General features: G+C 37.0%; 2 protein-coding genes across 2 annotated transcripts; both read left to right on the forward strand.

The window, feature by feature from the left end:
- Positions 1-17,541: 17,541 nt before the first annotated feature.
- Positions 17,542-36,495, forward strand: LOC128369031 (macrophage mannose receptor 1-like). The gene is made up of 31 exons (XM_053329985.1): positions 17,542-17,662; positions 18,279-18,635; positions 19,045-19,215; positions 19,438-19,593; positions 20,382-20,492; positions 21,379-21,516; positions 21,637-21,813; positions 22,496-22,650; positions 22,804-22,917; positions 23,075-23,190; positions 23,315-23,463; positions 23,561-23,760; positions 24,555-24,670; positions 25,242-25,314; positions 25,439-25,592; positions 26,533-26,571; positions 27,030-27,193; positions 27,323-27,384; positions 27,877-27,977; positions 28,118-28,260; positions 29,754-29,859; positions 30,140-30,267; positions 30,524-30,562; positions 30,764-30,866; positions 31,398-31,630; positions 33,235-33,400; positions 34,290-34,442; positions 34,590-34,706; positions 34,886-35,041; positions 35,726-35,755; positions 35,892-36,495. Exons 1-31 carry the CDS (start codon positions 17,560-17,562, stop codon positions 36,137-36,139), a joined length of 4,278 nt encoding a protein of 1,425 aa, XP_053185960.1. The 5' UTR covers positions 17,542-17,559; the 3' UTR covers positions 36,140-36,495.
- A 6,026-nt stretch (positions 36,496-42,521) lies between these two features.
- Positions 42,522-60,389, forward strand: LOC128369666 (macrophage mannose receptor 1-like). Its single transcript, XM_053330745.1, has 30 exons — positions 42,522-42,585; positions 43,142-43,498; positions 43,764-43,928; positions 44,037-44,192; positions 44,409-44,531; positions 45,108-45,245; positions 45,369-45,548; positions 45,942-46,096; positions 46,786-46,899; positions 47,585-47,700; positions 47,856-48,004; positions 48,094-48,293; positions 49,094-49,206; positions 49,290-49,362; positions 49,479-49,632; positions 49,802-49,837; positions 50,648-50,811; positions 50,923-50,984; positions 51,472-51,572; positions 51,746-51,888; positions 53,055-53,157; positions 53,640-53,764; positions 55,568-55,664; positions 56,407-56,636; positions 57,024-57,189; positions 57,538-57,702; positions 58,253-58,369; positions 59,294-59,452; positions 59,821-59,856; positions 59,944-60,389. Exons 1-30 carry the CDS (start codon positions 42,522-42,524, stop codon positions 60,216-60,218), a joined length of 4,236 nt encoding a protein of 1,411 aa, XP_053186720.1. The 3' UTR covers positions 60,219-60,389.
- Positions 60,390-60,948: the final 559 nt, after the last annotated feature.

The raw sequence follows: 60,948 nt of genomic DNA on the forward strand, positions 1-60,948 counted from the left end.
ACCCGATTGCCACCACAAGGTGGTGGTCCTGGAGCCGTCCTTTAGCAGCACATTCAGCTCTTTTATGTCTGTAACAGTGTACAGAGTTAATGTTAGCATGCTGAAGCTAACTCAGACATGAAAGAAGCAACATGAGAATGGGTACAAACACGCATGAGCATCATACAAAACATACCCTCTCCATACATGTTGTAATAGAAGTGTAGTGTGCAAGTAGAGCTGGCCTGTTTCATGGCAGGACTCTGCAGGGCAGCAGGGCTCATTTGATCTCCATTGTAAGACTCCACTGCCATGTACCAACCTGGAAGATTCAGATAACAGTTCAGGAAAGAATCTGACCCATAACCCTTTATTTTCACTACACACATTCAGTAACTTAAAAGCACATCTGTAATAATTCCACTGCTGTTGCAGAAAATGTGAAGCTCTGCTAGGTCTGTCAAGTTGGTTTGGCAAACTGATGACAGGGAGGTTTTAGCAGAATTGTGGCAGGTTGGGGGGGGGGGGGGGGGGGGGTGAATGGACAGTTTCCTCTGACATTTACGCAGACCTGCCTTGACCTTCAGTCAACATAGGCATCATATCATATGGTAGTGCTAAATTAAATTTTTCATTATGTTTTTAGATGTGGTGGCATCTGATCTATCAGAATCATTTAATGATAACCACAGTGGTATAGATTTCAGGTTTAGTAGTAGTATGAATGTTAAGGAATCCAAGAACAGGCCAGAAATGTGAGAACTGTGGCTCACACTGCAACCAGATCTATTGTAAAAGAGGAAATACAACAGGAGTCACACTTTTGTACTCAGCTTCTTTTTAGCTCTGTAACAGACCTCCATTGAATACACAAAACATCTTTTTAGAATAAAAAACTACTTGATACTGTGTCTTGTGGGGAGAAAATAAGAAAATGACAACAAACGTTGTGTTTTTTTCTTACTGTGTTATTTTATGAATGAAATGAGTCCACATTTGTATACTGTACACAGGTTATGTCTAATTTTGTAATGATTTGAGTCTGTCTGAGTCAGTCTGTGTGTTGTGTCAGTGTGATTTGATTCATCATATAAAAAGGCAAGATAGAGGAGTCTGTGTGTGGCCTTACCCAACTGAGAGCCCAATGTGTTGTCAACAGAGGGTCCAGTGTCCCCAGTAGCATTTCTTCCTCTCACCCACTGACTCTGGCCAACACTGATGTCCTCCCAGTCACATGTGCCATTCTCAAAAGTACAACCCACAAATCCCAAACTTGTTTCATTCACTAAAAGAAAAACATTAATTTATTTATTTGTTTAATTATAAAAAAATACATTTCAATTTCAGTACTAGACTATATATAAAAAAACAAAAAAAAACAAAAGCAGTACCTTGGCAAAGGCCTGATGTGAGACTGATGTCATCAATGGCAATAAATCCTATGTTGTTAGCCTCTGCTTCAATTAGCAGCTGAGCATGAGGTCATTATGGGAATCAGAGAATACACTGATTTTAAAAAATCCATTCTTTCTATTTTTATTATTATCATTATTATTTTTACAATTAAATTTATTTTGGTGTACCTGGAAAGGTTTGGACTTCTTTACAGACTGAGAGAACCTGGTCCAGCTGCGTCCACTGCTGTTACTTTGGAACAACAGATCCCCCTCTGATGGGCTCCTTAAGTAGACCCGCAACATCCCAGAGTCGCTGACAAACAACAGATAAATATTTCATGTTTTAGTCATATTTTGGTGTCTTTAAGCAAAAACTACTTCAGCTAAGTTAGTTTCACCAAAAAGCATTTGTCTGCTTTGCAAAATCCCCCCAAAAAACAAAAAAACATGCTTATTTACTACATTTTGTTTTTAATTGCAAAATACTTTTTTATGTCTAGCAGTGCTACACAAAGGGCAATTCAATTAAAATTGTTTCTCATTTGTAAATTTCACATATACAAACTCACTTGTACTAATTCTCTCCTTGTTTAATTTTGGGCTATGTTGAGGCAGGAATTTTGAGTGGGACTCCACTTAAATCTAATTTTCAGGTTGCTGTGAGGAGTTGAACTATTATGTGCTTTTCTCATCCAACTCGCCCAGATCTGTGTATAGAGTGAACTCTGCCACAGAATATTTGTGGTCTTGCACAAAGTGGGGCAGGTGATTCATGTCTAAGTGACATTTGTGCACACTTCCTGAGGAAGTCAATCAGGAAACTAAACAAGATAAACAGGATAAAGTGCATCCTCTGAATTGTTACATACTGTATGGTGCAAAACTGGTGGTGGTTTTGTAATTTGTTTTTGCTGACCTGCTATCCATATAGTACCATAGTGTGAGACAGGAGGTGGTGTCTTTCACTTGGATCCATTCTGACACTATTTGTGCACGACTTCCGTTGGTTTGCCGCGGTGGTAAGCTCAGCAAGAACCGACCTAAAAGCAAATGCAAAAATGTAAAAAAAACTAAAACTTTTGATTATTTTTTTTAAAAACCCACAAAACTGTCTGCAACACCTTCTCAGTTTCAAGTCTCTGCTAGACATAAGAGATACGGAAATTGTATTTGGGGCAGGGAAGAGGTAATGTTAGGAAAAAAAGAGAAGTTAATAAGTAACATACTTTCTCAGTAGAACAGCAGCCACCATTCATTATGGATTACAACACTGGCAGTTTTTGAGCCAATTAGTCTACCCTAACTTTATTTAGAAGTTATAGGATGTTTTCAAATTTTCAGATGAAAAATGTCAATGATCATTTTTATGGGATTCAGTATTGTATATAACATATTATAAAATGGACAGGAGTCGGAAGATTTCCAATTCTATACTAAATAAGTGTTACTTAACCGATCTAAGGTCATACCTTCTGGGGTGCCAGTGGTATGGTCTGTGGGTGGACCCTGGAAGCCCCCATTGGCCAATACCCAATCATGTCCATCTTCTTTGGGGATATTGATCCAGGTGCACTGTCCAGACTCAAAGTCACAGCTGCCTGATGGAGAACAGGCTCCATCCTTCACAGAAAAATCATCTATATGCACTGTATTATTCATGCCTACCACATAGACTCCCTTAAACACCACCTGACAAAGAAAATGAACTGTTTTAAGGACCCAACAGTAATAATTGAAAAAAACAGTATGCATTAAGTACTGGCTAACTGTGACACAGACAGGGTGACTGCTTGTGAGTGTGATGAAAAGAATAATCACAGAGAAACTGCTTACGCGGAATTTTGCAGGTGAGGACAGAGTGACCTCTGCCACCTCCCAGCCTGTGGTGGGTGCTCCTGACCAAAGTGCTTCACCCAGGTCCCCACTCCGCATTACATGGACTGTCAGGACATTCAAAGTCTCTGCAGGTAACCAGTACCTGAACAAATACATTACATTCTCTGACATTAAAATGTGCATCAAATGACCATGTGTAAATATATGCGTAATGGCAGCACTGAACTCACCAGAAGCGCAAACACATATCTTTAGCTGAGGTGAACTCCGGTGTAAGCAGCTGAGCTACTGCACAGTGCGAGTTATTTGATTTCATGACAGTCATGTAGTAACCTGCAGGAAAGAGTGTCAGAGCAGTTTTAAATGCATGCATGGGTAGCTGTACAGTTATAGACTGACTGGAGTTTCTGCTCCTTCTCCTCACTGAAGATTTGGCTTCAATCATGATATTTGACACGTCACTTCAATAGCTCTTCAAAACAGTTACAATACATGTATAATGTACTATGAAGTAGATATTTATCAGGGAATTGTAATAACTAGGTACAAACAAAATGCCTGATTGGTCCTTTCATAGATTTACCATACATTCAATAATTGGAATCAGCTATTCCCAATTCTTTTGGCTTAAAACTGTTTGAAGTGACATAATATCTGCTAGTGGCCCATAGTTACCATAATTAAGTAATTGTGTCTATTCATGGTTGTAAGCAGTTCAATTAGATTGTATCATTTGTATCATTTTTATAGACTGTAGGAGGTACATTTAACCAGTATAGCAATAAAAAATGCATTTTGTTCACTATCTTCAAACCTAACTCATAAGTTTGGTACCAACATTCCTTAACGTTTATCTTATGGCTTACCATAGATTAAATTTTACAATTGAATCCTTATCTTGCTTTGGTGCTCCCTTCGTTGCTCATTTTCAGTGCTTCGCTTACAAACATGTACTCTCAGCTTGAAGCTGTTTGGCACCACAGCAGTTTTCCACTCACCATTTTCAGTTCCATAGGTGTGATCCACATGTTGTTTTGTGCCTTTTTTGCGACCCCAGCGACCAAGACGACTGACATCATTCTCAAAGCCACACAAGCTGGAATCAAATCCACACACATCTGAAATAATTATAAAAAAGTTGTAATATGTTTTGTGTAGTCCAGCTCTCAGGTCCTGTTGTTGTGCTGTTAATGTTGGAATGTTTTTATGTGACTCTGTGTAAATAGAGTGCAATTTTGAAGAAGTCTCTCTCGTAAAAGAGAAAATTAATCTTAAGTCATGGTTAAAAAAAGGTTAAATTAATGCAATTTCTATGACTTCCTGTGAACAACAGGTGTCAGTGCGTCATTGTTTACGCACTCAGATTACTGCAGGCTCCTTTCCTCACTGTAATGTCATCAATGGCAATGAATCCTTGACTCTTGATGTTTCTATGGCCAGTGAACATCACCTGTGGATAAAAGAGGTAGACATACAGCATTTAATAAGTAAAAGACGATGCAAAAATAGGTTATTCTTTATTTAATAGAAGTCTTTTTAAAAACATGGTTTTGTGTCTGTGCCCATATTTGTGTTTCTGTAAAATTAAATTAATTAAATGAAATGCATGTGCAGACTGGAGTCAATAAATAAAATGGTAGGGTGGATTTATTGGCTGATATTATCTTATTGCATTTTTGTCAGTCTGCTGATTGTGAATAAATTCATCCAAAATATCAATAAAAGAGGGAATTATATTTGCTGTTTCTCAACTATTGAGTGCTGCCTTTTTCCTGACTGTGTTCTAAAGAATTTACACATATTATTATATATATAATGATATCAATGTATATGTAATGTCAGCTAATATGTATCAATAAATTGCAGTACAAAAATTCCAAATATATGTTTGAGTAATGTTGCAATAAAAGCAAACTTATGGACATTTTTTAATTGTTAAATGTTCAGCTTGGGACTGTACTACATAATCTCAAAATGTATACAAATATGTTACGTGTATGTAAATAAAATGAAAAAAATAATTAGTTAATATAGTATTAGTTTAATTTTAAGTTCGGGCTACAGGTCTGAAAACACAAATGAAGCTTAGTGAAAGTTCAGACAGGAAGACCATCTTTTCATATGCTCACGTCATAGTTTTATTTCTCATTCTTCGGTCATTCTGATCATTCTCACAGCCCATTCTGATCTCTGTCAAAGCTCAAAATTTTCTTTCTGTCATTTCTGGGGCATCAACTGAGATGTCAGCGTTTCACATCACCTGGTCAAATCTAACCAATAGCATGGTGACACACGTTCTTTGTCAGCCTATCATATTGCAGCTGTCTTTTTAAATGTTCTCCTTCTCCTTTCTTGATGCCGTTTTGCACGATCCGCCACCTCCCCATCACCACCCATTCTTCAGATTCCTCAGTGCATCACTTCATCAACCTCATCAACCTGATCAGTCTCAGCAGAAGTCAGACGGAAGTCGACTGTCTCTGTGCTCTCTCTCTCCCTTTCTCCCTCTCCTTTTTATTTCTCCTTTCTCTCGTTTCTCCTTCTCTCCCTTTCCCTCTCTCTCTCTCTCCCCTCAACCCCAACCGGTCAAAGCAGATGGCCGCCCACCTAGAGCCCAGTTCTGCCTGAGGTTTCTTCCCATTAAAGTGAAGTTTTTCCTTGCCACTGTCGCCAAGTGCTTCTTTATGTGGGAATGTTGGGTCTAAAAATACGGTCTAGTCCTGCTCCATGTGAAAAGTGCCTCAAGATAACTTTTGTTGTAATTTTGCCCGAGATAGATTGATTGATTGATCGAAGATGTCAGCCACCACCAGTGTCTGGACTCCATGGGGGGATCTACCATGCTGTTGCTCAGGACTGATGTCCTTTGATTCAAAAAATTCTCCCTGTAGAGTCAAAGCGACAAAGACTTTGACAATGCCTAATCATTAATATAATCTGTATAATAAACACTTCTTTTTACTTCATTCTCTGGTCTATTCTGATTGAAATGTGTGTTTGAGTGAACATTTACCCGCATTGTATCATTCATGCTGATGGTTACTTGTGCATTCATCCATTCTGGATTCTGAGTCCCTCGGCGAGTCCAGACTAACGTTTCGTTGTATTTCTAGAACAAAGCACTGAAGTAAATTACAGGTTGGAGGAAAAGCCTACAACAGGAGGTCTGCGGATAAACTAACTAGGTCACATACCGTCTTAACCAGCAGATCAAGGGTTGATACAGACGGCCCAAACATGTAATACCAGAATCCAACACAGACAGGTGATGTTAAATGTATGACAGGAACAGAGATGGCTGCACTCTCTCCATCCTTAGATCCAGATCCATTCATCAGTAAATAGACCCCTTAAAAGACCAAGAACATGGAGAGAAGCTGTCAGACTGGGATGGAAAAAACTGAACAAGACACTGAAACATTGTTCTTCTGTCTATTTCATTATTGAAGGCAGAGGTTTAAAAAAAGAGACGAAAACATATTGATACCTACAGTATGTACCAGCATTTATGGGCTGAACAGAAGAATAACTATGAAACGTTTTCAGGTTAGTCGGTTTCCTTCCCCTATTCAAAATCAATCAAATGGTCCCAGTGTTGATGTTTTTATTACCACCACTTGTTGATACCTTGGTTATTTCCAACAGTATGATCATACTGAGGTCCATCCCATGGCTGGTCCACGTGAAGTCCAGTACTCAGAGTCCAGTTTAAATCATCACTCTCCTCCTGGACCCAATTACAGATATCTGTTTTGCAAGATACAGTTTTAAATCTTAATATGAATGAAGATACCAGAATAAATACATAGCACATTTACTAATAATGTGCAAATATCAAAATCTGTGCACAGCAAAATAAGCATTTACTAAAGCAATTTGGGCATACAATCCCGTTATAGATTTGTTTTTAGTGGGTTATAGAGTTTGAATTAGACAACTGTAGCTAAGCAGTCACACACTTTTATTCGTTAAATCAGTTACTGTGTTACTCAGGGTGAGCATTCGTCATACTTTGGATTCAGTGTGAAGCTTGAAAAATGTTGACTCCAACACTTTATGATATGATTACAAATGATTAAAGCATTACACAAGTGCCTTCAGTTCTTAAGAAAAATATCTATCATGTCTTTTGTGCTTTTGTTTGATTTTGTTATTCTCCTTAAGCAAGCATAAACGTTTCATTATTGACACATTGACTCAACCGATTTCTGTTTTTGTGTGTCACCTTGTTCAAAAGTGCAGTCCATGGCGGAAGAAGGAGAACTGGTGGTTGTGGTGACAGGGACTGGAGTCGTGGTTGGGACAATGTTTTCACAAGACCTGTTCATGACGATGTGGATATCATCCAGGGAAAAGCTTCCTGTATTTACGTGTGTACAACTAGCTTGCAAAATAATCTGTGATAAAGATGACAGTCTATGTAAAAAACAATCTCAAAGAAATCAGTCAGTGAACATGATGAAAGGATCAATTTTGCCTCACCTGGTGAAGTCCTGATGCATTGTATTCCACCTTGTCTTGGATCCATGTGCTATTCATCCATCCTCTTTTTTCCCACACAGGATGCAGTTCAGAAGTCTCATTAACAAACACTGTCAGTGTTATAGGTGAGGGTGCTGAAAACACAAACATTAATGATGCCAGAGATGAGTGATAGGACCTCATCCTGGTTTTTACTCAGGTCCCTTTTGCATGTGTATATGTAGTGCACTGTGCATAGTGAATAATCCCTTAACATACAGTTTCCCATCTTTTACTTCCTGTATGTAACTATATGTACTTTTATTCCACACTTTCTTAGAGTATAATCTATGATCGGTATCATCTTGTTCAAACTCGGAAGCTATATGATGAGTTAAACCCACAAATATAAACCATTTATTGGATATATTTTGATCCTTTGTGTTGTCTGTTTTAGGATTTTTAAGAACGTAATATATCATGCCTTCATTACATATCTTTGTTAGAAGAGCTTAATAACTACATTTGAGCAATCGATACAAAAAGTGTGTCTTCATGTATGTATTCTGTATGATTATCAGCTAATAAATAAATGTTGGATTTTTTTAAACTCATAATAACAGTATCGGCCTCAGAAACCCAGTGTGGGTCAAGTCCTAGTCTATACACTGAATTTTCAAATTGATTATAAGTCTCTCTTGAAACCTCTATGTTTTATGTATTGCTGCAATATTGAAAAAGACAGTTCTGTAAAACAGTTTAATTTGATTATTTGCAGGTCAAAATATGTTAAATTTAGTTCAAACTAAGGCTGGCTGAACAGTGAACATATTTGGTGAGTAGTTTACTTTTAACATAACAGCAGTTTTAACAGCATTTACAGGAAATTACCATGTTTCAGTATTTTACGTTTCCTTCAAATTGTCAATTCAGGGCTTACAGAAACAATAGATGAGGCTGTACTCACCATTTGATAACCACCCATCGGCGTAATACCAGAACTCCAAGCAAGCTTGGTCTACAGGTTCCATAAATTCACTCTCGAGTCGAGCAATTTCCCGTCCTCTAGACTCAAAGTATGCAAAGTGGCCTATAGAGAACAAAAAACAGCATAATATAACCAAGACTATTATTTTCTAACAAAGGATCTTAGTGAATTTTCCCACTTAGATATTCCCTGCAAGACAAAATTAACATTTGAGATTAAAAAGGTAATTTTGAGGTTATAAATGCATGTATTAGATAAGGTAAAGCAAGGTTAGATAAGATAAAGTATGTGTGTGGAGACTTACCTAAATCAGAACCAGTAGAGTGGTCCTTATTTGGTATTAACAAACCCCCACTGGCGGCTGAGAGCCAGTCCCAGTCTACTCCGAACTCTGCTGGTGGATTATTCACCCACCCACAGAAGTCCATCTCAAAGTCACAAAAACCTGCAAGGAATAACACAGATACATTCAAAGTATGACAACATGGATGAACAAATATACACAAATTTTCATCTTTAATACATTTCCTCTTAAACTTTTAAGTGCAATGTTTACAATGATGACTAACCTGTCGGGGGACAGGCACCATTCAGGACAAACAGGTCATCAATGGCAATATCTCTTCTTGGTCCATTCCCAGTTTTCGCTTCAAAAATCACCTGTCACTCAGAATGACAAAGCCTGTGTTATGTTTTTACATGTATGACCGAGGAAGCTGGTGCAGATTGGTCTCTGCTCAAAAGGATGAGCTGAATGTCCCCTGAGCCCCACTTTATCAATTTGTACTGTCCATTATTCACAAATACAAATACTGTGCAAAGGTTTTTGGCATTAAAAATAAAGTGAGGATGCTTTCAAAAATAATACTAAAAATAGTTTTTATTCATCCTTCAAAGTCAGTAAACACAAAAAACCTAAATGAAACCAATATGTTCTGTGACCATATTTTGCCTTTAAAAATTTGCCACAGTTCTGTGGATTTAGGTTGTCTCAGTGTTTCTTGACTGTTCATGTATTCCCAGTGACTGACTTGATGACATGAAGGTAGAGGGGGTGGAGTGTTAATTCGTTACAGGACACCATTTCCTATCAGATGCCTCCCTAAAGATACTGTGTGATGGATAAGAATTTAAACCTCCAAAGTGCCTAAAGCTTTTGCACAGTACTTATATCATTGTTCCCGATTTGATAGTGCTGCATTCAAAATATGAAGTTATAAAAAAGCCAAAAAGTGATAGCATTAACTTAATAAATAATGATTATCTGATATCAGGTTTAACTACCAAGTATACCTACCTGATAAGGGGTGTCAGGGCTGAAAAGAGTCACTCTTCCATGCCTCCAGTGGTTCCCCTGATCTCCTCGCCTGGTCCATAGCTGGACAGGGGTGTTAGTGGGGCTGGTTTGAAGGTAAACATTGAGCTCACCTACTGCTCTTCCCTCCATGTAGTACCAGAACATTAAGCACTCCCCATCATGGGGGGTGGGCTCCATCAGTGCAGTCATCATCCTGCCTCTGGATCCCACAGGGTGACTCCACAACTGCGCACTGAGGTAATAACCTAAACATGAAGAGGAGTTATACGCATGCTGTTTTTTGTTGTTGTTGTTTTGCCTGTGTGTGTGTGTGTGTGTGTGTGTGTGTGTGTGTGTGTGTGTGTGTGTGTGTGTGTGTGTGTTTCTATAAGCATGTAAGCTGTCAATCAAATGTAATATCCAATACAATGCACCATCCACACACAACATGCATAATCTTCCAAGAAAATAGGCCTTTCAAATTCAAATTTGTCCCAATAATGAACAAATATGTTGCCAATCAAGGTGTTTTTAAAAAATGTGTGCTCTAGTTCAGACATGAAAAGTGAACCACAGATTAGCCAGATGAGACCATATCTTAAGGGGTTTAAAACCTTGCTCTGTCCCCAGAGTGTGATCTGTAGCGGGGCCTGAGGAGTTGGCTGGCTGAGATTCCCCCTTGATCCGGCTCCAGCTGAAGTCTGCAGAAGGCTGGGGCTGCAGACCACAGAGGGAGCCCTGGAAAGTGCACTCCCTCTCAGCTGGACAAGAGCCACTCACACTGCTGGACACCACTATATCACGGATGGATATGCTGCCATCGACACCACCAGCCACAGCTTCTATAATAAACTGAAGAACAGCAGCAGTTTCAAGACAACAAAGAGTTGAACTTTGTGAGGAAACAGATTTTTTTTGAGACACTGTTTTAAAATAACCAGGGAAATAAAAAGAGAAATAAAACCACATCTATCAAAAATGATCCTTTTTTAGAATAATAAAGTTGTTGTATTACTGTCTCGTATTAATTGTAAGAAGAAGCAATAAGAAAGGAGCTGGAAACAGAGAGATTTTTGTTTGATAATAGAAATCTTAACTTACAGTCACATCCTTTGCCATCTTAAGAGTATTGTGCAGTATCAACAACAGCAGAGGAATATACACACACAGAAAAAGAAATAAGAATACCTGTATTGGTTTGTCACTGGTAAAAGTAAGATCAGCAAATCTCCATTTGTTTCCCTGAGTGCCACTCCTCAACCACATTACAGTTTCTGGTTCACCAGAGCGCTTTACGACAAACTTCAATGAACCTGGTAATACAGAAATGTCAACCATTTGTATTTCAGCAATACATTATAGAGAAAGGGCATTTTATGGCTCTTTGAAAATAGTGGATAATGGCTTTTTTGCACTACATTTAATTGGACAATGAGGCACATACCAATACTGCTGCCAAATATGTGGTACCAGAAGCTCACACAAATGACTTGACCAGCAGGTTGAGGGAAACTGATGAGTCTGGCTGCTAATGAAATATGTGAGCTGTATCTGCTTTTTATGAACATGTAGTAGCCTGTGTGGGGGGAAAGAAATAATGAGCCATGATGTGAAGTGCCACACAATTAAATATTATTTAGCTAATTATCTGGGAACAGGGAAAACAGGTTCATTTATTTAGCAGATGACAATGAGTGAGTTATTGATTTGTTTAATAATTATAGAGATGCTAAAATCAAAGTTGTTTGCTTTAAAAAGGATACTCACCTCTCCCAGCTGGGCCTGGTCCATTTTCATTCCTTTCCCATAAAAGGCTGGCATTGTAGTCATGGTACCATGAACAGATGTTACTTTCAAAATTACATGAGAGCTGGTCTGAACCTGCTGGGACATCTCCCTCTGCACAGTTCTCAAACCTGATATCATCCAGCATAACATCCTTGGGATCCGAAAAGCCATACTCGAATGAAAAAGTCAGCTGGAGAAAGAGAAGCATTTTCTTTACATTTCTTCTTAAAATCTACATATTCTATACAACAATAACAATAACAATAATAATGATAATGTACTAAACTGGAAGACGATTAAAAAATCAAACTTATTCTTGGGAAGTATGGCTGCACTGATTACCTTTTAATTAAATATAGGGCTAGATTAACCCAATATTGGGTGAAAATGAGTCCACTTAATGATTCCTTCCATTTCCAGGTATTACATATGTACTCTTTTGCCATGAAGTACCCATCAAGTAAAACGCAGACTATGCATAAAAATGTTTCTTTGAGCCCCAAAAAGTACTCCTGCTCCTGAGAGCTACCTGGCCCATAGTTTGCTGTATGTCAGTTAGTTTATGGCAACAGAAATGTATCAAGGATGAACAACAGAGGAAGAAGGCAAATATAATATGAAGTATGATAATAAAAAGATATGGTAACATTTTATTGATTTGCCCAGGGGGAAATGAGCACAGGAAATGGATAAAGATACAATAAAATTTAGGGCTTGGCGCCCAGGGTGCCTTACAATTGGTGCTAACTTCCTCCTTTATGTAAATAATGTTAGATTACCATGCCCATGTCCAGTTTAACAGTGTACATGATATTTTACTAACCTTGTATTCTCCTGGTCGATTTCCAATGAAGGCTGTGGCAGTTTTCCAATCATCTGTCTTTGGATCTTCAATCTCCAGCAAATCTGTGTCAGTTGTGCCTCTAACCATTGTTACTTTCAGGGATGGTGATGATGGTGTGGGGTTGTCATCATAAATATAGTACCAGAAGCTGAAATATATTCCCAGTATAAAAAAATAAAATAAAATAAAATACTGAAGCACATATCTTTGAGAAGCCTGGATATAAGGTTCTAGTACCTGATCTGGCATCCCAGAGCTGCCATTTTATCAACAGAATACTCCAAAATAGCCGTGGAAAAGAAACCACCTTGTTTTCTATCTACATGCATGACATGTCCTGTATCCAGCAGAAAAAATATGCAAAGATCTTGTAAGCAAATAACACATTTGGTCAAAGATTTAAAACGTCACCGAATCATTTTAAAATCAATTATCAACAACAAGTTCACATTTACCCCAAGAGGTATTTGTTGTATGGTCTCGTCCTGGTATTAAGGTGATATTTGCCATCTGCCGTATCCAGCGGTAGTTGTTGAAACTGATGTCATTCCAACCACAGGAGTGATGCTCAAAATCACATGACCCTTAAACCAGAAAGGGGGACATTGGAAAAAAGAAAGTATTAAAATATGACTTGTATGTTGTATTTCTCTCTGGCCCGTGTGTTTAAAAGGCACATGTGCCAAGTATGTATACATGTTCTCAAATACCATATTTTAAATGCAAAACTGATAAAGATCTGATTCTGAGTACAATTAGATTTCAGGGGAGAACATTTTGCAGAAAAGCCAACCTACCACAAAACTCCTCATCTGAGCCATCCTCACAATCATTCTTAAAATTACATATGAGTCCAGCAGAGACACATTCTCCAGATGTACAATTAAACTGCCCGTCAGGACATGAGGACACGATGACCAGCAAGACTGCAAAGAAAGCTTTATCAAAAGGAGATAAAAAGGAGTCGAACTGGAGGGAAAAATGTGACTTTGAATTACACTATGGCTTTTTTCCTTTTGTAACAAACACCACTGACATTAGTGACAAATCTCTCCCACACCTTTCCGCTCCTTATTTAACCAATATTTAACATGAAAGACTGTAAATCACCTTAAAGATAAGTAGAGATACAGAAATGATCCTTACCAGACAGCAAAACAAATAATTGCTTCATATTTGAAGAAACATGACACAAGACAAGGAATCCAAAGAAAAAAAGGTAAGACTTTTAAAGATGAAAGCTACCCCCACTTAAACCCCTGATTAACAGTTTGTGCCTGTATTATTGAAGTGCAACTTTTATTACAACATATGAGAGGGAAACAAGTTCTTATCTACAAAAGCAGGCATAAAGTCCAGCATGTACTCATTAACCTGCATTACATTTCCGTTGCTTGTCTTTATAGCTCTCAGTGCACACCTCACTCTTTTTACCTCAGCAAATCAGAGCGCTACATCTCCTGTTGAACATACAGGCACTGATACAAACTGTGATGTGATGATAAATATGTGGATAAAAAATGACCTTCAGTGAATGAGAATCAAAGTCACAATAAAGTGGGAATATGATTTAGAGACTGACATTCATTTACCACAAATACTCTCTTAAATTAAGGTGGGTGACATCTAATTTCTTGATAGATATATAGTTTTACTCTGTGATGAATGGAAATTTCTTTTTACTGTATCTTATCTGACTTTCCAGCTGCGAGATAAACAGTCCAGAAACTCAATGATCCGGTTTAAGGACCTGAGGTCAGCATGTACTCTGCATAACAGTGGTGGAAATAATCATAAAGTCAATCTGAGGTGGAGGTACTGAATCTTGAATCACTTTGCTGCAATAAAATGGCTCATCTCAATGGAGTGTTTCAAGCAATAAGATGCGAATACGAGCCTGCTCTGTGTTATGTTTATCTTATTAGCAAGACATCACAAAAACTAGTCTTTTAAGTCTTGCATCAACAGTCTAGTCCACCATGGGCTCTGTAAGTCAAATCTTCACTCAGAGAGCAATAGATGCTTAAGAAGGTAAGAAGTTCAGGATTTATACTGGAGGAGGACAAATTGCTGCATTGGGAAGAGGTGGTGTAGCTAGCTATACAGTATAGTGTTGCTAGCATATGCCTATGGTAGTATATAACTTTAGAGAACACAGGTCAACTATCTGTGATAATATGATGTCTGAATGTGACTTTGAGCTCCTATGTGGTGAAATGATCATGAAACATACCTGTGCATATAATAAAGTCACATTTGGTTGAATGTGTTCATGAAGTTTATGGGAGACATAAGGTTGCTATCCATACAATAATCTTTCCTATCACAGTATCACAGCTGTGTCTGGCCAATAAAAATGAAGCTGACATTATTCCACAAACAGCACACTATCAAAATGCCAGAGCACAGGTTTATATCACTAGAACAAAATCAGGGAACAATCAACATTGCACAATAGGCTGACAGAAATTCTGCCATTCTGATCATTATGTTTTGTTTCTTTTTCCCAACCAAACCATTTTCTTCTTGGGATCAGATCTTTGTGACAACCCTCTCTTTAACCAAGTCGACAGAAGCAGCACGTCATTTTGTGCACCGACATAAAATGGAAAAACAAATCACACGTAACCTTTAAATTTGGCACTGTGCTGATCAGGATTTGGAGTGCACTGCTTGGACCTGAAGAACGGAGTCAATGGTCAGAGTGAATCTGTATCACGTGGTTGCACTGGGTTTGTCTTTAGCTTTAGCTCTCAATCAGTTACGTAAAGTAAGTTCTCATTTTAGTCTTCCTGTTTTGTCCAGATTTACGCTGGGTTGTAAGACATTGGTGGGAAAGTCTGTTCATCCCAGATGAACCATTTTGTAAAACTGATTAACTGTGGTAAATTGCGGGCTTATTGGTAGCTTGGCCCATTTATGTTTGCATACTTCCTACAGTTTTTCCTGTTGTGATCATTAGTTTTTGGTTTTGGTTTATGCTTAACATGATCTGATCTATTGTGCATTGTAGTTTTGGTTGTCAGTTGCATTACTGCAGTTTTCCGCACCTGAGGTTTTCACAACAGGCTAATGACAATAGTGAGCTTGCTGCAACGGCAACTATAAATGCAGCTTTTGCAGTGGATCACATCTGTGGTTTCTTTAGTGTAAATTTGGGTTTTTTTTGTATTTTTTTATAAATCAAATTGAGAGTGATGCTTGACATGCTTGTATATAATAATGATTGAAACAAAGCCATTCAGAAATCACAACTCTAAAAATCATTGGTGTACTACACTGAAGTAACAGAGCTTCATAATTCAGTGCAATCCTGCAAGCCTTAAAGGAGAATAACCAAAGAGGAAGTGAAAATACAAAATGCTATGATAGATGTTAAGGAAGAGTTGGAGAGCAAACCTCAACATCTGAATGCATCCACCCCAAAACAGGATATTGTATTGCTACACTCAGGATGCACAAAATGTTCTCTTTATCAGCAACAATGAAATACCACACTGGTATAATGAGCTCATGAATAATTGTGTATGCCTCCTTTCATTTATCATAGCATTTTGAAAGAAAATCTTGGTTGTTTGCTGACTCATAATTTCAAAGTTGTTGCCTGGAGGATAGTAAAGTGTTTGTGGTCACTTCTGAAGGAGTCAGCAGTTGTGTTGCAAGGTGCTTTTCGGTGGTTGCTTGATTGATACTTGGGGGCAAGACACAATATTGACTGAATCAAGTAAAGGACACAGGCTCATAAATATTTTTTTCCTTACACAATCATTACAAAAGAGTCATATGTAAAATTGTTAATTACTTTTTCCCAAGCACTCTGAAGTTACTTTCTGTCAGAGCTGCGTCAGTTAACAATTTTATGCCATTGATGTGTGAGGGGCACCAACAGGAAGTCAGCTGGCTCAGCCACAGGAAGTCTGAAAAGCAGCTTCCAGTTTTTTAAACTCCCCCCTAACTTTTAGTCTTTGTGGGAAAACAACAGTGATTGATAGCACCGGCTTGACAGTCTTTAAAAATCTAGATTACACAATGACATTAAACTGACAGATAGGGTGGACCCTGGACGGGAGAAATCTCAGTCAAGAGTATTGAAGTGTCTGTAGAAGGATCACAAGGTTCTGAAACTATGGTCTAGGTTTGCACTTAACAAGATTGAATTTTTGTGAAAACAAATCCACATAAACAGGTCATCATTACAAAGACACAGTGTGAGCCACTATGTGCCTATAAATGTGTTCTTACAGCTCTTACATTGTTTATTTCTTGATTAATTGCTTTACACTAACAATGTTTTTATAGTTTAACAAATTCAAAAAAGGCTGTGACTGCGATGCAAATTTAGATTTCAAATGTGGAGCCTGAACAGACAATAATGAACATTCAGTACACTATACTTTTGACCATGGGGATTTTGAATGGACTATATTGTGTAGAGGTTAACTGTAAAAAACTGGAGAATAAATTAAAATGATTGGGAGTAAATACTGAGCATTACATAATAAACAGTGAATGATTTTGGACCCCGTAAAATCTTCAGCATTGTAGACTTTGAGCACTGCCCTGCACTTGCACTTACAGATTTCAGTAACATATCAAAAGTCAGTGAGGATGCTGGACTGAAATCTGATGAGTCATGTTTGACATAAATCTCTTAGACATCATTTTTTTCAGGAGAGGAAGTGGATGGGGCAACATTTTGCCATTTCTGGAGAGTGACATCCATGCAAGCAAGCAAGAAAGCGTGTGTGTTTGTGTCTGTTACCTCTACTTCCCTCCCAACCCCCCTCCCCTCCCCTCCCTTTTTTTTCACCAGTAGCAAAATGTTGAAATGTGCCAATCTGAAACATGACACTTTCTCAATGAAAAGAAAGAAGAAGAAGAAAAAAAAAACCTGACCGTGTCATCTCTATTAAGATACCCTCCTTTTCATGGTCACGCTCATAAGTCCTCTGCTTGCAATGCATGGACAATGTCTGCTGCTCTGAGACTTATCATAAGAATGCTGATCACAAGGATAGCTCTAGCAGCCTTTGTGCTCTTCATCAAAACACCTCAATGCTCAGCAACTAATGGTACAGTATGCCCTCAAGCTTTCTTATCCGACTTATTTTGTATGTAGGGCCTTTTTTCGTTTGTCCCTTTTGTTGCAGGTTTTTGTGTCAACATGTCTCGGTACTGATGTAAGGATACTGGAAGCGATTTAGAATAGAAGTTTCACTACAGGATGGTAGTCAAAATTAATGATTTTGTGAATAATGAATATGTTATTGTTACAGGTCTTATAAATAATTGCTTTAAAAAGTGCAAATATGGGCTTAACAAATAACTAACACAAGTGTAGCAACAGACTGCATTTCAAGGATGCTGTGTGCATCTCTAATCTCTCAAAATTGAAGAGTGAGCAAAGTGAAGAGAGACAAGGTGCAGTTAAAAAAAAACAAAGATTACTGCAAACTTCTTGCATACCACAAAGTCTTACAGACAAATGAGTAAGAGCACAAACTCTGACTGTGAAAAGAAGAATGGACTTAAAGACTTTAAGTGGACATACCATGAAAGATTTGATATTCACGTTAACTTTTTTATGAATACACTTATGCATGTGACAGGCTATTAAAATATAATGATTATAATTTAGAGATCAGATTTTTAAACAGATTTTTTGCACATCTCTGTATCTCTGTGCAGATTCACCATTCTCCCTCACTAACAAAGCCACTGGTTTTTGTCTGACGAAAAAATCAACTCGCTGCCTTGACGTGCGCTGGACGACCGGTGATCGGCTTTTTGTTATCTCCACCAGAAAGTGCCTTGGAGCGCAGGGCAAAACTGTGGGCAGTGAAGTGAGCCTCTATGATTGTGACGACAACAGTGAACTTCAAAAGTGGGAATGCAAGAATGAAACACTGCTTGCCCTCAAAGGCCAACAGCTCTACATTGAAATGAAAGCTGATGAAACAGTTGCCCTCTCCAAAACAATAAGTCCCAATAACCACTTCACAATTACAGGGACATCCAGCGGTGCTTGCACGAGAACATTCAGAGGTACAGTATGAAAAACTATGTTTTGAAAAGCATTTGCCAGTCAGTTACCTCAAGAGTAACAATTGGAAATCTATACAGGCCTAATTTATTTTTGCTGCATAGAGGGGACTCTTCCTTTAGATTGGCTCACATAAGATATGGTTTGGCTACTCCCACCCTGATGATGGGGAGGTTGTTAGCTGAGTACACAAAATGCTTAACTCTAAAATATCAGGTGAATCGTGATTCTGAGGTTAGATGCATTTAATTCCACCTCTGCTGACTCTGCATGCTGGTGTAAATCAGTGGTGAAGGAAGGATAAAAATATATATTTAGGCTTATCCTAAAAATTTTGCAAAATAACATATTCATAACAACATAATCATAAAAAAAGATTTCATTTTAACAATCTCTTTTCTTCTCTTTTAGAATATTATACCATTAATGGAAATGCATTTGGCAAGATCTGCATGTTTCCATTCCTGTACAAAGACCGGTGGTTTGGGGACTGCACTACGTTCGACTCCTCTGTGAAGCGTCCTTGGTGTGCAGTGGAAACCAAATTTGAACATGAGCAGTGGGGATACTGCCCGACTACTTGTGAGTCCTGCATTTAAAATTTGAATGTCATTACAGTGAGCAGGATGCATCTTTAAATGAATTACATTATCTTTTAAGTGTAAGCACTAGGCGTATCTTCAGGCAGATTCATTTGTATTCAGGACACATTAAACTGGAAGCATAGCTCTAGATTACAGTAACACATTTGATGTTTCAATGGCTTAATAATTTAGTTTTCCGTATTTCTTTATCAATGTTCAGCCAGAGACCACTGGATGAAAAACGTTGTAACAGGAACTTATTACCAGGTGAACTCACAGTCAGTTCTGACTTGGCCCCAGGCTGAAACCAGTTGCAAACAGCAGTCTGCCTCCCTGCTCAGTATCACCAATGACCACGAGCAGGCTTACATCACAGGTAAGATGCCACCCAGTGGATATTTGCTGGTAGTGAAATGGATAGAAACTATGGTTTGTTGATGCAGAAGCCAATAAGAATTTCTTAATGACATTGGACACAAAGGTGTGTCTTAACTTATAACATTTTTTTTATTTGCATTTGAAACAGATAAAATTAAAATTACTTTACTTTTTGCTTGCTTTCCTTTGCATTACTGTCAAATTGATATTTGATCAGGCTGTAATGTAAGAACATCCAAGGGTTTTAGAATAAATGACCTGTCAATGTTTAAAATATCAGTTATTTCAAGCATTTGACTTCAAAAACCTAAAGATCAACCCACCATTTCCCTCACTAGTGAGTCCAAAGATCATTGTGACACTGTGAGCACAGAAGACAGATTGTGTAATGCATTTGGTTCAGGAGTGATATGAGCTCCTGTACTTTGGTTGCAGATGCAAAGGTCTTTCCAGGCCTGTAGTTTCCTGCCAATCATCCTTAATTTATACATACATATATTTTATAACCTCTTTTCTCTGTAAATTCACAAAAAAAACAATCATGGCCATGCTTAATATTTATAGTAAATATTCAAAGTTTTATACTTACAGTATACTGCTTCTCTTGTGATTTGCTTTCTTTGGTTAATATATCTCTGTTTGTTTTAATGTGATTTCAGTCTTTTTGTGGACTTGTTATTAAGCAATGAAAAAGAGGAACAGTGTGGAAAAAGAGGAACAGTATCTTTACTCTGTCCTTTTCCTTCTTTGTCTCTCTCAAACACACAAACACAAATGAACATGCAGTACTAATGGGATCAGCGATCCAAAAACTTTGGATTGGTCTGGTTCTGAACCCTGAACATGGCTGGCAGTGGTCTGATGGGAAGCCCTTCCGTTACCTGAGATGGGGCATTGGTAAGTCTCCGCTCCTGTAACCACTCAGACAACTCTGTTATAGTCCCCTCAAGCAGTAACCCAATAAACCACTGAGTTGTACAGTTTACTGGCAAATAACAAACAATACTCTGTGTTAGTCAAATAATCTATTACAATGGCTACTTGTAAGTGAAAGGGCTCAGTTTAAATGAGGGACCCACAAAGAGTTATCATCCAGCTTTGCAGTTCACCTCGGCTCTGTGGAGCTTTGTTGCATTGTTCAGCTCATTGTTTTGGTTTCACAGGCCACAACTTTTCAGTTCACACTCACAGCTCTCATCTTCATTGTTGATAAACCCACTATATGCTACATGTTCAGCACCAAATGACCAACAGACAGAGTTAGCAAGCAGTGCTAAAGAGCAGGATATTTACCTCAGGAGATGGTGGAGACCAAAAACAGAGCTCAAAGGATAATGAAAATTGGATATTTGCCAGGTGGCCAGCAACATGAGTCTAAATTAATGTTAATGTTGCTTCATATCTGCTGGAGTTATAAAATAGCAACAGTTTGATAACAATCCATATCAGTTTTACAGTCGATGATATGCCAGTGTTGATTTTTGCTTCCACTGCCCTCAAGTGTCCAAAATCCATTACTGCAGGTTTAATGACAAACCCATGAACCCAAACTTTTGTGTTACATTTTGATGTTCATATATTTATTATGTCCTTAAAATGTTTATATTTTAATGCATTTTTATTTTACAAGAAATTATTTTTATATTTTTAAAAAAGCTATCTTATTAATGACATTTTATTCATATTTGAAACCACAACATTGTGACCTCTTTTATGCAAATATACTATAAATCTCCACTGGTAAATGAAAATGTCTCAAGTAAAATCATCATCTTTTTTTTAGGAAATCCACTTCCTAATCCAGGACACAATTGTGCACTTATTGATGTTGCTCAGCAGTACTCCTGGCAAAGTTCATCCTGCACCAAGAAAACAGGCTACATTTGCTACAGAGATGGGCCCCTACCAATTCCTCCACAAAGTAAAAAAACATTTTTTACTCTATTCTGTTATACTCTGTTCTGTATTATTTCTTGGTGTGATGCTTTCACTGAACGACATCATCATTTAGTCCTCTTTATCTTTGTTTTTTCATCATTAGTTGAGCAAGGATTTTGTTCAAACCCTTGGATTCCTTACAATGGCCACTGCTTCCACCTTCTCCGTACTCTTCAAACATGGACTGATGCTCAGCGAGAGTGCCGCAAAGAAGGGGGGGACCTCGTGAGCATTGCAAATGTGGAAGATCAAAGCTTTGTCATCTCTCAACTTGGATATGGTGAGTGAAGGCAAAAGATTTGAGGATAGTCCAACCTTTCAAACAGTTGAAACTGTGCTGGTCTGTTTTTTGTGTTTGATATGAGAGCCAAGAAATTCTGAATAAGGAGGGAGAATACATGCACACACACAGACTTAAAATAATTGTTAACATTATACATTGTGTTCAACATGAGTGCCAGTCTAACAAAGAGTTTTATTGAACCTTTTTCATTTTTAATTAATGAGCTCACTGACTAATACAGGGGGAAATCAAGTTGTCATGTTCTCCTTTCCAGTTCGCTGCATGCCTCATCATTATTTTTGTTTCTGCCCTACAGAAATACATTTGTTTTTATAATTATGCTCAAAGCACTTAAAAAAATCTAAAAAATTAAAAATACATATTTATTTATTTATTATATGGACCTGCAGAAATAGTTTTCTCTAAAAAGGGTGAAGATGGTAAAAAACAATATATCCAAAGAAACAGATACTCAAGCTTGTACACTAAACTAATAAAATGGTTCTCCATCATGGTTTCAATATAATTTAAATTTTTCAAATCTCTACAGTTGTTCATGTTTACCAATGTTCAGATGGAGAGATACAAATAGCTCAATTAATTCCAATGTTAAGAAAGTGTTAAGTTTAATAAAATGTCATAACCACTGTTTTTTATTTGTCAATGTTCATGTCTGCAGGAGCCACAGATGAGCTCTGGATTGGACTGAATGATAGAACGACAGAAGGGCTGTTTGACTGGAGTGACCACTCTGATGTCAGGTTCACCAGTTGGGAATTTGGGAAGCCAACTGTCTCTACGGATACAAATGACTGTGTTCTCATAAGGGGAGAGGTGAGAAGCACCACATGTATACAATGGTGCACATACGATTCTTACAGGCATACACTTATATGTGAGGAAATTGCTTGGTAGCTCCCTGATAGTATCTATTATCAGTTTTCATATAATTGTATGCAAATGTTTTACAGTCAACTTTTCTTGCAGAATGGGAACTGGGCAGATCGCGGGTGTAATGAGAAACATGGCTTTATCTGTATGAAGCAGAGTGAAACAGAACGCACTGGGGATGAAGTAGTTGTGGATATAGGCTGCAAAGCTGTAAGTGAAGTTTACAAATCAAACTCTTCATCTATGAAAAAATATCTGGCCTTTGTGAGCACCTGGCTAAGCAGGGTGCATCATTAAAATCCAATATCACATTTAGCTGAAGGTCAATTCTTCAGTGCTAATCAGTGATTGGTTTCCCACAATCCAGGGTTGGAAAAGACATGGATCCTACTGCTACTTTGTAGGGACAGAGGCCAAAACGTTTGATGAAGCCAAAGATGACTGCAAGACCTCTGACTCCATCTTAGCTGATGTTTCAAATGGGTAAGAACATTTTGTGTTTTTATTAGTCACATTCATGTGATATGAACAGAAAGTATACCAACCACACACGTGTACATAATTTAATCAAACAAGACATATATAAACTTGTTTTAATATTTGCCAGGGTGGATAATGCATTTCTTATCAGCATGGTGGGACTGAGGCCAGAGAAATATTTCTGGCTGGGGCTCTCAAACCAGAAAAACATTGATGCATTTGAGTGGACCAACACAGACAATGTGAGATTTACTCACTGGAATGCTGAAATGCCAGGTATGCACAGCAGTTTTAAGTCCACTTGTAGATGTAGATGTGTCAGAAAGTGACTTCATAATTGACTTTCTACCAACTTCTCCCTTGACAATGCAAGGTCACCAACAGGGCTGTGTTGCCATGACAACTGGGGTTTTTGCTGGACTCTGGGATGTGTTGCCCTGCACCAATAAAGAGAAATACATCTGCAAGCACTTGGCAGAGGGGGCCGTTTTAACCCCTGCACCACCAACTCTTACACCTCCTAAGTGTCCAGACGGCTGGACTCAAGTGGGAACCAGAAATATGTGCTCTAAGGTATAGCCACAGGTCAACCTGGCTAAAACACAATTAAAAGATGTTACCTATTAATTTCAACAAACGAGCCACATGAGCTGCCCAGTGTCCTGCCACAATAAACTTGGTCTATTAAACATGACCAGTTATGCTACTCTAAGCAACTAAAATAATGCAAACCTGCCAAATGTGGACCATTTATTGAGTGCTTAAATACCAAATCTGTTCCAGTTATCACTTTGATCCCCTTACACTTACTCAAGAGCCACATTTCAAAATATAATATAAAAAGACAATATTCTGAACCAAATCAGAGCTGTTAATGTGTGTATTAGCAAATTGCTTGTACATTAGTATAACACACTGTAAAAATTAATAGAAGCTATGTTCTCATACTGATATACAAATGTCGGCAAAAAAACCCAAACTCAAATCTTCCAATCCCTATGACAGCATATTAGGACCATTAAGGACTCGGAATTTCTGAGATCAAAGTTGTAAATTTCCAAGAAAAAATGATCTCATATTATAAAGTGGCAAACTTGCGAGATTTTTTTTTTTTTTTACAAATTTACTAGAACTCGGAAAAAAATGTGTTATAGTCATGCATTATGCCTGCCATGGAAGAACTGATGAAATTGTACATTTCAGTTGGGTTTAGCAATAAGGAGATATTTGTTGTCTTTGCCCAGAATCACCATATCATCCTCAGCATCCAGACTTTGAAAAGACATTGCATTTCCCAATACATCGTCATACATAATCCACTGGTCTACTTTATACTTCACACTTACACCTTTTGTCTTCTATTCAAGTTCTTTACAGGGCCTCGGGCATCTGAGAAGACCTGGTTTGAAGCCAGAGATTACTGTAGGGCCATCGGAGGAGACCTGCTCAGCATCCACAACGCCAATGAGCTATTTATGAGACGGTATGAGCTGAATACATTAAATTCAATAATACACCCTTCTTGAAACAATCAATACGGCACCTATTAATATATTGTTATTAGATACATTTGAATGTAAAAGGATTGTACACAAAAACTGTCACATAATGGCAAAGTAAAGGTTTAGTACAGTCTACTGAAATATCAGTACATACAGTTAATAAATGACTAGAAATGCTCTGCATACTCTGTTACGGAATTGAGACATGTTGGTTTTGACAGAAGCACCTATTTTAACCGTCAGTGTTAATAGAGTCTGTTCAAAACAGATTCAACACACGGGTAAATACAGATTTCACAACATGTTTGCATCTTAAAAACTGGTACCTACAGTTAAACATTGATCCATTAGTGAACATCACACTTACATTGCTGGTTTCTTTACTCCTTGCTGTTGTTCTCATCACTTTAGTTGCATCTTTCCTCTAGAGGGAGATAACACGCAGGCACTTAAGCACTTTAGCTTTAAGGAAATACTGCAAAATGAAGCAAGAGCATTTTAAAGATTTTAGGTTTAATTGTTTAATTATTTATATAATTTTGTGTACTATAGCCATGGAAAAGCCTGGATTGGACTTCATATCCCTGACGGAAACACTGGTTACGTATGGAGTGATGGCTCCGCGGTTAGTTAACAGTGTTCTACTTTCTTTTTTCAACTAATTTGATAACATGAATAATTTAAACTTGTGTTTTTTCCCCTATTTTAAGGAAACCCATTGATTTTTGTGATTTTCTTTTTCTTCACAGGTGAACTTTCAACACTGGCAGGACGGAGAGCCAAATAATTTTAATAATGCTGAATCTTGTGCTGAATTCCACATGAGTAGTGCTGATGAAAGTGGGTCTTGGAACGATGTGCACTGTGAGAGTTACAATGACTGGCTATGTCAGATTCGCGGAGGTATAGTTGAGAAAATGTGGACTAAATGCTTTTCTTTTGTTTCACATAGTAATTAGTTTTAACCTTCATCCAAGAAAAACTAATTCAGATACACACTTTCTTGCTCAGTTTCATTGGTGGAGTGATTCTCCAGTTTATACAGCAAGGCTTCCAATTTCCACAAAATACACAAAAAAACATTGCAGACAGGGGACAATATTTCATACTAAATGCAATAACATTATTCACACTGAAACCATGTCTGTACTGTTATCTGCATTATTATTATATATGGGCAATTGCCAGTTTAGACAAGATTAGGGAACCAATTGCATTGCATTTTTGTTTGGTTTAGATTTTAACAGTGAAAGACCATTAGAAACACACACTCTGTGGGCTTAACAAATTCAAATATCTATCCTAGTGTAATGCAATCTGATATTTAACTTGATTAGTTAAAGTGACAGAAAACATGCTATAAAGAAAAAACATGAACTAAAAACATTAAAGATGAGAGATCATCATCAATTATGTAAACACAAGCACAACACCGGGAGGTCTTAAGGACAATTAAATGAAATGAGCCAACTCACACAATGGTTTAGAATCGAAAAGGATTAAAGAGACCACTGCACTTGCTACATGCATTTAAAAGCGCAGATAATGAAACAGTATTCCAGTGATAGTCTACCTCTGCATGTCAGAAATTTAAATCAGAATTAGAGTATAAGAATTGTATCCTTATGTATACACACTGTAGTCTCTAAAAATATCTCTGCATGGTTGGTCAAAGTGACAATTAAATCCTGCCAATGCTACTACCATGTTTCACCTCTGTGAGCTAAATAATCCCAAAGTATAGGAAGCAGCAAGTAGAGTGCAGAGTGATGAAAATGCCACATTTGCTTGCTGTACTGACTTTCTTTCTCTGTGAAATCAACGCTTATCTGTTTTCTTACAGGAGTGACTCCAAGACTACCTCCAAATGATACTGCATCGGGTAAGCTTTTAACTCAATTCAATGGCTCCTATTCGTATCTCAGAATTTATCTTTGTTAGGATTACTGCATAAGACAGTTAAGAGTTTCTATATTTGGCTAAATCCAAATCTGTGAAATGTGATCATATTAAATTTACAACTACTTACTTACTACGCTTAAAAAAAACAAAAAACAGAATAAGCTGTCACCAGTCCCATGCAACAATGACTGATTTTCACTTACATTGAAAGTGTGAGCACATAAAAAACTTTACATTTTCCCTTTTGCTTTACAATATTACATGGCTTACATATTGACTAAAGTAAGTTTCACTGTCAACAGCATGGGAATTTTCAGGGAAACTCAACTGATTTTCACTCACACAGAAGCTGTAAACATAATTACTATGGTATAGAAGTAGCCTAATATAAAAGCTGTAAAACTCATAAATATTAATATGTCTATAAAACCTTTGCAGACTATAATACCACGTCAGATGGTTGGCTTGAGTGGAGAGGGAATCAGTATTATATAAACAGAATGTCAATGCCCATGGAAGATGCTCGTCAGTACTGTAAAAATAGACACGGTGACTTGGTGACGATCAACAGTGAGGCTGAAAATGTCTTCTTATGGAAACAGGTAGGTATTTTTTTAGTTTGCTAAGCTGTCAGCGTGTTGAAATGTGGAACATACTGAAAGATAGTTCACTGACTAGAAAAGCAAGTCTTTAACCTTAGGTGTATTCTGTGTTTTTTTTTGTGTATACAGATATCGAGAAACTATGAGACCTACTACATTGGTCTGTCAGTGGATCTCGATGGGTCATTTTGGTGAGTATGTATGTATGGTGTAATGCAATGAATCATTAATTTTAGGGAGGGCAGAACCGCCTGATAATCATTTTTAAGCATTAAAGGTACTTAGAGTGGATAGGTAGTGGTATACTGAAAATGTTTGCTTGCTTGGGCATGCACTTTTGTGGGGCACTACAATGTTTATATTATTTTATCCTAGCAAGGTAGTTGGCCAATAATGCAACCAACTTCTCTGTTAATTTAAATCAAGGATATTTATTGTTGCTTCTAGATGACTTCAGCCTCAATCTTTCATCACTGACTCACCCATTCTTCTAACTTCATAAGTAGTTTTTTTGTGGTGTTTTTTTTCACTGATCTGGATACATTTATTGGCAGCCCAAAATTTGATTTGCCTTCTAATTGTTATTTATCAGGCAAAAAAGGGTTTACTATTATTGTTATAGAAATACATTAAATATTTATATAATCACACATTATAATTCAACTGAAATATGTGGCTTCAAGGTGGATGGATGAATCGCCGTTGGCATTTCAAAAATGGGATGAGAATCAGCCTGATTCTAATGCCTTTGATAAGACCTGTGTTGCTATGACTTACTATATGGGTGAGTAACCTAATGCTAGGCACTCCCAACTTGAAGTATTAATTCTAGATAAGATGTTCTAGACATGATTAATATGCTGCTCTAAATAAAAATGTGAAATGCTGTTGGTAAAAAGTTTCTCATTGTCTCTCATCCTATAGGCTTCTGGCGTAATTTCAACTGTGGCTATGAGTACAAGAGTATTTGTAAGCGTGGAACCTCAGCACCTGTCAATACCACTGCAGCCCCCACAGTTCCTCCTAAAGGTGGCTGCTCATTCTCATGGAAAAAATTTGACTCAAAGGTAAGGTATCTATAGACTAGGGTTACTGGAGAAAATCCCATCAGCATCAGAGACGCATCACAATATCTAAAAATCTGTGAATTTTATAGTATAACACACTTCCTGTAGCTAAAATTGTTTCACCAAACTGCAGACAGAAAGTAGGATGTGAAAGCAGACAAGGTTAAACTTACAGCATCTCCACTCACAAACCCTGAAGATACTGGTTACATAAATTGATTATGAGCTAATTAAACCAATAAACGCCCCTTTTGTTTGTTAGCTGAGGGATGGACGGACAAGCAAAATAAGACAAAGCATATGTCTTCTGCCCATTTACGTTGTGCACATTGGAGGTTTACCACCATGGAGTGGTTACTAGCACTTAAGAAGCGTCTGCAGATCTGGTTGTGCCTTCATTCCCCTTCCCTCTTACCTATACTTACTGAAGTCCTTACCAGGTGCTATTAACAGTACAAACAGCAGTCTGTCATGCAATCTGGTAGTGAGCCAACTAGCTCATTACATCTGGTTGATTTTGTACTAATCCAATCTCTCTAGTCTACTTACCTCTCACCTAAGTAAAAAGGTCCACATCAGGTGCTATTAACAACACAGCAGTCAGGGTCGAGGTCAGAGCAGAATGTATTCCCACCAGCAGACTGAAGGCATGTCCGGATCTACCAGATGGCCTTGCTGGTGTCACTTCTGCCAAATGACTTTTTGTGGTGTTCCAACGAAGATTGTCAACAGTTACCGCTTTCTCTTCCCATTTCTAGGTGATGAAATCCATATCACCATAGAGAGGTTATGATGCATGGTGGTATGGATTTAAAATGAAATGGGAAGAGAAAGCAGTAACTGTTGATGCAGTTCGTTAGAAAGACAAAAAATAATAATTTGGCATAAGTGGTGCCAGTAAGAGCATCTGGCAGACCTTGTTATACTGTCAATCTGCTGGTGTGACTCTTTTCTACTTTGCCTTGGACCTTGACTGCTATTTGTGTTGTTAATAGCACCTGATATGGACCTTTTTTAATAGGTGAGAGGTAAGAAGATTGGAGAGACTGGATTAGCACAAAATCACCCAGATGTAATGAGTGAGTTGGCTTACTCCCGAACAGAAAACAAACTAATTAACACAAATGATCACAAATAAGTGAGTAATGAAAATCCTCAATGTAAAATATCATCTATTGTAATATATTTTTAAAGAGAAAACAATACAGAAAACGTTATCAAAACAAATAACCAAAATATGACATTTATCAATAGTTTTTATGAGCCATTCTCATTTGATGCATTCCATGCACGATGCAAGTACACTATAGCGCTCTTTCAAATATAAAAGTTGTTTTTGGGCTAGAACAAAGATGAAGTTAATAAATACAGAGTTTGATAGAGACACAGGCACACAGATGTGATTACAATTAGACAGGGTTGCCTTAAATCGTAATGAAAGAAAGCCAAAGAATTGGAGAGTGAAAAATCACTATCTAATTTCTCATTTATAGTGCTACAATATCATCACTGACAGGATGAACACCTGGGAAGAAGCAAGGAAATATTGCGCTAACATAGGAGGAAATTTAGCCTCTATTCCCACAAGGCGTGTGCAAGGTTTGTTCTGTTGATTTTCCATATATTTTTATGGTGTTCATAAATATACATATCATTTGTACAATTTAAAGAGAGTGAAAAACAAATCTCAGAATTACTTTGAGTTAAGTTTTATTTTTTTTGGTCAAGCTAAGCCTTCATCATCGTCATTTTTTTCTTTACCTTGAACTGTATGAATGTACTGTCAATGTGAAAGTGTGCTGGAAACTTTTGTCAAAACTGGAAGGGAAAAAAAGAGATGCAAATTATTTAATCTCTATCTTCTTCTTCTAACTTTCAGCATTTTTGATAACCAAGATGGCTGAAGTAGGAGGAAAAGACTTGTGGATTGGTCTGAGTAGCTTAAATAATGATGGCTTTTTCTGGACTGATGGAAGACCGAGGCGATACACCAACTGGGGCTATGCTGTAAGCACACACAATATACTGAAGCAAATCATTAGATACATTTAAAAGCAGCTTAAAACCAGCTGCAGTGAAGTAGAGGTGTGTCCACAGTTATCAGTGCACTGTGGGTGTGGTTGACTCTCGTTTTGATCAACCAGTGTAATACTGCTTTTTAGTTTGGTAGTGAATTACTATTTACCGAAAAACTAAATGAATATGGCTTTGATATAACTTCTGCTAATATCTTGATATTCAAAAATGTGATCCTGCTCTTTAGAAACGGCGTCCAGGAACCTTTTATCAAAGATGGAATGAGGTAACACTATCAAAATTGATTTTAGATTAACATATCACACTTTTTTTTTTAACACACATTTTTTTCATGACATAGAAAAAACAGTTAACTATTATCAAAAATGTAGTTGTCAGATCAATCAATCAAATTAAGACTACTGAAAATATTAAACCAGCAGTATTAGTTTCAAAGAGTTATGTTATCCTTCCTTTACCTCACCAGGAAGACTGTGTTGCAATGACCAGTAATTCTAACTTTGGTATCGGGAAATGGATAGTTAAGTCCTGCAATACCACCAATGGATTTGTCTGTCTTAAGAATCTTGGTAAGTTCCTCCTTTTCTACTTCAAAAACTGAACAATGCAATATACTGTTTAAGTTAAGAATGTCTACCCCTGAAACTGAAATTGGTGTATTCCACGTGGTCAAAATAAACAATGTTAAAGCAATAGTGAAACATTTTGGAAATGTACTTGCTTTATTTCCAAAAACTTCACACTCACATCTGTCTTGTAAATATGAGGCTACAGTACAACCAAAAGCAGGTTAGCTTGTCTTAGACTGGAAACAAGACTGGAGACAAGGGAAAACAATTGGCCTTTCCCCGTCCACATGTAAAAATCTACTAACTGGTACCTCTAAAGCTCTCTAGTTAATTAGTTATATTTTGTTTGTCTAATCCAAACAAAAAACAATGTATACAAATGATAAGTTGCTGATTTACATGGGGATATGTGAATATGTATAAGCATAAAAAATTATGCTGCAGTTAGTTCCTTTGACAAAAATAATGATGCCAGTAATAATGAATGAACTTAAATCACCTCTCATTTGACTTTCCTCTTGCTCTCAACAGACCCAGCAGTAAAATCTGAAACGGAGCCAACAGTTCCTGACATCTATGTAGCTCTGGGAAACGACAGCATCAAGGCTGTGACTCAAAATCTGACCTGGGATGATGCCAGGAAACACTGTGAAGGTGATCACGCCAATTTGGCAAGCCTGCGGAACGACTGGACACAGGCTTATGTCGAACTACTGGCTATGACTCTTAAAGCCCCTCTCTGGATTGGACTTAACAAAGAGAAGGTACAAAGCTGCAACCCTCATAATAAAATCACTTTGGCAAAAAAGACGGGCTTGTTCCAGGGAAGACAACTAAAACAAAAACAAAAACAAATTTTATATAATCGTTACTTATTAATTAAGTTTCCCAGCATATCCATGGATCATGTCATGTTAAGAAATAATGTGTAAGAATTGGTCATATATTAACAGTCCTACAGCAAATATTTTAAAAGCATTGTGCCTAGCTTCGTCTACATTAAACATGGACACTTATTTCTTCACATTCAATTAATTTGGGAATGAATTAAACTAAAATTCTGTACAATTCTTACACACCATACCTTTAATTTCAGAAAAAAAGTGCAGTCTATTATTAAGATATTAAAGAACTCAGGATTTGCCACCTCTTAGTTGAAGAATAGCTCCGAATTGGCAGCGAATCTCAGAGATAGCATCCAAATAAGTGCACTAAATATTGTTACAATAGCTTCAGCCTCTTGTGATTTACAGTATGAGCATTTATGTAAAAGTGACCTTAAAGACAGGTTTAAAAAGATATAATTTCAAAACAGAACAGAATTTATGTAGTAATCTGTGCCACATTTGACGTTGTTTGGATACGAAATTTAAAAGATATAGATAAATATATTGGTAAAAGAAGCACACATCTGCTGTCTAGCCGCTGGCCACTCCCCCTCTCACACAGCACACTGAGCACAGCGCAGAAGAGTTAGAGACTATAAGGCAGCGGAGCTTTGGCTGCTAACATGTGAAATACACTTCAAAAAAATTGATAAAACTGAAAATACTTGGAATAGCCCAGTCTACTTTGGATTGTCTTTAGACTTTGATTATATAAACAACAATTCTGACTGCAAGGTCTCAAATTGAAACGAACAATAGGACTAATGGTCCAGAATTTAAGGATATTTCAGAATCCCACACATGCAAAGCACAACCAGCTACAGACAACAAGTGGCAGACAGAACGTGATGTCACTTATAGGCAGAATACCAGAGACTGATTTTGAGTCATATCATTGCAATTTTTATATGATGATGCATCATTCCACAAAATGGTTTGTCTTCTATATCAAGTTATTCAACAGACTATCTATTAGGCTACAGGAACGTCTGTCCGTCTCTGTTTTTGTCTGTTATTGGCATATCTCTCGAACTGTTCATTCCAACTCATTTCAAACTTGGCAGGTTTCTTGCACAAATAAAAATGTAACTGAACTTTTGTTGTGTAATTGTAACAATGAGCATTCAAACACATCAAACCAACAATATAGTAAAAACACATGCTGATTTTGCACTGGCACTGCACTAGTAATTCAAATTGGCAAAAAAATTCCTTTTCCAAAATGATGTGAAATCAACCACAGATTGAAAAAAACATGTTAATTATAGCACCACCATCAGCTCAGATGATGATAACTCTTATGAAGAGTTATTTTTTTAACAGAGCTACACTGGAAGGTATAATTGATCAGGAATGTTGCATACAAGTGTACATTTGTTTAATCTGTTGAGCATAGTAACACTTTTTAAAAAGACATTTGTTGAATGTTGAACTTTGCATGCATTTTAATATGACTGCATTTGATCCATCCTTGGTTTCAGACCAATGGTTATTTTAGGTATATTGATGGCTGGAACTTGAACCTTGCCTCCTGGGCCCCAGGTGAACCAAGGAAGGACCAACCATGTGTGTACATGGATGTGGATGGAAAATGGAGGACTGCTTCTTGCAATCTGACCATGAACAGTGTGTGCTTGCAGTCTACAGGTACGATTGTTAGCAGGCTTACATAAATTGATGCAGTTCATCAGTCATGCGAAGTGTCAACCTCTGTAAATTTAAGTGATAATCCTGTAAATGCAGGATTCTCCTAATTTGGCAAACCATATGTGTGCAATGTTAGCTTGTTATGAATTTGCCCTAAGCCATGTTCATGTGACTTTATATGACTGAGCTGACAGACATAAAGCATTCAGTGCTCATTAATGTCTTAAACAAAGTAAGTTTGAAAGTAAGAACTCATTAGAGAGAAGGTAAGGTGTTCAGAAACCCATCAGGAGAACAATTGTCAATGTCAGGAACACTGAAAGGAATAACAACACAACTTTATTATTGTCAATACAGTAGATCTAAACTCAGAGCAGCCCCAAAATTCCTGTTTTGCTGATAACTGTTAAGCAGAATTGTGCTTAATACAGCAACTGATGGTTGAAAGCCATCAGTTTAATATTCACTGTCCTCCATCTCCAAAATGCAAACTTTTCATGAGCTTAGAAAAACAACCGTTTTCAGTTTTGTTTTAAAATGGTTTATTTAGTGTAAGAAATAAAAGATTTATTTTAACCTTCAGTTTTCACATATGGAAATACATGGCTTTCAGTTGACAGCATATTGTGATCTATCTCAGTAATGTTTTATTGAATTCAATGGATGTCACCTACACTCACTGCTTTAGTTCATTAATTTTTTCTAGTCCCCTATTGAGGAAATTTAAGAGCACAGAAGTTGTGAAATAGCCCTCATCTAGGATCTGGATCAGAGTCACCAGACTATGATCCAGCATTGTAGTATAGAGGTTTTAAGTTCACTGGAGTTAATGTCAAAATTACTTAATTAGTTGATCCCAAAGTCTCATCCCTGTCTCTTTCTCCCACAGATGTGGCACCTACAGAATCGACCAGCTTCCCAGGAGCGTGCCCTGAAGAGTCGCCTGTGGAAAGTGCCTGGCTGCCATTTAAGGGCCATTGTTATTTGTTTGTCACACAAGAAACTGAATGGCCGCAGGCAGCTGCTAACTGTGCGATATTTGGTAAGCTACATGCCTAGAGTACACTGGACTCTCCAGTGTTCAAAACGTTGTATTTGGTTTGGTTAATAGTGTATGATGTCGCAGTATGATGTCAGTAAATATGCGTCAAGTAATCATTACAACCTATGACAATTTTTTGTTGTAAAGGTGGAAAGCTGGCCAGCATCGGAGATCCTTCTGAGCAAGCATTCATTAAAAGCAATGTGGAAGTACTTAAAGATAGCCACAGCTCTTTCTGGATTGGCCTGTATAAAACACACAAAGGTATGATCATTTTCAAGAAAAACTACTTAATGACTAATTTAAAGTCCTCCTCCAATCAAAAATGTGTTTTGCTTCTTGTTGCCTTTCAATTCAGCTTCACTGAGCAGCATTTGAAAGTTTAAAATTATTCTCTGATGTTAACCATTGGCATCCCTAACTGAGATTCTGTTCGGCCCCAGGAGTATGGAAGTGGCTGGATAACACAGTCTTGGACTACATTAACTGGAGTCCAGGCGACTTTGAAAGGGATTATGGAGAGATTGCATCTGATGATGGGAAGTGGAGTTCAGGTCGCGGTTGGCATGACAGAGCATACATCTGTGAAACACCCAAAGGTAAGATTATCATATTCATGTAAATTTTAATCTTTTTATAAACACATCTCACACAAGAAGCTCTTTCAAAATTCATCTGTTGTCAGAGAAGCCATACTCAAGAATCTGATAATCTAACATTAGACAACATCAGCCCTTGGAACCTTACTGTACACAACACAAATTGTGTCACTTTAAGATTGCTACATAGCAATCGGTTTTGTATAGTAAACTTTGTAAAATTGTAAGCTATTTCCATAACAACGTGATTCACTGTTCACTGATTCATCTATCATTTCTGTGTATGTGCAAACTTTAACTGTCAAGTAACCAGAATCTCAAACACACATTTATGAATCTGGTTAACTCATAGTTACTTATGGTACTTAATTTGCGGCCAGTGACCAGCTTACATATCCAATCCCCAGATATCAGCAAATGCTTGGCTACAAATCCCTCATTTTTTCATGTGTGAAATCCAGCAAAGTATATAAACAATACAGAATACTGTATGTGCAGTATTTGCCTTCAAGTGGCTTAGGTTATCACTCCCCTGAGATGGAGGAAAGATGATTATAAATTCTCCCCAGGGGAACTTAGACTGGATCCTGGGGTTGGGGAAGAGCTGATACAATTACACATTTATATTCTTTTCAGGAGGTTAGTTATCTGTTTTCTTATCAGTTGTTCCTATTTTCCCACTAGTGATGCCAACAGATGATGGAGCAAAACCTGGTAAGCTACACCTTAGTTGTGTAATATTTGAATGATTTAATTGTAATAATATTTTTAGAAATCATACATGTAATGCAGTAATTACAGTTATCAAAAAACACTGAGAACTGACCATCTACTTGCTGATTTTTTACAGAACCTCACAGACAAAAGGGTGATGGCAGTCGTGCCCATACAAGTTTGATTGTTGTGTTGATCATTGTGATCACTTCTACGCTGATAGTCACTGCATTCTTCTTCTACAAGAAGTCTCCTCGTCCCTTACCCACCTTTGATAATCCACTCTACTTCGGCAACGAACGATCCCAGCCTGATGTGGTTGACACCAATAAACTGATAGAGAAGGCAGAGGAAGAAAATCCTGAACCTATTATATCTCTGTGATTTATATAATAGCAGCATCTAGTGGGACATATATTTTACTGTATCACAGACTGATTTATTACACCTATGCTTCATTTGTTAGTTTTTTTTACTATATACGGTACATATTCAGTTATTTAACAACATACCATGAGTTTCAATGAAGTTGGCAATGTCTGACCTCATGGAACAACAATTTAGGCTCTAGGATGTCTCAGTGGGAATGATTTGTATTTGATTTTTTTCTTTTATCTACAATTGAATGTATATATTTGTTATATGTTATGCTTATGCCCACTAGATGATATTCATTGCTTGAAACGTGTCAAAAACTCATTGTGTGTCATTATGAAATGAACATTAAACTTGGCACTAGAAAATAATTGTTCCTTTTAGTGAGTTATTTCTTAAGAAATAAAAAAAAATAAAAAGGTCAATTTGCTTCCCGCCACTATCCATTTCTACCTGTCCAAAAAGTAATCACCATATCTCAAATCAGATTTACTGTAATTTAGTACTGTAGTATTAGGGTTAGCATTATTCTCTTGCATATTTATATCATCCTGTGTGCTTATATACAATTTATTATCAATTATGGAGTTTCTTCAAAAGTTTAACTGTATCTTTGGAGCATCCCAGCACCACAACGTCACAGGCTAAATTGCAGCCTGTTCCCTTATAACATGTCATATCCATACCCTTGTTTCCTGTCTGCCTCTTCACTGTCCAATATAATCTTAAAAAAATAAACAAATAACTAAAATAGCTGTAGCTGAAACTGGTCTGCTGTTAGTTGTATGTTATTTTTTCTAAATTTTTAGATCAACTGATGCAAGCAACAGCAAGATATCAAAATCTCTAAAAGAAAAACCCACAAAAACAAACAAACAAAAAAATAAAACAAGATGAGTTGACCCTGCACATGTACAAACTAATCCTTTGGTCATTGACCAAATCAGTTTTCGTATCACAAAAATAGTTGTCAGGCCACACATAATCAAGTAAGAAATTTGAAAAATGTAAAAGTGGAAACAGTAGTGGCTGATCTCCGGTCATCTGGTAGTTTATTCCTGAGAGCAGCACGCTCCCTCTGAAGACCTGGGGCCAGTTTCAGGAAGCAGGTTTAACTAACTCTGAGTTAAAACTTTAACTCTAGGTTGACCAACTCTGAGCTGTCAAACTCAGAGTTTTTGGTTTCAGAACAAGTGTTAACAGTTAGTTCAATCAACTCTGAGTCAAAGTAACTCTGAGTGAAGCTCGTGCATGAGATACCAAGACCTCATCAATGGAGCACAGATAACATGATTCACCATGACAACAGGAGAAACAAAGGGCTCAGTCCTCCTACTTCTTAATTAGAGTTAGAAATATTAATGAATACATGCAAATGATGAGTATATATTTAAGAAAAAAAGCTATACAGTAGCAGCAGCAAAAGAACATGAGCTGATGTGGCAGAAAATTATTGACAGTCAACAGTGAGTATTAATGAAAAAAAAGAGAAACATTTTGTCTCGAGTTGTCGACTTATTCAACATTTATATTCTGTGTATGTGTATGTGTGTGTGCGCAGCACATTTAACATTCATGCAGACCCCAACAGGTACAAAACGTAGGCCTACTTGGCAGCAACTGAATATGAAATATAAAAATATAGCTCAAACAAGTAAGGTATTTATTACAAGCAATTGTGGTGTTGTTTAGCCTGCCCTACCTCATTAAACATCATTTAAATGCTACATTCAACATGTGATATATATTTCAGTAGTTGATGAAATCTTCCAAGCAAAAAAGAAAGTCAATTTTTCAGCCATCCCAACACTGCCAGTATTTAATATTGTCTATTTGAAAGCAACACCTACATGCCTTTATACATACAACACTACAAAAGTGTAAACGTTTAAGGGCAATAGTCAAATGTAGTTTTATGTTTGGGCACTTTCACCTTAATTTAACAGTAGCAGGTATAGAGAGAGAGAAAAAAAGTTCCTCACTGGTATTGAACCAGCAACACTGTCACTATGAAGCATAAGCAATAACCACTTGGCTATCAATCACCTTCAAATACTGCATTTATGACAGCCTGACAGACGGTTGCCTTGGAAACATGAACTTGAACAGAGAACTTGTTCTGAACTGAGAGCATGTCCATGTGGTGTCGTACAGACGATACGAGGGCTGAGAATATTGTTCAGATAAATTATCGATTGTACAGAAAAATGGAAACACTCAAACAGAACATCATCAGAGAATGATAAAACATCCCAGCGGGGTCCAATCACCCTCTGACGGAGATTTGTGCTTCGTATTTGTGCTTCAATATTAACTGACTCTTTAAGAAAAGGACACACCATGTCTGACACCTCCTTCAGTCTGCGGGCTTCAACTAAAAAGGAGGAGAAACTCAGGGTTAGTTGAAAATGAACCTGCCAGCGAGCAGGTTAGGTTCACGGAGTATGTTGCCAGGGTAACTGACTCAGGGTTAAGCTGAACTGGCTTTGTGAAACCGAAAAACCAGAGTTTCCCTTATCTCAGGGTTAACTAACTCAGAGTTTTCACTAAACCTGCTTTCTGAAGTAGGCCCCTGGATCTTATTCTGTATGCAGTTAGATGACAACTACCCGTGATCCTGAGAGGTCTGGTAAGACTGTAGTTAGTGAGCAGGTCAGTAATATACTGGATGGCCAAACCATTAACGCCATAATATGTAACTATTCCTCATTAAAATGTCTTGAATGTCTTAAAATGACTAGACCTGTTATATATTTTTTTCATTTGTGTACTTACATTATCCCAAATGTTTCCAACAAGAGAAACCAAGAGAAGTCTGTAATTCTTCTTAGGTCAGTCAGTCAGTGTCATTTGATTGCCTGTCGATGGCGTCACGTGTCCTTTAGTATATGATCATCTTCAAAATATCAGATTTTAAACCAATATTTAAAATAGACTTAGTATCTACATAAAACAGTCAAAAAGCCACAACTCTAAATCTGTAATAAAGTTATCATTAAGGGTATCATTAGATACTACCTTAAAATAGATTTAAGTTAATACTACAATATGTACAATCTGTACTATACATTTTTCACTTGGGAGTTGGGTCAGAGGGACTGGGGTTTCAATTTCTTCTTAAGAGGAAATGTTGTACCTTAATTATGCTGACACAGACAAAAGCAACTTATTCAACCAACTGTTTTTTCCCTAGACAACACCCGGACTTTGATATTGCCCAATTGCTTTGCCCAGAGAGCATATGTCTTGCTGCAACTGATTTACAGTAAGACCTTCTATTTCCCACAAGTTCTTTCACAGTTCACAGTTAAGTCTAATATGTCAACATCACATGCTTACTATACTAGTAAGTGTCACAGCATTCCTTCCGTTGATTCATTAACTATAATCATATGCTTCCTGTCTTCTTTTGTTCCTGGTCCTCAACCTAATTAATCACAGCCTGTATTGTGTAAACTTGATGAAAACTAAAAGGCAGCAGAAATTTTGTACAGACATCCATGGGCCCCCAGATGCCACAGAGATAATGTAGCACCGCCATGACATTTTTTGCCTGTAGTTAAATATCTTGAGAACAAGCCGCCTACATAGCTAGCCTAGATAAGAATCTGTCTTACTTTTTAAAAAATGCCATTGACTGACATTACCAGAGCAAAGCAATTTAAGCAAGAATTAAGAAAGCTCCAGTTGCTTTTTTTTCAACCTGCAACTTCAGCATAAGAACACAAGTCTTGACTTGTCTCTGTCACACAATGCAGAAGGTATGTGTATGTCTGTACTGAAAGTATATTCTGTGACAAGAGACAACATGACCCTTCTGGTAGGCCACATTCGACCCAGAAGCCATCTCAGAGTTATGTAGCCTAAATAGTTATAGCAATGTCGCCCAAATCGTCTAAAATCCATGAACAGTCAGAAAAGAAAACCAGCTTGAGACACATTCCTCCTGTCACTATAGGATCTGAATCAATTAGGGATGTGAGGCACACATGCACAAGCAGGTCAGCTACTACTACTTGGACAGCTAAATACAGTTACACCACTTAAACAAACCTCATACACCAGACCCCCTCAAATGCACCCCGACAATGCATGTCCACTAAAAATTCTTATTTTTGACACTGACAGGCCCATAATATCATTAACACTGTCTGACAGCATTATGGAACGGACCATACAGAGAAATAAAATGTTTTTCTTCACCTTTCACTTGATCCGGTCTCGCTCTGAAATCTCATAGCTGTCTTCCTGCAACAACTACGCTCTTGCGTAATCTGTGATGATTCACACAGATTCTAGAGAAAAGGAGTGTTAGAGTTTGTCAACCACAATTTGAGTAACGTCTTCTGTGTTTGTGTCATATGGTGGCATTTTTCATTCGTTGAGTCTTTTAAGGTTGGTTCAGAGATCAAATTGAATGTTTGTTGACAAGTCAGACCTGCAGGAAAGCCACAAGTCTTGATGACACTTCAGTTAGATTTTTTTTGCAGCAAGTCTTACAACACACTGTTAATTTGTCCTTAGAACAGTGTATGTATAAAATATTTAAAAAAACAAAAGTATGTATAAAGTATATGAAAAAGTCATCCTCTATAATAGGAGAGATGAGCATAATTATAGACCCATTTCTACCTTAAGTGTTACTTTTTAAAGGAAAAGTGGTTCATGTATAAATTAATTATATTAGTTATATGTTTCTTCAAGTTTGAGGAAATCGTACAGTATTCAACTCAACTTGTATCTGTTAAACTAAGTAGTAAGTTTGATAGGAAAATTAATGGAATTATTCTAAATGACCCATACAAGGCATTTGACACTGTCAACTACATTCTGCAACTTAAGATGTTGTCTCCAATGGGTTTGTGTCCATCAGCATTGAAATGGTTTGCTTCATATATATAAATCATAGAGTTTAGAAAGTTGAGGTTCAAGGCTCATTTATGTAGAGATAAAGCTATAACATGTGAAGTCCCTCAGAGAAGTGCCCTATGTTGCTTTCTATATATGAGAATGACTATTTATATGCTGATGACTCTGCAATTCTGATGTGTAATTAGAAGAATTAGGACAAACTAAAGCCAATCCTAACTGAGCAGTTCAATGAGATCAAGAAATGGCTTGTAAAACTAGTCTAAGAAAATTGTCTTTGGCTCACCAATAACATACATACAATAAACAGAAATTACATAAAAACCATAGAATCTATAAACTCCATAAAATCATTCTTAAAATACATACCGGTAAATACATAAAATATGTAAGGAATAAAAATATAAGTGCATATCAGTTCCTGTGTGCATATTGTGTATTGATCATTTGAAAGTGTTTAAATTATCAATCGCCCTTGGGATAAAAGACTTATTATATATACTTATAAATATTCCTATTTGCCAAAGGAACTCTGTAGCGTCCTCTCAGTGAACAGTTGGTTCAAATAGGTTTGAGGTGAACCAACTACTTTACTGGCAAACACTACTACCTTAGAGAGTTTGTTCTTAGATTGGCAGCTCAGATGACCATACCAGACTGGGAGATGAAAGGTTAATACAAACAATGATCTTGTTAGTAATTTTGGTTTATTTATCTGACATTTAAGACCCTGGGGAAAATGAACAACATAACTAGGTTTCTGGCTAGAAAAGTTCATTTAATTGTTGAAGGAAATCAAAGACTCTTAGCTGATTTGAGTGTGCTGGTTACTCTTTAAGGTCAGAGCTATGCCATATTTATAAGCAGTAAGGTCTAACTTTGAAGACCACCTTCAAAGTTAGGGATGATTTAGGTTAGGGTAATTTATTGATAATAATCTAGGAATTCATTCATTGTGTTGGTAGTATCATCACTTATGATCACTTAAGTCACCTGGACCCCTGTATATTTTGGGGAAAACAATGAAATAAGTCTAGGAATTAACTGTGTCATCCTTGACATTGTTATAGTTATGTGTGGTTCAATTTCCTAATTTTCATAATGTCAAATAAACTACACACTTCATATATCTTCCTCATGTTTCAGTACTAACAATTGATTTATTTCTCCTTGTACCTTTTTTAATTGGTGCACTCATAGGCTTCTCTGTATAATTTGTTTATCTCTGAAATTCTGAAGATTATTTCCATATTTTGTTCTGTTTCCCTCACTATGTGTTAATGGGAACTTCTAGGAGAGTGAGAATAAAACAGCCACATGTGCAAATGTCAGCATTTTTGGTCCATCAAAAAAAAAAAAAAAAGTGAGACATGATGCTGATTCATTAAAAACAAACAAAAAAAAGCAATGGGTCAGTGCTATAAATTCTCTAGTTTCCACAATCATTCATTACTCTCTCTAAACACCACACGAATGAAGTCCTTGCTGTAGCCTGCTGTAAGACATTTCAGGAATGTTAACAATGTGGGTGACTTGTACAGCTTTTGTTCTGCTCATCCAAACACTCCAGTGTTTGGCTTCAGATGGTACAGTAATCAAACTTTTAATTTTAAGATTTTAGTAACGTTTTTACAAAGTGAAGTAACAGATATGTCATATGATGTCTTGACATACAACTATAGTGTACATTACCATGTGTAACCTGTGTTACCCTATTTTTGTAGATCTTCTACAGTTCAGCATTGACTGTGATTCTAACTTTTGCATTTATATTTTGCATACATAGGATGAAAGTAAGAACTTAAGAATTTGAGTGAAGAGATGAAATGATTACTTGATTACTCACTTAATCAATCAACAGAAAACGTATATTTTGGTAACTGTGATCAACACTGATTAATGGATTAATTGAGATTATCTACAGATTCATTTATGGTTAAAATAACCATAAATTGCAACCCTACATATTAAATTCCTGTTTATTTTGTTAATAATTGTCAGTAAAGCAAAATAAAATCCACTTCGACACAAATTAAACAATTTGTAAGACTGCACAAACAGTAAGAAATATTCTCATTTCTTCTGCATGCACTATTAAAATCAGAACTGTATTTTGATTTTTTTACCTATCTTTCTTTACAGATTCACCATTTCAACTTACTAACAAGGCCACAGGTTTTTGTTTGGTTAAAGCTCATGACTATTGCTTAGAAATACGCTGGACAACTGGTGACCGACTTCTGGTTCCCTGGAGGAACAAGTGCCTGGGAGTCCAAGGGAAAAGTGTTGGAAGTGAAATAAGTGTCTACGACTGTGACGAAAACAGCGAACTCCAAAAATGGGAATGCAAGAATGGAACACTGCTCGCCCTCAAAGGCCAAGAGCTTTACATTGAGCTCACTGCAGATAACACAGCTATTCTCTCTAAAACAATAGGACCCAACAACCACCTTACAATTTCAGGGACATCCAGTGGTGCTTGCACAAAAACATACAGAGGTACAGTATGAAACAATGTTTGTCCAATATATATTAAAACCGTCATATAATTTAGAGTACAAAACTGATATTAGGAAAAGTATTCTTTAAGAAATCATGTTTTAAAGGTGTAGAGTCAAATAATATATTTTTTTTACTTTTACTAAGTATCACCTCTTATACCTCTTCTAACACTTATAAAAAGTAAATCACTACAGTACAAATGTTTTCAAACTGATCAAGCTATTCTTTGTTTAATTAATTTCTGCTCTTTTTGGTGTTTTAGCACTTTACACCATTGGAGGAAATGCATATGGCCAACCTTGCATGTTTCCCTTTCTGTACAAAGACCATTGGTACAGTGACTGCACTAAGGCTGACTCCCGTGTACTTTGGTGTGCGACTCAAACAAAATATGAAAATGAACTCTGGGGATTTTGCCCAACTAATAGTGAGTATGGCCTGTGACAACAGTTTTATTATACTTAACTTTAGGTTACATGGAGAAGTTTCTACATTTTGAAATATATCTCCATAAATTTGTGTGTATACTTTACAGGCAAAACAAGCTGGGCCAAACACTCAACAACAGGAGATTCGTACCAGTTAAACACACAGTCAGCTCTGACTTGGTCCCAGGCTGAAGCCAGCTGCAAACAGCAGGCTGCTTCCCTGCTCAGCATCACTGATCCAAATGAGCAGGCTTATATCACAGGTAAGGTACCACTGACTCTACTGAAGGTTTTGATGAAGGTAGCATGTGTATGGCCTAAGCAGTGTCATTATCCATAATTTCTTACACATATAAAAGTGATCCAGTCTGTAAAATCAACTGTTTGATCAACATCTAAAAATAAAAAGCCCTACTATTATGCCACTAATATATCATGTTTGTGTCCTATGCCACACACACACACACACACACACACAGCACTACTGAGTCAAGGTGGCAGGGGACTGGGAAACAAGCTTTGGACTGGGCTTATCCTCGATCCAGAACATGGCTGGCAGTGGTCTAATGGAGAGCCCTACCGTTATCTGAATTGGGACTCAGGTATGTTTTATCTACGCATTCATTCTGATAAAAACTTAGTATCTCCAATCTATGCCATCAGTCTTGTCTTTGTTTCTATCTCAACCACACCCAGCAGCACTGCACATATCTCTGTCATCTGACATTTTCTGACTGTTCAGCAGTTTATACTTACTGTAAGACACAGTAACTGAATTTGTCAATAGGAACCCCCACCCTCTGGTTTTCGCAGTAAAGTTTATCATTATGATGAGCAAAATGATGTGCACATTTCAAATCACATGGTTGGAATTACACCACCTCCAGTGAAACTTCCTATATTATTGTATATTTTAAACCTAGACAATTTCAAGGAAAATATTTTTAGATAAATTAATCTGTATTATTTTATTTTTATTTTTTAGGCAGATTATAAAACAACAACAAATCAGCTGAGCTTTTCGCCAACTGAAAAATTGAGATGAAAATTTCATCTTAACAAAATTTAACAAAAAAAATGTGTTGTACCATATGTATTTATTCATTTGTGATCATTACATTCATGCATATATCTGATCTACTATACCCATCATTAACTTTAGCCATCATCATTTTTAGGACATCCACTTTCCAGTCCAGGACAACTCTGTGGAATTGCCAATGGTGAGGTAATGTACTCCTGGCAAAGTTCACTTTGCAACAAGAAACTGGGGTACATTTGCTACAGTAAAGGGGTTGTGGCACGTCCTACCACAGGTAAAGAAAAATTTGAATTTTAGCCAAGCTGTCCTCTGGTTAATGTATGACTATACTGTCTTTGTATGATTGCATGGCATCAGTGACTCAATCCTTATGTTGCTTTGTTGTCTTCATAATCAGCTGATACGAGAGGATTTTGTTCAAGGCCTTGGATCCCTTACAATAACCACTGTTTCCACCTCAATCGTGCTAAGAAAAGTTGGTCTGATGCTCAGAGAGAGTGCCGCAAAGAAGGAGGGGACCTAGTGAGTATCCGCAATGTGGAGGACCAAAGCTTTGTCATCTCTCAACTTGGATACGGTATGTGAGGATATATAAAAACAAAGTGAAGCGTGAAAGAATCAGTCTTTACGACAAACATAGATATTCTTTTATTTATATGTGGTAGCAGGGTTTCCCAAGAAAAGTTTTAAATTAACTTAATACAGGTCAAATGCATGTCCACCTTGTGATTGTAAAACTTCAAACTAACTTCAGCCTCGTGTTTAATAGTGAAGAGGGTTTTTCCTTACACATCCCCAGATGCTAGTCATTGATTGAGCACTTTGCTTATACTTTTTGCAACTCATGAAAACTGAGATGATACAGTATTAGCAGAGGTGGTAATGTGGCCTGCTTTTGCTATAATCTGCTTTGGAAAATGTGGATCACAGGTATTGACAAAACTTTTTTTTTTTCTGTCCATGTCTGCAGGACCCACTGATGAACTTTGGATTGGGATGAATGACAGGAAGAAAGAAGGGGTCTTTGACTGGAGTGACCACTCTACTGTCCGCTTCACCAGTTGGGAATATGAGTCACCATCTATCTCTACTGACCAAAAAGACTGTGTTCTCATAAGAGGAAAGGTAAGAGGTAACAGCCTTTGAGTGCAAATTTTACCAGTTTGTAAAATAATTCTCAATAATTTGTTCAGTGATGAAAACTAACCTGCTTTAGACAACTCCAGCAAATTCTGCAGCCATAAATCACAGTTGAATTGCTATTTAGCCAAAGTATATGGAGACCCCTGTTCACATAGCTGTGTAACTTTGATTTTGGGGTCTGGTTCCTGTTTCAACATGACAATGCCCCATGTACAAAGTGATGTCAAAAAAGAAATGATTTTCTAAGTTTGGTGTGGTTTGGAGTGGCCTGCAAAGAGCTGTGGCCTAAGTCACATTGAACACACTGCTAGGCAGGCCTCATCTTCCAACATTAGTACCCAATTTCTCTAATGCTCTTATGGCTGAATGGTAGCAAATCCCTGCAAATACCCACTAGGAGATGTGGCAATAGAGTAAAGCTTTTGGTTTTGGATTTAGATTCTACAGTCACTTGGGTGCAACAATGGATGTTCATATAGCCCTGGCCAAATGGTGTAGGTTAAATTCAATTTACCTGTATACATTGTGCAGTGTATATAATATTGTGATATGATAATATGTTTTTAAAGAATTCAGACTATTATTTGACAACACAACACATGGGTAAGTATACCCATCCATATCTTGTCACTTCATAGAAAAATATTTCTAAAGATCTGTCTTTGTTGCAGATTGGAAACTGGGCTGACCGTGTGTGTGAGGAGAAACATGGCTTCATCTGTATGAAAATGGGTGACTCTGAACCCTCTGGAGATGAAGTGGATCAGAACTTAGGCTGCAAAAATGTGAGTGATAATTAATCAAATTCATGATAACACACTTCTGTATCTTGTTTAAAACAGTTACACCACAAAATCAACTGCCCTTGTTCTGTGCTAAAATGCACTCCCAAAGCTCATATGAAGCTAATCTTCATTATGCTTTCCATGGAGGTTGATGCCTGCATCTGTGTCACCAATGTAATGTAAAGGAATGCCCTCTTTTTGTCTCCCTGCAATTAAGTTCTTTGGCAAGCTCTGGTGGCGGGATAATACATATAAAATCATTTTGACATGATTTCTAACTCTAAATATTCAACAAAGAGACAGTCAAGTCAGATATATTCAGAGCAGGAATTCACATAAATATCTGGGGAGGAACACATAATATTAATAATAAAAGTGTGTGTGCTAAAATGCTATTTTTATACTTTAATTTTTGGATAGAGAAGAAGGAAGCTTCTCTCATTCACAATACAGTGTAATGTAAGCACACCATGTGAACATCACAAAACAAATTACATGCTAGAAAGTGACCGACATCTCATTGTTGTCAAATACTCTATACAAATAAAGAGTCAAGTCCTTGCAGATACAGTGTGTTATGGTTAATTTGTGTTTAACTTCTTGCTCCCTCAAAATACTTAATCATACTAAACTACAATGACCTAACTTTTTTTTTCTACTTTATCTACTTCTTTTTACTAACCAGGGTTGGAAAAGACATGGCTCCTATTGCTACTCTGTAGGGACAAAGACAAAGACATTTGATGAAGCCAAAGATGACTGCAAGAGTTCAGACTCTTATTTGGCTGATATTTCAAATGGGTAAGAACATTTATTTTTACTTCAAACATTCTGAGTACGTCGTAGGCTTAGGAAACACAAAAACAAAAGCAATGAATACACCGTTATTACTGTACAGTACATTGATCACTGATTTGTGAAATCCTATGATCCTACTTGTGTTCCACTTTTTCCAGGGTGGATAATGCGTTCCTTGTCAGTTTGGTGGGATTGAGACCAGAGAAATATTTCTGGCTGGGGCTCTCAAATCAGAGAAACATTGATGAATTTGTGTGGACCAACACAGACAATGTGAGATTTACTCACTGGAATGCTGAAATGCCAGGTACTGGGAAATTTTAACTCCATCTATAAGATGTGTTAGAAAGTCACTTCACAGCTGACATTTCACAATTTCTTCTTATACAATGCAAGGTCACCAACAGGGCTGTGTTGCCATGACAACTGGCATTTTTGCTGGACTCTGGGATGTGTTGCCCTGCACCAACAAAGAAAAATATATTTGCAAACACCTGGCAGAAGGGGCAGTTTTAACCCCTGCTCCACCAACTGTTCTTCCTCCCAGCTGTGCAGAGGGTTGGTTTCCAATTGGACCAGGAAACAAGTGTTATAAGGTACAGCCACATGAAAAAGATCCAAAACATCTATCCTTGGGGAATCCTGATGCACATGTTCAAATGATTTCCACAGGGTACTATCATTCATCTACTTGAATGACATTTCAGATTATCTTCTATTGTTCAGGAGTTTCACAAGAAGTGACTAAATTTTAAACATAAACATTAACAAACATTCAAACAGCAATATTATCTTGACTCTATTGTTAAGTGTCTATGGCATCAAATAACATAATTATGATCACATACGCATCCAGGAATAGAGCAAAACTAAGCAAGTAAACTAAGGGAGGGTGAGGGGGTACCTCTACCCTTTGTAGATCTGCTCAACTGTTTGGTAGAGGTCACTTTGTGTCATGATATCTGGTCAAAAACAATTACTATTTAACCCAAACTTTTTGGGCAATCTTTACCACTTGTATGAGGTATGTAATGCACAAAAAGACCATCAGATTGCATTATGGTTGCTAGATACAGGTTGTGTGTATAAATGAAGAATAACACAAATCACTGCTGACATCCTGCTGAAGACATTTTTGAAGTTGTTTATTTTGAATGAGAGAATGAATCTCTAACATGTTTTTTTTTAAAATTTTGAACAAATTAGGTCTGAAGGAGGTCTGTAAAACATAAAATGTGGGGTTAATGAGAAATCAAGTTTTATGTTGTTATGGCCTCAAAGAGGTTAAAATAGCACTCTCTTGGTGTGACTTACAAAATGTCAATGGTGCACTGGGCACAGGGCATAGTGTCACCACCACACTTTTAATATTCAATTTTCCCCCCTTATGTTTAAGTATTTTACAGAGTCCTCAAGAATGACCTGGTATGAGGCAAGAGATTACTGCAGGGCAACTGGAGGAGACCTGCTCAGCATCCACAGTGAGGCTGAGATACAAACGATACACGGGTACAGTATGACCTGCTCTCACACAAACAGAGCTACATTTTGCAAGCAATATTATATTTAAATCTTTAATTTGTGCATTATAGCCATAGTAAAGTCTGGATTGGACTTAATATCCCTGACCCAATCACTGGTTATGTATGGAGCGATGGATCCTCAGTGAGTGAACACTTTTCTCTTTTTGCAGTGAATGAGAAAATTAGTTTTAAGTTTATGCAACTCAGTGAAATGATGACATATCATTGCAAGTCATTATAATTTGCTTTTGTTTACAGGTAAACTTTCAACACTGGCAGGATGGTGAGCCAAACAATCAAAATAATGCGGAATCTTGTGCTGAAATGCATGTATTTATGAAGATGTGGGGCAGTACGTGGAACGATGTGCCCTGTGAAATGTACAAGGGATTTCTGTGTCAGATCCGTGCAGGTAAAAAATTGTCAATCTAATTGGTCTTATTAGGTTGACAAGATTTTTTTTTAAAGCATATAATTTGTATGTTACCTTTACTGGGAGCAAAGTCACTTTTTGTAAACAATCTCACCTTCATAAGTGTGTACTAATTTTAAGGGTGTAATTATCTTCTATGTCCTTACAGGAGTGACTCCAAAGACTCCAGACACTATCAATCCTGGTAAGTGGGCCTTTGTGTTGTTCTTTACATCATACAGATACGATTCTAAATTACATGTATCGTGTTCTCTTTTGAGAAAGAAAACACAAGCAAAAAATCTAATGTTTTGATTACATTACAGCACCCTGTTTGTATATTTTCCAGTCACAATACCACTTGTTTCTCTGTTTACAGTAGCCATCACTGTTCTGTTGTTGGTTGATAGTGACAATGACTAACAACCAAAAATTCGACTTTGAAAATTCTAGCCAATGTCCACTTCTTATCTACAAACATGGACACATCTTGCGTTGCACCTTTTACTACTGAACTGAGCTAATAAGTAAAGGTTCAATTTCACACATTTTTTTGCCTCTGTAAAAATATGAATAATATGATTTCAGCTGGACTTGAATTGTATTTCATTATTCTTTTGTTTAAATTAAATGCCATTACTTTCCAAAAGCCTGTAACTCAACTTTTTTTTTTTTTGATGTAATGGTATCTGGCCTACAAAGATAGTTTTAAGTTTAGTTGCCCTGGTTTGCAGATATTGGTCTTTTAGATTAGTGTCACCACCTTGGTACAATGGCAGTGAAATGAATTACACTTGACCACATGACCCAATAAAAATCATTCCCAATGTGTCCTTTCAGCAACTGAGTTGTTTAGGTTTGATGACCTTGTAACATGCGGCAGCTGTATGCAGTGGATCTCATTTGATTTTTTTTCTTAATTCGCACTGCTGCATTTCTGTGAATTAAAAAACAGCCTTCAGACTCCATACAGAATGCAATTGAAATCTACTGACAATTTATTACATCTTTGCAGACGTTAATATTACCTCAGATGGTTGGCTTGAATGGAACGGGAATCAGTATTATATACAGGAAGATAGACAGGCCATGGAGGATGCTCGTAAGTTCTGCCAAAAGAGGCATGGTGACTTAGTATCTATCAACAGTGAAGCTGAACGTGTCTTTTTGTGGAAACAGGTACACAGTTACACTTATATAACATTACATATATTATTTAATATAATATTTAATAAATATAAGTACTGCTTTGGTTTTACTGTATGACTCTGTCTTATTATGTAGATCCAGAAGTCTAGAAGATATGGGACTTTTTGGATAGGCCTTAATGTGGAGCTTGATGGAACATATGAGTGAGTATGAATTAAATACAAAAAAAATACATTGATTTCTGTTAAGTCTTGGTATCTGAGAAAAATATTTTCTTAAACTTGTCTAAATATTATTTCCATTTCTAAATTCTGGTTGATTCTCTATCAAGTGGTCTTTGGTTATGGCATTAATTTTTCAGGAGTTACTCTGTCTTCATAACCACTTTACTTCGCTATTACAGTTAAAAAAACAACCCTGTGGAAATTAAGATCAGATGTGTCACAGATGAAAGAATGTTTCCTCAAGGATGTGATAAAAATGCTTTCAGACACTACAGATTAATGAGTTACTAGTTAAAAAATATATTTCTTCATTATTTTCTTTACTGCCGTAATCGTAATTTGTTTTACAGATTTGAACCTTGAAGCAGAAAAAACATGATGGAGTTTCCGCCTTTATACTTAAATTTGTAGTAGTCACTGATATTTTCACGAGTTGCTTTCATGACAACGCTTGTGCTACATTAAGGTGGATGGATGGCTCTCCAGTGGTGTTCCAAAAGTGGGCTGAAGGTCAGCCTGACTTCAAGAATTATGATGAAAACTGTGCTATTATGAATTATTATACTGGTGAGTAAACTATATGATTTTTCTTCACTGACACATGTGTCTAGACATTTTGGCTGGTTCTCTACATTCAAATAAAAACGTTAACAAAGCATTAACCCCAGATTAAACGTTAATAAAAAATACAAGTTGTAGTTCATTTAATGTTGATTGTAATATCCTGGATTGCTTTACAGGATTCTGGCATGATTATAATTGTGGAAATGAGTACGAGGCCATTTGTAAACGTAGTGGCTCAACACCTGCCAACACCACTGTGGCACCCACAGTGCCTCCTAAAGGTGGCTGTCCGCCCCAATGGAAAAAGTTTAACTCTAAGGTAATCTTTATAACCTACATTAACCTTTATAAACATGTGTTGGAGGGATGGGAACAAAATGTACTGAACAAAGTTTACAGATTTAAATTCAACATGCTTACAATGTCTTTTAAATATTGATCTTTGATCATTTGAAATGTATGTACATTTCTACTTGTATGAACTAACTAGAGCTGGGCATTATGGCAAAAAATGTTTACAATATTTTTCATATTGATCAATAAAAAACAGAATAACATAACATAAACATTAACTTTGCAAACATGGTTTGGTTTAGAATATACTTTGATTCATTTTTCTTAATGTACACATTTAACTTTGTAAACATGGTTTATCTATCTTAACAAAACAATACAAGATAGCTTACCTTGTAACTTATTAAAATAAGGTAAATAAAACAAAAAGCTGTGACTACTATGACATCAAATCCCTTTGAGACAACATCTCAAATCATCTCAAAAAGAGTTATAGTCAAGACAAAGTGAAAGCAAGTGGATCACAAAGGCTCTGGCATATTCATACACTCAACATTCATTATCCTACATGCAGTATATATTCTGACTCTTCATTTATCTCACTACATTTTCTGTGCTTAGTTCATATCACTAGTTTTACCATTATTATTAAATGAAATTATTTGTGCTGTTGAACATAGTCGCTTTAAAACAATCAGAAATTAATGTTTTATTGATCTGATTCACTGGCTTTCTTGCTGCTTGTGCTTCTCCCTCTCTTCATTCACTATCTAGCTTGCTCAACCACAGCTGCTAACACAACAGTGTCAGCTCCCTGTATCGCCATGCCGCCATCGATCTAAATTATGTACAATCCTGTCACACAGCCGTAGTTGTAGCCCTACTAATGAAAGCAGTAGCGTAGCCTCATTGGCTTTGTTTTGTGGTAGGAAATGGGCATGTACTGTACTTTGATGTGCAGGCCAAAAACTACAGCCTGACTGGCTGTTGGTGTGTTGATTTCTGCTGTTATATCAATCCATATTGATTAAAAAACGTCAGAAGTTTATCATTGTTATACACATTTTATTGCAATCCCATTTCAAGATCATTTTATTGCCCAGCTCTACTGTTAACTAGAACAATGTTTGGGTTGCTTCATTTGGTATATTTTCAGGAGTTATTAAATAACTTATCGTGTTTCTCCACTAGTGTTACAACATCATCAGTCAGAAAGTCACATGGGATGGAGCAAGGAAACAATGCCAAGCAATGGGTGGTAACTTGGCCTCTATTCCCTCAAGACATGTGAATGGTTTGTTTCATTTTTTTCAGTAAGATTAAGATTATGGCTGCATAGGAATTTATTTATGGCAGAACTCTGATGGCAGCTGACAAAAGCATTGGCAGCTGTGCCTACAATGACTACTTACTATTTATTTTGCATGTGAGACTGATTTAAATACAAGGTTTGTGATGGAGGCCACAAGTCATCATCTTTGCCTTTGATGTTTTTTTTTTTTAATTGAAAAAGAAAGTTTTAAAATACTGAAGTCAAGAGACTAATGTTGTCAAAAGCTTGCTAGTGGCCTGTAGAGGTGCTGTTTACCAAATCACTGCTCTGTACTCAACTAATAGGGTTAGCAAAGAACTTTGGATTGTTGTTGTCTAGACCTTCTTAAACAGTCTACAATGCATCTCCACGAGTACAGAAAAAACAAAGAGGCTCTGAAACAGCTTAAACATTCATGCAAAGATCTGAACCTTAAATCACTGTGATCTGTTTAATCTCTTCAGTGTTTTTAATGACTCAAATGGCTGACACACCTACTACAGACCTTTGGATTGGGCTTCATGATTTATATGATACTGGATTTTACTGGACTGATGGGCAACCACGGTCATATTACAACTTTGAACAAGTAAGTGGAAACTATATGAATTATATTTACCGTAAAAACACTTTTCTATTTAAGAAAGGTTTATCTGAATGCACCAGTAGCTATTCATATTCATATATAAACACATATGTTTATACTCCAAAACATATGTTTACACTCCAACATTTTCTCAATTTACATGATTTGAAACATGATCACAACACACATATCACACCTGAAACAGTGTGTCATGTTAATGGTTAATGGTCCAGTAATGATTTGCTTAACTGAACTGAACCGGTATATTAACTCAGACTGGATTCAGGTTAGGCTATGAGTTTCAATTACACCTTACACAGTAACTTTACATATTTGATACACTAGCTGCATGCTTACTTAAGAGCTGTGGCTGTGAGCAAATATTGTGCCCCAGTTGCTGTATCAACACTCAGCATCCTCAGTGAACCCATCTATTTATATTAGCTGTCGACACAGCTGGAGCGTGCAGCATGTGCTTGTAAAGCTGTTTATAGGTCATACGTGTCAATGTTCACATTGTTATCTTTATAGTTACCATTCTTAGTGTGGATGGCCTTTTACACACGTATGATCATATCCAGATCCAACCTCTCTCTGCATTTTACTGATGTATAGGACACACCAGTGTGTAAGACGCACCCCACTTTTAAATGAAAAAAAAAAAGAGTTGTTTAATGTGCGTCTTATACACCGGTTTTTACGGTAATATTTTGAAGCCAGTGTATTGTACATAGCTCTCCTGATAATTTGTGTGTACATAAAACAAAATATTTATGAAAACTTTCTCCATTGTCTGTTTCTCCATTTTAGGATACTGGCCCCTATATCTATCTACGGCAGTGGCACAGCATGCGCCGTCGACACTACAATAGCCTTGTAAGGCTTAACTGTATACTAGAGACATGTCCACCTTTATGAGCTATGTATTGTAGACATAATCTGTAGATTGTAGACACAATCTATATTCACTATTGTGAGGAATTTAAATACATTATTGTTTATGCCCACATCTTTTGCATACCAATTAAATTTGAATCTCTGGGTTTACACTGCAGGTTTTTAGGAATCGTGGAGAAAAGGTAAGACATAAAGTGCACTTCCTATTATTTTGTCATGCCTTGGACCAAAATTAAAGCACCGTCTTGTGGCAATCATACAACCATACTTGCTAGCCATCTATCTATCCATTCATCCATCCATCTATGTATTGTAGACCCTCAGATGATGAGGTTAAGGGTCAGGTTTATTGAAGAAAACTTGTAGGCTACGTTAAAGGGTGGTCATTTAAAATTAAATGTATTTAAATTAGGGTTATATTACTGACTTAGTCAACAGAGGAGGCATATATTAGCTGACCACCTCCTGGTCAATTAATGTGGACTAGACCTTGGGAATCAGTCAGCCGACATTACTGGAAAATTACAGCAACATATCTGGCAACATAACATTCACACATTTTCTATGGTCTTGAATATACAATAGATTTTCAAAGTCTTCTCCACATGTCTGTGGTAACAGTTTACTGTCAACTGTCAAGTTAAAGCTTATCCACTAATGTATGCTACTTAGTCATGTACAAACATACAGTACTTTTCTTGAAAAGTTGCTGTGCAGTAGGACCTCAAATTGAAAAATGAGTCTCTTTTTTTACTCTGTTGGATAATAATAAACCTTTCAGTAAACAAGAATATACTTTTATTATTAATAGAGGGATGCTGTTCTTTAAAATGTGATACGATGAATCCATAATTACTGTGGATCCTAACACAGTTTTGTGTTCTTCACTTTTCTCTTTCTGTGTTTCAGAAATGTGTTGTGCTCAAAAATTCCTTACCTGGCCCTGGGAAATGGATAAAACAGTCCTGCAATGAAACCAATGGGTTTGTTTGTCATCGAAGTATTGGTAAGCCCATCTTCTGACTTCTTTCTGTGATATACCCCTATGGTCTAAAATAATTTAAGTAGTCAATAAATGGCCTATTTTGTATTTATTAGTATTTTAAGTATTTCTTAAGGTACGATACTATGTCATTTGTTGGTATATCAAAGTTATTTGATATTGAGTTCCTGCAGCATCTTCCAGTGTGTAAATCTAATTAGCTAAAGACAATATTCCTGAGCTGGACAGTCAGACTTATTATCTTTGCTTGCTCTCAAAAACATAATTTAATTCATATTTATCTACAGCATAAAAGATGAAATCACAAATTATGAGACATACACATCTAGTGGTGAGGTTGTAGATTGCAATCAACTGAATACCTGTCCCCCGACCCTCCCCTTCGAAACGTGTAGGGTAACCGGGAAACTTATACAAATCATTAAGGGCCCCCTCTAGACTGAGTGTTTGGTTTGTCTGTTCTGGGCTACTGTAGAAACATAGTGGTGCAACATGGTGGGCTCTGTGAAAGAGGACCTGCTCCCTGTGTAGATATAAAAGCTCCTTCTGAGGAAACAAAAACATGAGTCTTATTTACAGGTGATTGTACACTAACGAAAAATATACTTATGAATATTATATTCCATTTCTGCCAAGTCAGTTGTGCTAGATGCCACTAAATTGTACATAATAGACATTTTAAGCATCTATACAGAGTTCTTGACCTCAACTTTTTGTTACTGATCAAATTTCTCACCCCTAACAGATCCATCATTCCCAGACTCAGCAGACCCACTGTTTACTGACTATGTCAAATTGGTTAATGACTCCATGAAGGTTGTTACTCAAAATATGACCTGGGCTGAAGCCAAGAGGCATTGTGAGGGAGATGGGGCCAAACTTGTTAGCTTAAAAGATGAGTGGAAACAGGCCTATGTTGAGCTGATGGCTTTGAATCTCCAAGCTCCTCTGTGGATTGGACTGAACAAAATGGAGGTAACAGAACTGAGTGCCTCTCAAACAACACACAGCAAATTAACATGGCTACATACTACACTTCTACAAATAAACACTAAAAAATATATAAGAAAAATCATTCAAATTGAAGGATTACCATAGTTATAAGAATTCACCCTAATGGGAATGTCTAAATTTCTTTACAACATCTAAAGGCAATCCTCCCAATAGTTGTTGAGACATTTCATTCCAAACCGCAATGTCAAACTCATGGTGGTGCTAGAGGAAAGTCAGGGATTGCCAATGTCAAAGGGACTCATTTTTGATCAATTTGTCATTCATCACTTTAAAAAACTTCAATTTCAGATGCAGTTTTTAAAAATATAATAATAAAGTTGAATGTAGTTTGATCATCTTTGCTTTCAGACCGATGGGTATTTCAGATATATTGATGGCTGGCCCATGACCTTCACTCGCTGGTATTGGGGAGAACCAAGGAGCGACCGACCATGTGTGTACATTGATGTGAATGGAAAATGGAAGACAGCTCTCTGCAATCAGACCATGAACAGTGTTTGCATGAAGTCTACAGGTACAACTTCCGATACAAGGTTTTAAATAAATTAATATAACTTATTCCAAATGCTAATTGTGTCTCAACATTAAGTTGTTCTTGTATCTTGTAAACATTGGAATACATTCTGCCTATTTCTATTTGAAACATTGTTTTTAAACATTGATTACAAGTTGATGCTACTGTTCAGAAAATGTAATTTATATTGATTGAGTGCTTTTACAATTGGATGCTTTTAAATGTGACAGTTTTCTTTTATAAAAATACTATCAAATTCTTTAAGTGCCTATTTCAGTGCACTGGGTTTAAAAGTATGAAATGATGCAATTAGTTGATCCCTGTGTGATTACTGTCTCTCGTCTACAGATGTGCCACCAACAGAGTCAAGTGAATTTCCAGGAGTTTGCCCTGAAATCCCAAGTTTACCATTTGGCCAGAATGTTATTTGGCAACCATTTAAGGGTTATTGTTATATATTTTTCCCAGATATGAAACAGTGGCCAGATGCAGCTGCTAATTGTATACAACATGGTAAGTTGTTTCTATGGATGGTCTAAGACAGGGTGTCAAACTCATCTTGGTTCAAGGGCCACAAACAGCTCAATTTGATCTCAAATGGGCCGGACCAGTAAGACCATTGCATAATAACCTATAAATTATAACTTTACTATAATAAACCATCTATAAACCATCTCTTTACAAACGGATAAACAGCCTAAAATGTGTTAAGGAATATTAGTATAATTTCAACAATATAATGTCTGTTTTTTTCAGATTATTTTGCAGAGAAGCTGCTGATTGACAATATTTTGCAGTGTTATATATATCAGTGTTTTAAATATGACTACAACATGTATTCTGGTCAGGGTGTAAAAACATCTGAAACAGCAGAAAAATTGGAATTAATTTTCTTTCTTTCAATTTTCATACTTTGCAAATGTATCCAGTGGGCCAGATTGGAGCCCTTGGCAGGCTGGTTTTGGCCCATGGGCCTTATGTTTGACATTCCTGGTCTAAGATATTTTTACTATTTAGAGAAGGGTGAAGATTTCACTAAAGCCTACTGTTTTGTTTTGTGAAGGAGGAACACTTGCCAGCATTGAAGATCCTGCTGAGCAAACATTTATTCAAAAGAGTTTGAAAATATTTGAAGACAGCTACACCTCTTTCTGGATTGGCCTGTATAAAACTAAAAAAGGTACAGTCACATTGTCTACCCTGTCATGCAAAGAAATAAAAGCAATATCAAGCAATATAAATCAATATATATTTATGAGGTTATTTTGGAAAAAATGTAATAGTTTTATGCTATTGCACTACCTATGCATAATAAAGTAGGGGTGTGCAATATGACAATATTAGATCATGAATGATTAAAATGACATACAGAGAGATTGTTAAAATCGTTCTACAGTCTACACTGTTCAGCTCCATGATGCAGCACAGTCTTCTAGCAGGAGGCTAACGGATAATAGCACCCACATGGTGAGAGCCTTGTTCTGCATTTCCAGTTTGGTGGTGAAATCTGCTGCAGTTTTAATGTACTGCTAGGGCACTCACCTGCTGCACATCGTGTCAGCTGGGCTGCAGTTCAACGCCACCGTTTAGCTATTAGTTGGCCTGCTAACAGATAGCACTAAATTGTGTCATGGTGCTAGCTAGCATGCTGACACCATGCTAGCTAGCACCATGACACAATTTAGTGCTATCAGCTGGTGTGCTGTGTTGGGCACATTATCAATGCTTCTACAAAAGATCAACTGTGAAATTAGTTTGGTTTTACTGCAATATCCGTTTCAAACTAGTCCAAATAGACTGTTACTACTTTTTTAATGCAGCTTTGTACACATGCTCTGGTTTATTTATGGAGTTGTTTATGTTTTAATGTAATTTTATGTGAGTTTTTCAGTGCACATGTTTTTATGTTGTTTATTGAGCATCTAACAAATTTCTGTCATTATGTTATAGACAATAATGCTTTTTGAATCTTGAGCACTGTTCAGTAGCTTGCAAAATAATAAACCAACATGAAAAAGAATCATGATATGATATTTCTGCCATATCGCCCACCCCTAATACAAAGTTACATTAATAAGACAAATACAATTGTCTTTGTCTCCAGGAGCGTGGATGTGGTTTGACAAAACAATTATGGACTACACTAACTGGGGTGTAGGTGGACCTGATTATCACAACTATGGAGCAATTAGTACTTCCAATGGGACATGGTGGCAACGCAGCCAGTACCATGGTAGACCATACATTTGCAAAACACCCAAAGGTAAATGAATATGTGAACTTAAATGTTGAATTCTAATGATACTTTTATAAGGGCAATGTGTAATGACAAGATTAGACTACACAGTATTTGCATGGATCGAATAAGGTGAGGTCCCAGGAACAGACTTAACTGTTCTGGCAAGAGAAGGAAAAATAATCAGACATGTTCTTTTTGGTCTGGATGTCATCAGGCTTTCCAGGCGGTGTGTCTATTGACAATAAAAGTAATTGTCACAGCCATTTCTCATTTCTGTTCTCATATGCCAGGTCGACATAAGCCATGATTTGGTATATGTCATACAGTCTGACTTTTGTGTACAAGTGTACGCTTTTTGTTATTTTCACACATTTTCCGCTCTCTCTCTCTAGTATTAGTACCAAAACCATCACCAACACCAACATCTGGTAAGTAACACCTCTTCGTTTTTTTCCCCCTCAAAATCATGACTAAATTATTTTGCCTGATCATCTGTTTTTCAATATGTACAGTAGTGATTGTTCATCATGGCCACGTGGCTTTGGCTGTTGTGCTGACCATTTCTGGGATTGCATTGGGGGCAGTCATCGCCTTCCTCCTCTTCAAGAAGTCGGGTCGTCACTTACCAATTCTTGACAACTTGCATGCATTTGACAACCCACTCTTCTCCAACACTGACCGGTCCCAGTCTGATCTATTGGACACCAATAAACTAGTAGAGAATGCAGAGGAAGAGAGCCCTCAAGCTATTACAACTAACGGATTAAAAGTATCAGACTCTAATGAGTAACATACTCTATCAAGGGCTTGCGGTCACTGGCTTTCTCCTTTGTATGGCCATTGATTCCATGGTCTCTTCTGGAACGGGATGGGCTTCAACAGAGATGGCAGAACGTGGCTCTAATAGCCGAAGCAGTTGTGTTTGAAATCATGATGAATCATACATGTTGTAATGACTAAGAAGAAAATAAATAATCAAATGTGCAGGGTTTTTTTCTTTATACCTTGTTTTCTAGTGAGTTTTTAAGGCAGCCAGCCAGAGATGAGTTTGACTCTTAATAAACTACATCAATCTAAATAAATGACATACTCATCATGGCTCACTGATGTGTTTCTGAATAACAATAGATGTCTATGGCCCAGCTGGATAAGTCATATCATGCTTGGATAGCATACATTTACTGTTCTTTAATCAGTAAGTAAAAACAGTGTTACCATTAAAAACACAAATCTGTCATGGTCCTTTTGAAACAAAATACATTAAAAAAAAAAACAACAATAGACAACCTACTGGTGGTGCCAGTTGAAAACTTAGGGGAGGGAATAACCAAAGTCTGTAGAAGTGAACCTCTAGTGATTATGAATGTTTGCAAAATCTTAAGGTCCCTCTCAAGGCAATTCGTTCAGCTGCCTGACTGACATTGCCATCACTTGAGCTCCACATGTATCATGGCTAAAAACACAGCAATACAACAGTAAATAGGACATCAGTAACATCTCAAAAACTTTCCTAACTCATT

Source organism: Scomber japonicus, chromosome 12 (genome assembly GCF_027409825.1).
Source record: "Scomber japonicus isolate fScoJap1 chromosome 12, fScoJap1.pri, whole genome shotgun sequence".
Lineage (NCBI taxonomy): Eukaryota > Metazoa > Chordata > Actinopteri > Scombriformes > Scombridae > Scomber > Scomber japonicus.

Excerpts from the sequence above, each read along its gene's own strand:
- LOC128369031 (XM_053329985.1), top strand. The coding sequence starts at position 17,560 with ATGTCTGCTGCTCTGAGACTTATCATAAGAATGCTGATCACAAGGATA. Across the intron at positions 30,563-30,763 it reads TTTATCAAAGATGGAATGAG|GAAGACTGTGTTGCAATGAC; the intron begins GTAACACTATCA and ends TTACCTCACCAG. Across the intron at positions 34,443-34,589 it reads TGCTAACTGTGCGATATTTG|GTGGAAAGCTGGCCAGCATC; the intron begins GTAAGCTACATG and ends TTTGTTGTAAAG.
- LOC128369666 (XM_053330745.1), top strand. The coding sequence starts at position 42,522 with ATGTGGGTGACTTGTACAGCTTTTGTTCTGCTCATCCAAACACTCCAG. Across the intron at positions 45,246-45,368 it reads TGTGGCACGTCCTACCACAG|CTGATACGAGAGGATTTTGT; the intron begins GTAAAGAAAAAT and ends CTTCATAATCAG. Across the intron at positions 49,838-50,647 it reads TCCAGACACTATCAATCCTG|ACGTTAATATTACCTCAGAT; the intron begins GTAAGTGGGCCT and ends ACATCTTTGCAG.